The 72,089-nt window shown below is 37.6% G+C and overlaps 1 protein-coding gene across 1 annotated transcript; it reads right to left on the bottom strand.

Moving 5' to 3' along the window:
* Positions 1 to 20,210: 20,210 nt before the first annotated feature.
* On the bottom strand, positions 20,211 to 61,403 carry LOC140160211 (uncharacterized). The gene is made up of 17 exons (XM_072183489.1): positions 61,284 to 61,403; positions 52,564 to 52,689; positions 45,860 to 46,060; positions 43,642 to 43,815; positions 42,147 to 42,281; positions 41,608 to 41,967; positions 40,636 to 41,471; positions 36,500 to 36,668; positions 35,449 to 35,463; positions 33,170 to 34,437; positions 31,044 to 31,999; positions 29,990 to 30,272; positions 28,926 to 29,149; positions 27,996 to 28,099; positions 26,807 to 26,899; positions 25,023 to 25,058; positions 20,211 to 24,334 (listed from the first exon to the last, which is right to left on the bottom strand). The coding sequence occupies exons 1-17, from the start codon at positions 61,401 to 61,403 to the stop codon at positions 21,902 to 21,904; spliced, it is 7,533 nt and encodes a 2,510-aa protein (XP_072039590.1). The 3' UTR covers positions 20,211 to 21,901.
* Between the last annotated feature and the right edge of the window lie 10,686 nt (positions 61,404 to 72,089).

The following is a 72,089-nucleotide window of genomic DNA, read 5'->3' as shown; positions in this document are numbered from 1 at the left end:
AATTTTAAAAGCAAGTATACTCGTATTGTAGAGTAATGCTGGTTTCATACTTTCTGCCGCTTGCCGCTGAGCGCCGAGCGGCATGACGCTTCATCATGCCGCTTGTATTTTCTGCAAGCGGAGCGGCACACCGCTGAGCGGCAGCGGCATGACTCTAAAAGCTACCGTACTCTTGCCGCTCAGCACCGCTCCAAAATCGTATTTTGTTCTTATACGTCAGAGCGGCACCGCTCCGAGTTGACTTGAATTCAACTCCCAGCGGTGGAGTGATCGATATATCGGCTTGCCGCTGGTCACCGCTAGCGTTTTTGGTGTGATCCGGGGGTGAGATTGCGCAGTGAAGTAAAATCATCTTCAGAGCGGCAAAGCGGCAAGCGGCAGGAAAGTATGAAATCAGCATAAAGCTAATTACCATAATTTGCGGGAGCAAGATGCAGAAGTTGCAATCAGAGGATTTGCGGGGTGGGAAAGCAATTATTGACAACTATTTGAAACAAATGACCGATCTTGAAACATACTGAGAAACTGCTGTTTTTAATAAATAATCTAATCAAATGTTGGTGTTAGTAGATGTATTCATTGAGTAATTGTTAGGGGATCACACCTGAAGAAATATGTTTAACTGTACGATTACTCTTCTTGTCCGCTTCTGTGTCAATATTGCCTACCTTTTTGGGACATGTTTGCCCCCAAAGCACTTCCCATAGACTATCTTGTGAAATGTCATATTATAGCTGCGACGGAATTTTGTATTCATAATGCCATAGATGATGAAGTTTATTGAGCTGTTAGATAAACCCAGTGCAATTCCAGCAGTTGAACACCATTCCGGTAAAGGATGGTAAAGCAAAAACAACTGATCATAAGAAACCAGCGCCCACATCATTATGAAAGCTGCCAATATCGTAGCTATTGTTTTAAGAAATTTCACATCAGGACCACCTATTTGTTTGGTTTTGTAGCTACCATTGGCTTCAGAACAATACTTCTGCACTCGTTGTCTTGATTTTTTGATAAATAGATAGATACGAATGTAGCAGAATGGTACAATGATCACAGGACCCAGCAGTGCTAGTCCATTCCCATAATAAATGTAGAAGTAGTTTTCTTTGCTGAAATTCCAAGTGCATACCCGCTGTCGGAGAACATATTCATAGCTTGCCCAAGTAAAGAAGTCAAAGTAAGGTAGAGCAACAGCAGCACCAATCAACCAAATGCAAAGTACAATAAACGGTACTGAACGCTCATTAAAAATGTTTGGGTATGAAAAATAATGACAAATATGGATATATCTTTCAAGTGATATTGAAGTAATTGACCATACTGAACAAGGGCATGTGATGAACATCAGAGCTCCAAGAACATCACATAAGTTCGGGAGACTCCGGAAAATTATACCGTCGTTGAAAAGTCCAACTGCAGCGAAGGGAATAACTACAGCGGTGATAATTAAATCAGCAATGGCTAGGTTGACTACAAACACATTACTGATGACTTGAAGTTCTTTATTTAAAGCCACTGACAACATAACGAGGATGTTACCAAAAGTACCTATTAACGCCACCAGAACAAGATAAACGAAGTAAGGAATTAAATGCCCTGGTAGGAAAAGTTGATCCAAATCGGCAAGTGGTTCCGGTGTGCTTGGAGGTAATACAGTTGTAGTGGCTGTTTGTAAGACATCCATGTCTACATATGGCATTTATGATGTTAAAAAAATGATCAGCAATTTAACTCCTTAGCACACAGCTACAGGTAACAATTCAATGTGCATTTCATGCGTAAAATTAGACAATTCAAACATGTAAGTCAGGACGCATGTAATATTGCCGTTACCTCATAAAAGCTGGTGCATCTGTCAAAAATAAGACACACAATCTTGTATCGCAGGTGTTTTATTTCAATTTGCGAAATTGTTATTGAAACACCCAATTAACATAATATTCAAATGCAGTGCTGGTGCGTTGATAAAACGTGAACCATTTACTGATGTAAGTGCATATACCCGTCATCCTCAACCTCGAAAATAATCGCTCACATAAATTATTTCGTATTATCGGTCATTTTTGTCTGCTGGCCTTTCAATAATTGTAATGCATGTAGCGATTGTCAGTTTCCATCATTTAATTTGCACTTTAATTTTACCCGTAAAGAGTTTATATGTTTTATTCATAAAACTTTTAAGAGTATACATTTCACGCAAACAATGAAATTTCTGGTGTTGTTCGGGGACTGATAGTGAAGAACTCCAGGACTGTGAGCTTGAGCCTCTCTCTGTCTAGAAGAATGGTATCATTGTCTCAGGTTTACCCGAGGCTCTCCAACTCAAATAGCACTCAGGCTTGAATCTTCTTCACCTACCAGATTAATTATGTAAACAAGCGATATTAGAAAATGACGTAATTTTGGTCAATCACGTTGAAATGATTTCCCCTAATATCAATTGTTTATTACATTAGGTTGTTGACTTGGAACCCCCCATCCAAGGGTTTTTGATTTTTGTCCCAAAATCTACTCGGAAATGGTGCTTTCTGAGGTTAAGTCCCATGGAATTCCATAACTTTAATGACCCTTATCCCATCGTACTCGTGTTATTCTTCAATTGTACTCCGCTAGCAATATAGCCACACAATGTTTCTTTTTCCAGTTATAATCCGCTGTCAGCAAAGAAAGCATCAAGGTAGACTTTCCTATATCTGGATGTCCTAACAAAATAAACCAACTTCATCTCGAACATAGTCCCAAAAGGTTATTCTTTAATTATAATCCGCTGTCAGCAAGGACAGTATCAAGGTAGACTTTCCTATATCTGGATGTCCTAACAAAATAAACCAACCTCATCTCGAACATAGTCCCAAAAGGTTATTCTTTAATTTTAATCCGCTGTCAGCAAGGACAGTATCAATTTAGACTTTCCTATATCTGGATGTCCTAACAAAATAAACCAACTTCATCTCGAACATAGTCCCAAAAGGTTATTCTTTAATTATAATCCGCTGTCAGCAAGGACAGTATCAAGGTAGACTTTCCTATATCTGGATGTCCTAACAAAATAAACCAACCTCATCTCGAACATAGTCCCAAAAGGTTATTCTTTAATTATAATCCGCTGTCAGCAAGGACAGTATCAATTTAGACTTTCCTATATCTGGATGTCCTAACAAAATAAACCAACTTCATCTCGAACATAGTCCCAAAAGGTTATTCTTTAATTATAATCCGCTGTCAGCAAGGACAGTATCAAGGTAGACTTTCCTATATCTGGATGTCCTAACAAAATAAACCAACCTCATCTCGAACATAGTCCCAAAAGGTTATTCTTTAATTTTAATCCGCTGTCAGCAAGGACAGTATCAAGGTAGACTTTCCTATATCTGGATGCCCTAACAAAATAAACCAACTTCATCTCGAACATAGTCCCAAAAGGTTATTCTTTAATTTTAATCCGCTGTCAGCAAGGACAGTATCAAGGTAGACTTTCCTATATCTGGATGTCCTAACAAAATAAACCAACCTCATCTCGAACATAGTCCCAAAAGGTTATTCTTTAATTATAATCCGCTGTCAGCAAGGACAGTATCAATTTAGATTTTCCTATATCTGATGTCCTAACAAAATAAACCAACTTCATCTCGAACATAGTCCCAAAAGGTTATTCTTTAATTATAATCCGCTCAGTGTCAGCAAGGACAGTATCAAGGTAGACTTTCCTATATCTGGATGTCCTAACAAAATAAACCAACCTCATCTCGAACATAGTCCCAAAAGGTTATTCTTTAATTTTAATCCGCTGTCAGCAAGGACAGTATCAAGGTAGACTTTCCTATATCTGGATGTCCTAACAAAATAAACCAACCTCATCTCGAACATAGTCCCAAAAGGTTATTCTTTAATTATAATCCGCTCAGTGTCAGCAAGGACAGTATCAAGGTAGACTTTCCTATATCTGATGTCCTAACAAAATAAACCAACTTCATCTCGAACATAGTCCCAAAAGGTTATTCTTTAATTATAATCCGCTCAGTGTCAGCAAGGACGGTATCAAGGTAGACTTTCCTATATCTGATGTCCTAACAAAATAAACCAACCTCATCTCGAACATAGTCCCAAAAGGTTATTCTTTAATTATAATCCGCTGTCAGCAAGGACAGTATCAATTTAGACTTTCCTATATCTGGATGTCCTAACAAAATAAACCAACTTCATCTCGAACATAGTCCCAAAAGGTTATTCTTCAATTATAATCCGCTGTCAGCAAGGACAGTATCAAGGTAGACTTTCCTATATCTGGATGTCCTAACAAAATAAACCAACCTCATCTCGAACATAGTCCCAAAAGGTTATTCTTTAATTATAATCCGCTCAAGGTCAACACGACAGTATCAAGGTAGACTTTCCTATATCTGGATGTCCTAACAAAATAAACCAACTTCATCTCGAACATAGTCCCAAAAGGTTATTCTTTAATTATAATCCGCTGTCAGCAAGGACGGTATCAAGGTAGACTTTCCTATATCTGGATGTCCTAACAAAATAAACCAACCTCATCTCGAACATAGTCCCAAAAGGTTATTCTTTAATTATAATCCGCTGTCAGCAAGGACAGTATCAAGGTAGACTTTCCTATATCTGGATGTCCTAACAAAATAAACCAACCTCATCTCGAACATAGTCCCAAAAGGTTATTCTTCAATTATAATCCGCTCAGTGTCAGCAAAGACAGTATCAAGGTAGACTTTCCTATATCTGATGTCCTAACAAAATAAACCAACCCCATCTCGAACATGGTCACAAAAGGTTATTCTTTAATTATAATCCGCTGTCAGCAAAGAAAGCATCAAGGTAGACTTTCCTATATCTGGATGTCCTAACAAAATAAACCAACCTCATCTCGAACATAGTCCCAAAAGGTTATTCTTTAATTATAATCCGCTGTCAGCAAGGACAGTATCAAGGTAGACTTTCCTATATCTGGATGTCCTAACAAAATAAACCAACCTCATCTCGAACATAGTCCCAAACGGTTATTCTTCAATTATAATCCGCTCAGTGTCAGCAAGGACAGTATCAAGGTAGACTTTCCTATATCTGGATGTCCTAACAAAATAAACCAACCTCATCTCGAACATAGTCCCAAAAGGTTATTCTTCAATTATAATCCGCTCAGTGTCAGCAAAGACAGTATCAAGGTAGACTTTCCTATATCTGATGTCCTAACAAAATAAACCAACCCCATCTCGAACATGGTCACAAAAGGTTATTCTTCAATTATAATCCGCTGCCAGCAAGGACAGTATCAAGGTAGACTTTCCTATATCTGGATGTCCTAACAAAATAAACCAACCTTATCTCGAACATAGTCCCAAAAGGTTATTCTTCAATTATAATCCGCTCAGTGTCAGCAAGGACAGTATCAAGGTAGACTTTCCTATATCTGGATGTCCTAACAAAATAAACCAACTTCATCTGGAACATAGTCACGCGTGTTATTTAACGGTACTCCGCTAACAATGATATTCTTCAAAAATAGTACTCCGCTGTCAGCATGGAAAGCATCATCAAGGTAGTCTCAAACATTGTCACACAAGCTTATTCTTCAATTGCACTTTCCTGCCGGCAAGGAAATAGGTTGAGTTTTTTGTGCAATGATAATTGCGTCAGTGTAGGGGTGTGGGATGGGGGTGTGTGGGGGGGTGAGTGTGTGAGATAAGGTGTTGGCTTTAGTGCGATTAAGTATGAGCCTCAACTTTATTAAATCTATACGAGTGGATATTCAAACGTAGTGGTAGATAAACTGAATACGGAGTTTAACTTTGACACTACACTATTTTTTCGCTCACCTGGAACGTTTTCACTAGTTCGACCGGAACGTTTTCATCAGTTCGACTAGCCTTACTACATGTATACAAACACACCCAAGCCCAACTAACCTTTAATCTAACCCAAAACCCTTGTCCTTACCCCCAAAAGGGAATTAGGGAAAAATTGATTTCACCGGAAAATCGCCTCATTTTTTGCCTCAAATTTTGCCTCATTTCATCGAAATTGTGGTTTTTATTGCTAACAAAGAAAAAGAGAAACCTTTCACACAATTTTGGAAATTTAACGATTTTTCTAAAATTCTAAAAATACCAAAAAATACATTCGAGTGCACAAGCTTTTTGCTTCTGGGAAAGATTTTGTTCTTACATGCAACATCTTTTTTAATGCAGGTTAGAAATTTGATAAATAGGCCATCATACAAAATGCATGCATGGACCTATTTATCAAATTTCTAACCTGCAAAAAAAGCTGTTGCACGTACGAAATTCTTACCCAGAAGAAAAAAAGCTTTGCACTCAATGTATTTTTTGGTATTTTAGATTTTTTTTATTTCCAAAATTATGTGAAAGGTTTCTCCTTCCTATAATTAGCCATAACAAAATTGTCATTTTGATGAGATGAGGCTAAATAAAGTAATTGAAAATTGAAATAGTGCAACAAGTCAATGATTTGCCTGCAAGTACGATCTTTTTATGTATTTTAATATTTGTTTATCTTTTTGAATTTGAATGTAAATCACGATATAATTCAGCCATTTTGGCTGCTATTTGAGTGTTCTAATAAATATACCTGAAATATATTTAAAATTAACACAAAGTATAACTCGCTGGTACTAAAACTATACGGGAACTTATTGTCCGTGTATAACAAACGTCCATCGGCGATACATTTCTCCTTTTTCACAAATTTGCCCCACAACTCTTACGAGATACACAACATATGACATGCCCCATGGCATTTTCACACATGATAGTTGGCAGGGCTGTCAACTCTCACGCATTGGCCGTGAGTCTCACGCATTGGGTCACTTTCTCACGCCAAGGTAGTATAATCTCACGCCTAAATATTAAATCTCACGCAAAAAGCTGAAAATGAGTAAAATCTCACGCATCGTCATGAATAATTTGTTGCTCTCCTACCCCCCCCCGCTTTTCACATTCTCGAGCGCCGTGGCTCAAATAATCATGGTACAAAATGAAAATTGGAGTCGGCAAATCCCGGTACGCTTCTGTCTCACGCCAAGCAATTCCAAAACGTTGACAGCCCTGATAGTTGGTGTATGTCATGTTCATTATTTTTCAACAGGGGCCAACCTGAAAATGTTGCTAGTGACCCATTAAGATTTAACATTGCTAATTTTTGCACACATTTGTCCCATTGGTACTAATTTTGGTTGATATTTGCCATTCATAATGGGTGTGCCATTTGACCTATAATTTTGTACACCTAAATAGCAAACCCCACAAATTATTCCATACATCGTGGGTTCAGAACCAGAAAGCCATAACTCACTATGACCAGCTCTCACAAAATGAGCATAAAGTTGGCTCCTTGCTTTTGGTCTTCAAAACTATTTCCTTCACAATATCTTTTCTATTGAAATTTGTCATGATTAATGGACCGTATCTGCTACAGCACCCCTGCGACTTGATGTTCATTTTGTGGGAGTAGGTGATTGAGAGTTGAGGCTTTCTGGCTCTCAACATGTTGATATTATTGTCAGTTATGACACAAAACCTTTTCTGGGATCCACCTCATGTTACTTACTTGACACTGGTGAGAAAAATAGATGAGGCTGTAGATGAGCTAGGTGTCACTTGGAGCGTAAACTTATCCCATATGGTTTTTCTAGATCAGAATTTCATGAGGAATAAGAATATCTTGGGTAACAAGCCCCTATCCTGAACAGGCTCCCACAAAATGGGGGTTCTTTCCGGGGGGTCCATTTTTTAAGGATAACATATCATAAGTTACGTTTAAACACAATAGTGTAGAGCAAACTCTTATAAATCTCATAATGTACACCCAATTAGTAAATTAAGCCCAACATATTTGATGTGGTAACAATCTGGAGGGTGGAAGAGTAGTAGGGGGGTCTCTAAAGGACCCCTATTGCCGGGGGGTCCATTTTAAAGGAAAACATACCCTAAGTTACGCTTAAACACAAAATAGTATAAAGTACACTCTTTTTAATGCCAAGATTGAACCCACTAATTTAAATAAGCCTTTTATATTTGATGTGGTAACAATATGTGGGGTGGGGTGTAGAAGGGGGGTCTCTAAATGGCCCCCTATTTAAAAACAACACCAGTGAAATTTGCCTAAAGTTTATTCTTTGTTTGGTATGACCAGATTTTTATGAAGATTAAGTATATCTTGACCAAGAAAGTCAAACTCCTTCATACAAACATCCAGCCACCAACTCCCCACCCCACCCCACCCCAAACAGGGGGTGCCATTCAGGCGTTATGAGCATTTTGAGAATATAATGTGTAATAATGTATGATACTGTAATTTCAAATTATGATGCAATACATCTTACAACCTAAAATCAAAATTAATGTTGATATGTTATTCCAAAACTCGATGGCAACAATACTGTGTGTGTGTGTGGGGGGGCGTGGGCTGGAAGAGGAAGTCTCTGAAGACCCCATATTTAATAGACGGGATGGGGTATTTAGTCTTTAGGGGAATCTTATATTTTACGGTTCCAAGCATTTGGGTCCGTAATTTGTAGGAAAATACTTCATACCATTATGTTACCCTTTGGTTCAAATAGGGCACAAATACTTGTTTGTACTATAAAGTTTGCTTTAAAGTTCTACCAATTATGCTTACCAGTGGCGGATTTAAGCTGTCAGCAAGTCAGCAAGTGCTGACAAGGCCCCCCCTGTTATTTTGGCCAAAGCCCCCCCCCTGCTTTTTTTTTTTGTTGCTTTTATTGTTTTCTGCAAGGTTCAAAGGTCCAGTGGGTAGAATAGTACTGAAAAGATTATATGCCCGTGCATGCAAGAGGACATTCTATTTATGCCTGCATTTATGATTCTTGAAAAGTTTCATTAAATTTTGCCCGTTTTGGCCACAGCAAGAGATCAAAGTCAACGGCCCTAGCTGCCCAAATTTAATATTTGGGAATACAATTTATATAGAATCAGGACTACGAATTGGTGCATTACACATTCTCAAAATACAAGTAGGTCATCTAGTATGGGTCCAGGCCCCCCCCACAATGTTAGATATAAGCCTATCATCAAAGCTGGCTCTAAAACTTTAAAGGACCCCGTATGTGGACCGTGATATGATGCACTTAAGCCTGAAGGTCTTTCCCCTTAGATATGAATTTTGCCAATTTTGGCCCGGATACCCAAGATCAAGAGTTCCCCGGGGGTCCAAATGTCAATACAAAGGGCCTGTCGTTTCTCAATAACTATTCATGAGTTCCAAAGGTCAAATATTATAGGTCCCCGGGGCCTAAAATGTTTTTAAAAAGTAATTTAAAGCAATAACAGTTCATGGTTCAGCATATGAGCCTCATAATGTCAAATATTATTGGGTACAAGAGCCCAAATGGGCCCAGACCCAGGGCCTCCAAAATGTGCCTCCCTCCCAATTGCCCTGTGCATCTTCCTTTGTAGACCTAAAACACCATGTTTTGGCCAAAATAGGGTAAAATTGCATAATTTTGCCCGCGCGAAGCGCGCACTGGCTCTATATTATTATTATTATAGCAAAATTCGCCTTCATTTTTTTCCATGGTTCACTCGCAAATGTCATAGTAAAATCGAAAGCAAAATATGCCCGACTCTCTCTAAATTGTTATGCTTCTGCCGCAATCTTATACGTAAATCAAATAAAAAGTACGTTTAAGGGACCCTTGGACTATGTTTGCCAGAAGAGAGGTAGAAGGTTAGATTTGAGGTGCATGTGCTTGGTTAGAATGTTAAATGAAAGTTTATACATGGCCTAGCACCTACGGACATGCGCAGACGTGTGACAATGTTAACCTTGCGTGCATGCTTCATACCTAATTCGTTTATTTACACACACCACACGAGAAGCATATTCGAAAGGCTAGCTTCGGGCGACGTCGCAATAGATGCTAGTAGATGCAAGTATGAATACAATATCATCCAAGAGTATAATCTCTTATAATCTTTAGGTCCGAGAAGTACTAAAGTTTGTTAATGATGTTCTATACACGTCAGTGGGGAATTATGCTATGCCACCGCATCCGCAGTAGGCATATATGGTACAATGTCATTAAACACTCGGACAAGTATTCAGAATCAAAGGTCTTTTGACAGCAACGGTTGAGTACGCAATCTCTAAACGCTGCATAAATAGACAGATTTGCACTACAGACCTTTAGTTCAGGCCACGCACACAGAATATTTTGTTTACTCCCCAACAGGCATTACAAATGCAGGCGTGTATTAAACATGTTTAACGCCAATTGGAAAAATCACACAAGTACTAACCAATACTTTGTAATTCAGAACATGTTCAGAAGCACATACTAGTACTGCATTAACTCTAACTTGTTCCCACAAAGTATTCTTCACACAATTGATATATTTCCCATGCTATTATAGTTGATATCAGAGCCTTCATCAACCATCACGCAGGTATTTCGTATCTTTAAACATGACAGCAAAAATATCTGTGACATTATAAGGCATTAAAAGAAAAGAAATAAGTATAATATTGATCAAATCAAGAAGAATATCAGAGATTTTTTCCTACTCGCACATTACACACGATAGGCCTGTGTTATATGATTATAAGGCCTACGGTAAAAAAGATAATATGCTAGTTACGCTAAACAAGAGACTTTTCGTGCTTGGCTGATCCTCACTTGATGAAGGTCATATTGATTTATCGTCTACAAAGATGCCTCCTCTCCAGGCCAATGGTACGTTCAAATCGATCGGTTGGACGTCCAAAGGTCCCATGAACGTATTATAAGCCACTTGAGTGCATTATGCCTTCCTTACAGTGAGTTTGGGGTCCTTCAAATTTGGCCGGGCCGAGGGCACCCAAAAAGGCAAGCCCTAAGGTGCATAGGCGTAGATCCGGGGTGTGGGGATGGGGATAAATCTCCCCTTTTGCACCATATTTTAACAGTTTAATTTCAAAATGGCAACATTTTTCGCGCGCTTCGCGCGCATTTGTGTCATAAACTTAGTTTGTCGCCAAAAACTCCTGGATTTAAGATTTTTCCCAACCCCATCCCCCCATATGTCAAAATTCACGCGTACCAACATAATGGCTTCGTATTCCTTGAGATCAGATTATGACCATTAATCTGGGATTTTGCTTGCTTCTTGACTATCAAGCAAAAACAGAAAAGGAAATATTCCTTGTTCTTTAGTACGGTACCGTTTAAACACTCACAAATCTGATAAACCCTCGAATTGGGTATATAATAGTGTGAAATTGCGAAATTTACCGACATAATATGGGTCTACATCAACTTTTACTTCAAATAGTATCAAAATGTAATGAATGTTTGCGCATTACGCGCACGTATCTCATAACATTGGGCCGAACTAATGATCACTATCAAATTTTGTTCTTACTCTCCTCCCGACAAAAATTCAGGTTCGTTCCTGATTTCAACTCTTTACCATTGGGCCCCCAGGATATTTTTTGCTGACAGGGCCCTTTTCCTTAAATCCGCCTCTGATGCTTACTTAATCCTCTGTATCGCTTTCATCGCTGTTGCCTACAAAGTCTTCACAATCATGATCTATAAACAGTTCTTGCATATTATCAGGCATAACCTTCTCAAGCCATCTCAGTTCTAGTGATTCTGTCCATCTATTGTCAGCAATGTTTCCAGCCTCATAACTACAAAGGACTGCTGAGCGCCATTCTCTAGCGATAAAGTTTGATCTCAAAATATGAAGTTTCAGTGTATGCTGGCATGGTGGAAGCAATGACACATCAGTGATCTTGTTCTGTTTGGTAAATTTCCGATCAAAGAGTATATACCGGGCCTCGTTGACGCTTTTACACTTTATGCCATACAGCAAGGCAACATATTCTTCAAGGTCTGCCTCCAGGGTTTCAGCAGAAGACACCCCAAGATTGGAGAAGTTATCCAGGAATTTAGGCTTGCATTCAAGTAACTTCCAACAAGTTTGTTTACCTTTACAAAAAAAGGAGGAGTTGTAGTCATTGCCTGTGAAGGCATGAAATCCTATCAGCGATGTCTTCTGTGCTGGTGTTAGGTCTATGTCGCTCATTCTAAAAACCTTGCGATATGTGCTTGTGTTTGTATCTAGTACAACTCTTGCACCATCATCAATGAAGTGTGATAACGCTAGGATTGCAATATCTATGTCACCAGAATGAGATCGGATGATGACTGTGCCACTATCATTATTTCTCAAGACATGCTGCGCGTGCAAGATAACCTTTGTGTCAGCCTCTTCTTGTTCTGCGGTAAGTTCTGGGACCTCTGCAGTACCTTCTTTGGTCACGAGAGTACATTTCTGGTATGAAGAGAAGTAAACCACTTCACTCTTAAAACTTCCCAGGATAGTTTCTCTCTTGGACTCCAGCACACTCTGGATAAGGTCAATCAGTCTCGTTTTGTTCTCACCATTGGAGAGGAAACCCGGGAGAGGAAACCTGTGAAGTCGCTGGGCAACTTTGATTGGGCTGACCGCACTATTATTTTGGGTGCCGTTCCACGTCTATCTCTCTCAGTTGATTTGATACTCTGTGGTAGGTAAGCATCAGCAACAATATCAACTCTCCTGTAGCCTTTAGGGATGCATGAAAACACCTTCAAAGCAAGAGCCTCAAATGTGTTGGGATACGTTTTAAATGTTCTAATTAACACCATCAAGTCAACCACATAAGCAGCCACACTTTCATTTGCTAGAAGCGTCCCTAAGACATCTCGATTAGCTTCTACTAAACAAGTAAGGCCATCCAGCATCCTAACATCGGAGAAACGAGTGCAGAAACTTGTCCATGTCATGACTCCGGAATATATCAATCCATTTGATTAGTTTAAGTTTAAGTTCAGATGAGTTGTACAATCTCAGCTCTGGAACACCTGTCAAAAAAGATCTAGCAGATGGAATCCTTGATGTTGCGTCAGTTGGGAAAGGTGCACATGAAAGCTTTGTAAAAGACAGACTTGAGTCTACTGAAACCCAGTTCCACGATCCTCTTAAACGTCACAAACTTTCCCTGTTTTCTGACAGTGGTAAGAAGATTGAAATTAAGGCGAAGGGCAAAGTGAAGGTAGTAGAAGCTAATCGAGATGTCTTAGGGACGCTTCTAGCTACATCAACAAACCATGGTAAAATCATCGATTTCAAGAAAGCCTTAGAGTATCCTTTAACTCCTGTTCCCTTGAGCTTAGCAAATGCAGATGGTACAAGAAGGAAAAATGACAAAAGTGACCTGATGAAAGTTCTATTACAGAACAGTACACTGGATCCTACCGACACATTAGATCCTACCAGCAGACTACCAGCAAATGAAAGTGTGGCTGCTTCTGTGGCCCGGTTCTGTGGTTGACTTGATGGCGTTAATTAGAACATTTAAAACGTATCCCAACACATTTGAGGCTCTTGCCTTGAAGGTGTTTTCATGCATCCCTAAAGGCTACAGGAGAGTTGATATTGTTGCTGATGCTTACCTACCACAGAGTATCAAATCAACTGAGAGAGATAGACGTGGAACGGCACCCAAAATAATAGTGCGGTCAGCCCAATCAAAGTTGCCCAGCGACTTCACAGGTTTCCTCTCCAATGGTGAGAACAAAACGAGACTGATTGACCTTATCCAGAGTGTGCTGGAGTCCAAGAGAGAAACTATCCTGGGAAGTCTTAAGAGTGAAGTGGTTTACTTCTCTTCATACCAGAAATGTACTCTCGTGACCAAAGAAGGTACTGCAGAGGTCCCAGAACTTACCACAGAACAAGAAGAAGCTGACACAAAGGTTATCTTGCACGCGCAGCATGTCTTGAGAAATAATGATAGTGGCACAGTCATCATCCGATCTCATTCTGGTGACATAGATATTGCAATCCTAGCGTTATCACACTTCATTGATGATGGTGCAAGAGTTGTACTAGATACAAACACAAGCACATATCGCAAGGTTTTTAGAATGAGCGACATAGACCTAACACCAGCACAGAAGACATCGCTGATAGGATTTCATGCCTTCACACAGGCAATGACTACAACTCCTCCTTTTTTTGTAAAGGTAAACAAACTTGTTGGAAGTTACTTGAATGCAAGCCTAAATTCCTGGATACCTTCTCCAATCTTGGGGTGTCTTCTGCTGAAACCCTGGAGGCAGACCTTGAAGAATATGTTGCCTTGCTGTATGGCATAAAGTGTAAAAGCGTCAACGAGGCCCGGTATATACTCTTTGATCGGAAATTTACCAAACAGAACAAGATCACTGATGTGTCATTGCTACCACCATGCCAGCATACACTGAGACTTCATATTTTGAGATCAAACTTTATCGCTAGAGAATGGCGCTCAGCAGTCCTTTGTAGTTATGAGGCTGGAAATATTGCTGACAATGGATGGACAGAATCAGTAGAACTGAGATGGCTTGAGAAGGTTATGCCTGATGATATGCACGAACTGTTTATAGATCATGATTGTGAAGACTTTGTAGGCAACAGCGATGAAAGCGATACAGAGGATTAAGTAAGCATAATTGGTAGAACTTTAAAGCAAACTTTATAGTATAGTACAAACAAGTATTTGTGCCCTATTTGAACCAAAGGGTAACATAATGGTATGAAGTATTTTCCTACAAATTACGGACCCAAATGCTTGGAACCGTATAATATAAGATTCCCCTAAAGACTAAAGACCCCATCCCGTCTATTAAATATGGGGTCTTCAGAGACTTCCTCTTCCAGCCCACGCCCCCCCCCCACACACACAGTATTGTTGCCATCGAGTTTTGGAATAACATATCAACATTTATTTTGATTTTAGGTTGTAAGATGTGTTGCATCATAATTATTTGAAATTACAGTATCATACATTATTACACATTATATTCTCAAAATGCTCATAATGCCTGAATGGCACCCCCCCTGTTTGGGGGTGGGGTGGGGTGGGGAGTTGGTGGCTGGATGTTTGTATGAAGGAGTTTGACTTTCTTGGTCAAGATATACTTAATCTTCATAAAAATCTGGTCATACCAAACAAAGAATAAACTTTAGGCAAATTTCACTGGTGTTGTTTTTAAATAGGGGCCATTTAGAGACCTCCCTTCTACACCCCACCCCCATATTGTTACCACATCAAATATAAAAGGCTTATTTAAATAAGTGGGTTCAATCTTGGCATTAAAAAGAGTGTACTTTATACTATTTTGTGTTTAAGCGTAACTTAGGGTATGTTTTCCTTTAAAATGGCCCCCCCCCCCCCGAAATAGGGGTCCTTTAGAGACCCCTACTACTCTTCCACCCTCCAGATTGTAACCACGTCAAATATGTTGGGCTTAATTTACTACTTGGGTGTACATTATGAGATTTATAAGAGTTTGCTCTACACTATTGTGTTTAAACGTAACTTATGATATTTTATCCTTAAAAAATGGACCCCCCCCCGGAAAAACCCCTCCTTTTTTGGGAGCCTGTTCAGGATAGGGGCTTGTTACCCAAGATATTCTTATTCCTCATGAAATTCTGATCTAGAAAAACCATATGGGATAAGTTTACGCTCCAAGTGACACCTAGCTCATCTACAGCCTGGTCTAAAACCTGAAAAGGCATGTGAATGCAGGCCAAAAAGCCCCAAAACAGGCAGAAAATAAATAAAAACGTGGGAATTTGGACTCCCAAAAAAACCTGAATTCAGGCTAAAACCTGAAAAGTGGCATCTCTGAACAACATAACACATTAAATTATCACACAACACAATCATATTCACCTTTACTCCATAGATTTAATCTGTAGAAATATAAAGTATGACAAACAGTTTTTATTGTTTGCTATTTACAAAAATCAACAATGGAATCAATATTTAAACATGAAACAAGTCGTGATTATAATATCAAAGATGCATATCCATTTGACTGTGACACATCTGCAAAAACATGTGACAAAGTGTTAACTGTGACACGCATCATACATATAGTTGGGCTATAAATTACTGAAGACATAACTTTAGAATACCCTAAGCATCATGTGGTTAGGGTTAAGGTTATGGTTTGGGTTAGTATTAGAATGCCAAGGGTATTCTATAATTATGCCGTTGTCCATCTACTTTGATGCTGTTCTTCAGCTGAACTGGTGTGGCCCTGATTCAGCATTTATCCCAGCAAAAACACAATGTTTAAAATGGGCGCTTACAGGTTATCAGTAAATTTGGGTTATATAAAAGGTTATACAACATATTGCAACAAAATGTTTGCACCCAATGTTATTCAAAGTGTTTTGTAAACATAACATCACTTTGGTGGCATTTTTGTACATAAAATGTACAACCCAACTAAAATGTTATGAAACCGTTTTGATTTTTAAAAACATTTTATAAACTCTTGTGTTTTGCTGGGAGCCTTGTATTTGTACAATGTATTAGACAATGCTGTACTGAAGTGGCAATTTCTATGTGATAAAAACATTTTTCCTAATTTTAATTTCACTAATAGACTTGTCCACTAAAGAAACAACTTTGCACATTTTAAATTTCCAACAACCTTATACCGTATTAGGATAACAAAGCACTACAATTTCACATTGGTTACCAAATTATATCAATATCTTTCATGGAAAAAATCACAAGATAAAAATACGAATCAGTAAATAACCCAAAATCAATAAAGTGACACGATCAAGGGGAATGAGTCGGATGTCGCTAACATTGATTTTCAGATATTGGCAAAGAAAGTGTTAAAAAATGCTTTTGTTTTCTATTGTTTTCAGCGATTGATAAAGTGACGTAACTTCGCAAAGAAAAGTCGTATCACCTTGGGGTTTTCAGTTTCTGAAAGCTCTCAATGTCCTCTTTAGAAACATATGTAAAACTCATTTTCGACCAGGGTCGACATGTGACTCATTCCCCTTGATCATGTCACATATATCTAACATCCCAATCACATCAATGGCTTCATACTCAATTATGCAGTTAAATAACCACTTATCATATTTTCTCTAATTAAAGTCACCGGGGCTTAACATGTTTGAAAGGGGGTGTTTATTAGGTCTTTTTACAATGACGATTCCAGAGGAAATCGTTAGGTATAATAAATCTTCAAAATCACACCGAAATGATGAACTTATGATCAATGACTTACGGTTTACTTCTGGCAATTACCGATTGTGTGTGGCAAGCTTACTTACATGTATGGAATTCGAGCATTTTTAAAACTTTTGGTTGATGAAAAAATGGGGACATCTATTAGAGGGGTATTAATTAGAGAAAGTATACAGTATTTACATTTCAATACTAAGGTAAACCAATCGGAATCATAAAATTAGGATCAAGTGTTAAATTACTGATTAAAAATGATTAAAGAAAAAAGTGCTAAAATATTTGACAAATCAGGACCTTTAACCTCACATTTATTATAATTGACATAACAAGTGGCATTTACCCAAGGGTCACTGTGTCCAAGTCCCATTTAAATCTATCAAAGCATGCATAAGAAATAATGACCCAATGTTATAACCTTTTGGTTAATATACACACCCTTACTTCAGTCACAGCCATTGGCAACACAATTAAGGTCCGTTCATACTACACCACAATTGCTTTGCTGTGCGTTGCCACACTGCATCGTACTTCAGAATACTGCATTGCAGTATCACAAAAACTTTTTTACATGGAAATGCGACGAGTTGCGGCAAAAAGTAATCGATATGTCGGCAATGTACTGTACCGCAAAGCAATTGCGGTGTAGTATGAAAGGACCTTTACTATGTGTCATCTTGTATAGCAGACGACGCAAAAACAATGAATAACTCAAGATTATGAAACCAGTAAGTATGACACAGATTATGCTTTAGAAATTGCACAAATTAAGTGACAGCATTTTGTAGCAAATTAAGGTCATATAACTTCCAGTAATTTATACAAATCATAGAACGTAAACTTTAAATACCGTAATAGCGAGATTTTGTTACATGTTTTGGATGACATGTATGTGTAGAACGGGCAAAAGCTGTCTTTGTAAAGGTCAAGATAAGCTATCTATTACAAGTTAACTTGCCAAGTTAAAATTAAGATGCCGCTACACGCGTACATACAAAACATGTGGCTAAATCTCCCTAATATACTCAACCATACACAACTCAGGTATGTATATATCACAATCTTTTATAAAAACAATTTCATACATTGAACCAGCACAATACTTAACTCTGAACACTTATCCAGTAGCTGTTAAATATTACTTGCATAGTTAATTTAACATGTGTTGATTTTGGTTGTACTACAATTATTTTAAACATCATATTTTTTCTCTTTTCAATTGTACCATCATATTATTGTGATTTTTGCATAATGTCAAATAAGACATGTAAATTTTGAATGGAGCAATCCCTTAATTTATCTAAAAGATAGAGAGACAGGCAGCAGCATATCAATATTTTGACTGTGAAACAAATAAGTGGGCTATAGAGGCAGCATACATGTACAGGTTTAGTTAACAGTGCCTTCTCATCCCTATTCACCAATTCAACATGATTTTAACAAAACGACTAATATGCAAATATCACAATATTTGCTTAGATTTCAGCACCAATGACAATCAACTGACAGATCAAAGCAGGTCATACACAAAATTATTAGTATTTATACAACTTAGGATTTTTTTTATACATAAGATTGATTTTGTCAGTTTTCAATCACCATTTACAATTATTATTTGATCTGTATTCTGTTTACTTTAGACCTTACAAAGATTAGATGTTCTAAGAACAGCACAAGAAAGCAAGCTACATTATCATGTTAAACACAACACTGCATGCACTTTGGGACAATTAAAAAAAATACCTTGAATACAAACTTTACAAAATATATTGCCACAACAAGACCTATTCCACTCAATACTTCCAAACAAAATATGTGTTTAGTTTCAACTTAAGTGCATTCTAAGAGGTGTCACATTTCCATGCATTTGTTTGAATGCAGAGAGTATTAAGCGCTCCACAGACTCCGAGTATTGTACGTACAATATTGTATGCAACATATCTACGTTATTTAATCTATTGCCATTCTATTTCCAGTAATGTTTAAGTTCTAATGAATGTTTGATGACAAAAAAAAAGCGATAATATGTTACATACAATATGTAGCAGAAATATATTATCGATTTTACGTCATCAAACATTCGTTAGAACTTAAACATTACTGGAAATAGAATGGCAAAAGATTAAATAACGTATATATGTTACATACAATATTGTACGTACAATAAAAAGTCTGAATACTGCTTTACTTGTAAAATTAACCCCTAGAATGAGTTATACCATTTTAAATCCACACTCACCCATTGGAAGCCATGACCTTGATCTCCCACACAAAGGGTGTAGATCTTAAATAGAGTCACCCATGCAGGTAATCCCATTTGAAATTAATACTCCCTCTTAGGAAGATTAAGGTCATGTATGAATTTCAACTGGAATAGCCCAATGGATCTTTGTAGATATATGTAAAAATGTCTAATAATAAAGCAAAAGAGTTGATGCCATATGAACAGTGTTGAGTAGATATGATTGGGTATATGTGACCGTACAGACGAATGAGCGTAAATGTCCTCAATTGTATTCTGAGTTACAGTGTAAAATGGGCATGAAGGTCGTATTCATAGGTACCTCAATTTGGTGCTACGTGTACCTCATTTAATGAGATACACGTAGCACCAAATTGAAATACCTATGAATATGACCTTCATGCCCATTTTACACTGTAACTCAGAATACAATTGAGGACATTTACGGCTCATTCGTGGTGTACGGTCACATATGAGAAACGTAATCAACATTAACACCCTTCCTCCTCCAGTTTCATTTATAGGCTTTTGTCGATCATTTGGTTTATTCCCTCAAAGATACATAGATCTGTAGAGCTGCAATACAAAGCAAAGGCTGCCCTCTTCACAATTTTGTCTAAATCCAAGAAAAGAAAATCAAAACATTCTGAAAGCCAATGTACAATTCAATGCTTTTTGTACATTTTTCTGCTACGACCAAGACAATTTACTGCAATTTTGATGCACAAAAAAACTTGGGGAAAGAGCAAAGCCATGAACAAAGCCAATCTTCTTCACAGAAAATCGCAGTGGAACCCCAACATTGTGGCAAAGAATGAAAAACGCAACTTGTCCGTAAAAATGCACACAAAGCTACTGTATACGCCAATATTTTCGCGTACAGATTTTTTCGCAGTTCCAAATATCACCGACAATTTCGCGAGGTGTTAATTCGCAGTCGTTGGCAACTTATATAATAAAATACATAAGAAGTTTCTTCATTTGAACATATTCGCAGGTAATTATTTTCACGGGAACATATTAATCCGTGAAAATAAAACCACCGTGAAAATATCAGCGTATACAGTATTATACACGAGCCTTTTATAATATTTGATTTGACCTAGCATGTCAAAGTGTTTCCAAACCCAGTCATGCATCATTCCAGTATGGAATCAAATGCTAAATGGGATTGGACCAAGTGAGAATAAACCTACGTCTCATGGTACACTTCAATAGCATTACTTATGGGACAAATCACATAAACATTTTCTACACAGAGTGACCATTTTTTCACTTGAATACCCATTGAAATATGTGCATAAGTGGAAGCTATGAAAACATTTAAAACATTCTAAGTGAACAATAAACTTGTAAGTGCTGTTATGGTACAACTTAAGTAAGGCACTTTCAGGAGACTTTAGTTTTAAAATCATCTTTTCCTAGTGCAGGTATATGTGTACTCTAGCACCAACGTAACTGAAACTGAAGAAAAGCACGTATAATTATTCAGAATATTCTAATACACATAGCATGACTAGCAGTACTTCAAAAGTATAAAGTTACAAATGTGATTGTTAATTGTATATTTTCAACTGAAATAACAATACTTGAAATGTTTTAATCAAAAACCATTTAAATGTACTCTATCATCTATTATCATGAATTTGGCATACTAACAAATACTATAAATTGTTCCTATTTAACCTGTGAATTGCCCTGCAAGATTTACTGCGCTGGGCAGCAATAATAGCAAAAACAACTTTGTGCTGGAAATAAAGTCAATAACATTGTCCTCTATGAAACTTGAGGACCAGTTTATAGTTATCTGATATGGGCTATTCCATTTAAAATCTACACTACCCCTGTGCAAGATTTTGGAAATATCTACCACAGAGGGAGTATGAATTTCAAATGGAATGAATACATTAGCAGCTCTATTTGAAACTCACCCTCCCTCAGTAGAAGATTCAGGTTGAATCTTTTTCAGAGTATGTATGAGATTCAAATGGAGCTGCTTAATCTGTTCATTCCTTTTGAATTAAAATTCATGCTCCCCCTGTGGGTGGTAGATATTTCCAAAATCTTCGACAGGGGTAGTAAAGATTTTATATGGAATAGCCAAATTTGTCAGTATGCAGTGATCATGATGATATAACAACTGATTGCAATACCTCTATACCACTTATAGAATATGGTAAATATTTCAGGTACATGTAAAGCCAAGTATGCTTAGAAGTTTTGATCATTGAATTAGTATAGAGAATGCTGACTCTGGCATGTTTGGTTGTCACTCATGGAGAGGGAAATTATTGTGTTCCTCCATATTGTTTATGATATGCATAATACCTAGTTTTGATACCACATACTACTGCAAACCTTTACATGGCATGTCTTTAGTGGTTAATTATCATTCAAATTTGACCTCAACCATAAAAATGCAGGAGGTTCCCATATTCTACCTCGTGATGATTTATATGGAGTTGGGGTTCTCTCAGTCTTACATTATTTTGCATTTTGAAAAATTCACTGTTCTATATAAGTGATGCACAGTGTATCCAGTCAGCACATACAATTAAAAATTAAGAGAGACTTATTCTCTTGTTAAAACTGATCCTCAGCGAAATTCATATTCTGTGCACTACCTGCCGATTGTTCACCTCCAGGTACTTGGTTTGTACCATATGAGTCCCAATTACCCCTTCCTCGTCCACGACCCCTCCCTCTTCCCCTGCCCCGTCCCCTACCCCTCCCTCTACTCATGACCCTTCCATACTCTGAGGGGTTTTGCTCGGATGCAGGATTGGGATTCATGTGAGGCGGAGGACCATCATATCTACTGCGTGAATCAAAACCACCACGACCCCTGTAGTGACCTCTACGAGACTGTTCAAAGTCTGGCTGAGGCATATAATCGTCTCTACGTGGACTTCCTCGTCTTGGACTTGAATAGCCATACTGATTAACTCTCGGTCTACCAACAACTGTAATACTCTGTTGCTCTTCCACTTGTGGAGGCGCTGGGACATTACTCTGCTCAATTTCTGGTTGTTCTTGCTGTTGCTCTGTTTCTGGTTGATCGACTTCACTTGCCTGAGCTTCACCAGCAGCTGCTGTTAGCTCTTCATTATGTTTTTCTCCATCTTCTTTCTGTTGTGATTCACTTGTGTTTTCTTCACGTGGTGCCTCTTTTGATGTTGTTGCTTTAGGATCTACATTGGCTAGACTACCTTGCGGGGCATCTCCAATCTTCTCTGATGGTTCGTCCATAAGTGGTGTACCTGGAGGAGTCCCTGGTTTCTCTTCTTCTTCCTCCTCTTCAGGCTCATCCATAAGTGGTGTACCAGGTGGTTGATCATCATCATCATCATCATCGGTTTCAGCCTTCAGACACTCTGTCCTCATTGCTTCATCTTGCGAAGTATCTGGTAATGCAACATTTTCTTCTGGTTGAGTTGTCACACCCGAATCATCTCCGGTACTTTGGTCTGTTGATAACCTTTCTTCTCTGACATTTCCATCTTCACTTTTCAGTTCCCCAGTTTGAGAAGTCTCAATTTCTTGAGAAGAAACACTTTGTACTGGCGGTTCCTTAACTTCACCTGTTGTGTCTTTACTCTCACTACTTGTTGGGACTGTTGAATCTGTTTTTTCAACATTACTTGATATGTTCATTGGTTCTTTATTGATGTCACTGGACTCATGATTCATTTCTTGATTGGGATCACTGGGTGTTACTATTTTTTCTTTGTTAATCTCAAGTGATGGTGCTGTTACATTATTGTCATCCGACGGTGTCACAGACTCTTTATTTACATCGCTACATGGTTCTGTCTTGACAACATCTGACAATACTTTCTTTTCTTCACTGATAACAGCCGATGGCAATGTTGTTTCTGTGTTTACCTGAGTTGGGCTTCCTCTTGGAGAGCTCTCTCTACTAAGACGAACATCAACAGGTATTGTACGTATTGCTACTTTCTTGGGTTTACCCCACTCTGATGCTGCAGTCCACTTAGGCTTAGATGTCATACCAGGCATAGGCCCAGAGCTGGTAGGCTTAGATGCCATATCAGGTGTAGGCCCAGAGCTGGTAGGCTTAGATGCCATATTAAGTGTAGGCCCAGAGCTGGTAGGCTTAGATGATACATCAGGTGTAGGCACAGAGCTGGTTTGATGATAATCCGACATTTCAGTTTCAGTTTTGACTTTGGTATCCATTTTCTCTATTTCATTGGCTTGTGAATTTGATTGTTCTATATCACTTTTAGTCCTCTCTTCTTTCATTTCACTCTTAACCACTATATTCTCACTTCCAAGTGCCGACTCTGAAGCCAGAGTAAGCCCTGGTATTTCCATAAATTGCATTGTATTTTCCTCTTTCACAGGAGGCAGCTCATCTTTGATAACCATGTCAGTTATCTGAGATTGAGCAATGTTGTTGCCAATGGTATCTTTCTCGGTCTGAGTACCTTCTACAACACCTTCCATAGGAAAAGATGGTTCATCTACAGGTTCAGTCTTGACAGCATTTGACACATGTGGTTCATCTGCAGACTCAGTTTTCATAGAAACTGACACATGTGGTTCCTCTTCAGGCTCAATTTTCACAGGATTTGACACAGGTGGTTCTTCTGCAGGTTCAGTCTTGACAGAATTTGACATAATTGAATCAGGATCAGGCTTCACAGAGACATTTCCTACAGTAATATTGGTTTCTTGAGCTGGCTGGGATGAGATCTTGGCAGTTTCGTTATCATCAGGGACTTCTTTCTTGACGTCTATTACAAGCTTTCTGTGTCCACCTGCATCACTCTCCACACCACTCTCCTCAGAACTACTAACCACTAGGGTTTCTTGGCTCGCAGACAATGCTGGTTTTAGTAGTAATCCTGAACCTGTAGGTTTTTGTTCTTCGGCTGAAACCTTGTCTAATGTGGTCGGTGATTTGAAAGAACTGTCTAGAGATGATCTGGGAGTCCTAACGAAAGGCGTTCCTGGAATGTCATCAAATGGTGTGTCCAAATCACCAAAACTCTGAAAGCAACAATGAGAAACAAAACATCACAATGGCTTGACTAATTTATCAGATTACATCAAGTTAGAATTTAAATTGAAACCTCACTAATCCAGAGTATGAAATGCATTCAAGTCTGTGATCTGTCTCTACAATAGAACTATAAAAGTGTGTAATCCAAGCTTGAATTTACTGTCTGATTCCATGGGATATAAATTTGAAGTGCAATGACTGTTGCAACAAACCCACACACACACTCATGCCTACAGGTATTCCTTGCCAAACAGGGACTATATCCCAGACTGTTTATCCCGCAGATGTTTTGTCCAATTTTGACTGCCTAACCAGCAACGTTTTGAGCTTTACAAACATTTTACACAAATTGCACATTAATTTTGTCAACCAGTAACTGCTTTCAAATGCATTTTTAGGTTATTTGAAGCTCATGTCAAACACTAGGGAATGAGAACCGGTGAGTTCCAACAAATGTCCCCAGTTGGAATGTAAAGTTTCATCAAATTGCCTGCCTTTGAGGGGGGTTACATACACACCCAGCTCAAATGCAAACCCACACATTAATACAAAAACATGAACTGAAGACCGGTTTTCTGAACAATAAAATTTGTCTATGAAGTAAGGAACAAAAATTGCAAATATTATATACATATTTCAGTACATGAATAAATGGGTTTAGACATGCAGGCTTACCTCTAAAGCATCTTCATAACACATTGGATGATATGTCTGAAAAAAAAAATGCAGAAATAGACATGTAAAACTAACAATGATTTTCTTTATTTCATCCTCTTTCAACATGCACATGTAAACAAATATAGGTTATAGTGTAGAACCGATCATCTCTTTTTCTGCATCCGCCGATCTCCTATCGTTTTTGTTTTTGATCGGCCAATCCCATTCAGATTTCCGATTCATACATTTAGTAATCACGGCCGTGAAACTGTGCATCAAACTATAATATCAAAACATGGAGTGCACCACTTCATATTATACATATATATTATTCATATCATACTCACAAATCTTGAAATATTATTTCAAGATTTGTGAGAGTCACACACCTAGAAATCTACCTCTGATAAAAGCAAAATACTTCAACAAATCAGTTCTGCACTTTCTGGGAATCATGAGTTGCTGAATCTTACAGGTGTAGTGTGTGGAGAAAACTAAAATAAGCACCTCACAAAGTCCACATTTTTAACAGAATTGATTACAAGCAATACAAGGTGATTTTCGAACCACAAGTCTTGCCTGTGTTCGCGACCACCTGCTTTTGTACTGACCTTGGGTAACGGAAGGTTTAGCAATAAAATAGATATGAGCAGGTGACACATTTTGTTAGCTGCAATATGACACCTCCAAAGAATTAGGAATGATTAAGATTTTAATGATATCTGGTGGTCTCATTTCAAAAAGTTATGTCTGTTACTGTGTAAAACGATGCAGTTTGATGGGTATCAATCACACACAATGTTCTTGAAATTGAAAAGACCATAGTCAGTGCAGGTGCCCACAGATCGCATGTTGACAGTCACTCAATTCTGCCAAAGTAAAAACATCTCAGGCTAAACAATCCTACACCGTGTGATCTGATTGAATTGGCAACATCAAACTGCACCAATTTCACAAAATCTTTTAAAATCTGCAAGTTTCAAATTCTTCAAACAAGTGTGGTATACAATGTCATCAAACTGCAGCAAATAAAAATTCTTTGCATATTTGCATCAATTTTAATATTGCAATCATGTCAAACTTATGGCCACTCTACTATAATCAAATTAAGTAATTCTTGGCCAAACTGGAACACTGTGAACGCTAGTGGCTCCGCGATAAACACACGCGAATATAGCACGGTACAGAAGAAAGTATACACGCGCCCTACACTGCGTACACGCTTAGTACACTACATGGACACAACACGCATGTTCCAGTTTGGCCAAGAATTACTTAATTTGATTATAAGTGTGGACTTTCATTTTGTGTGGAGTGTAATTAAGTTGTATATTTTGAGTGTTGCATGTTTTAATTTTCATTTTAAAAGGCCATGTCATGATAATCTAACACCTTGTGCCCTTTTATAGTGTCCATTACAATGTACTACCCCTCACACTATGATAACTTAAGTTCACAAGCTTTAAGTTCCTCACTAAGACTTTGAGGAATAAATAAGAAGTTGTTGACAAATTAAAACTGGTAGTATATTTTGTGTCACTCACCTGGTCCAATTTACAATGTCACACATCGTTGTGTAGAATATCCATGCTTTGTGAGAGTTGACTCTGGACGAAAGTGCAACTTTACAAACTGCCACTTTTCTTACATAATGAGCCAATGTGACCGAACGCAATATGTGATATTGTAAATTGGACCAGGTGTGTAAAACAAAATAGCTACCAATATCTTCCATAATTTTTTTAATATTTAAAAAAGTCTTATGGGAACTTAGAACCTTTTATATATCCATAAAACCATACCTTTCCTTTATGCCTGAGTGCATCTCGTAATAGCCACATCTCTTCATCTTCATCAAAGTACTGTTCAAATGCTTCATGGCATATGCTGCAGATCTGTGGAAAACAATCAATATTTCAAGCTCAATTATAATTATAATGATGATTAAATATTTTAGACAAACGTCAAGTAAATTTTAAGGGATCTGGTATGAACGTTGCGACAGTATTTTTTGTGGGACATGAGAGCACATCAGACATATCGAATTGAATTCTGAATACGAGGAATGTCCTTCTGGTATCAATTAATTTAACATTTTAAATTAAGTCACTGGGCGGGAAAAACCGCAATATGTACTTTTGGCCCTTGAACATGGATAAAGCCTTGTAGATGTAGACTTTATATTGAAGAAGTTGCTTCATCCATGTTCAAGGGCCAAAAGTTCATGCAGGAAACACCGCATATTAACTGTTGGCCCTTGAAAATGGATAAAGCCTTGTAGGTGTAGACTTTATATTGAATGGTTTGCTTCATCCATGTTCAAGGGCAAAAAGTACATATGAGGGTTTTCCCGCCCAGTGACGATATATATTTAAATATTTAACAGTCCTCGAAGTAAACTTTCTAAATCTAATATAAAAGTGTATGTAGCTGGGATGAAAAGCCAACGATCAATTGGCCAAATGTTGACCTTTTGTATTGAAGATATGGATTTTTTCCCAAAAGCACCAAAAAAAAAATCAGGTCTTTAACATCACTAGCAACAACAAATCTTCAGAGCAATTACATCTGCTGAAGATGCAGGTTGAGCTGTTGTAAGCAATCCGGTGAGTGTACCTATTTGAGTAGCGTAAAAGTCTTACAGGATTCAGTGTTTCTACACTATGATAGCCTTATACATAATGTCACCTGCCTTTTTCTATATGCCTTTTCTATTGATATTTTTGATATGCCGTATTGTTTGTATTAAACGAGGGGCACACAGAAGCGCATGGAACATGATATTTTATCATAATTAGGTAATGAACTGGATGGAAGTTTCATATTTAGGTTGTCCATGCAATTTTTGATCGTCACTGAGATGACTAATACAAGTTTTAAGCTTACTCACAAGTATAGGGGGATCATTTAATACAAACAATATAGTATACACTTTCAAAACAAATATGTTCCCTGCTAAATGTATTTTTAAGGGATGTCCTTATCACTTACATCATCATTTTCGACATCATTGTTGATAGGTACACTGCTAACTCCATCTTTCTCAATGCTCTCAATCTTCTCCTGCACCAAGGCTTCAAACACATCACTTTTGGCTGCAATGAAAAATGTACAAGCTATTAAATCAGAATCATGCAAAAAAAGCAATGCGCTAACATGCAAATTTTAAAACATATGCGCACAGGAATCTGAGCCAAACCTTTTTTTTGGCTGTATCACTAACTCAATACTAAATCTTGCTCCTCTTACCAGATACAAACCTCATCCGATTTATAAGGTATTTAGTCGCAATGCTCATTTCAATCTGTCTGTGTGCCTTTATTAATTCTGTAATATCTAGTAGGTAAGAAGCTAAAGGAGCTAAGGAGGATTTCGTGATCCTAGCATCCTCTTTTTATGACATTTTTCAGTAGATATCCACGAAAAAAGCTTACTTCCAAAATTTCAGTTGATTCCGATTATGCGTTTGCGAGTTATGCATGATTATGTGTATTACACTGCTCCATAGACAATGTGTTGTAATTTCGCTCAAATTCAAATTTGGCGATATTTTTTGCTAAACGAATTAATCTGCAAGAGATATTTGGTACATAAACATTATGTAGCCAGAGGTATCCAGTGGTGTAAAAATCTTTTTTTGGCAAAAGTGGGGGGATGAGGCTGTGGATCACGAAATGTCCCTTTTAGGGTATTCTACATGAATCAAATCAGCCTAGCTTTTGACTTCACAGACTGACAACCCATAAGCATTCCTCTGATTGTAAGTTCATAAACCCAGGGGTTTATTTCACAAAGCAAGCCAAAACCATCATACATCAAAGTCAAATTTGAGATGGTTTACGACTGATATATGCATCCTATGTAATTAGGACTTGCAACAGGAACTATTCCTATGGTAACTAATAATATTTTTCTTTTTACCTTCTTGTTCATTCATTTCTTCAAATTTCATCCAATCCTCCAATGGGTAGTACCATTTGCGACATGTAACAACTTTGTGAGTAGTGTCTGTCTTCTTTTGATTCTGCCGGAAGTGCCAGTCAAGATGTTTACGATATCTGTCCATCTCATCTGTGACAAAACGCATGCCGCATGACGAGCACTTTGTACCGCAATATATTCTCCTGATTACACCTGGTTGACGGCTGTATAAAAAAGAGAATCAAACAATTAATGAGTAATTTAACCGTTTCACCAAGGGGTTTCTCTTGAAGCCTTTATGGTCTATGATAACTGATTAGACCTCTATTTCAGTTTTCATCTCTAAAATGGGCTATTCCAGCTGAAATCCATACACCCCCTATGGAAGACATGATCTTCATCTCCCACACAGGGAGTGAGAATTTCAAATGGGGTTACCTGAATGGGCGAATCCATTTGAAATCTATAACCCCTGTGTGTGAGAAGGTCATGTCTTCCAAAGGATTGTATGGATATTAACTGCAATAGCTGATATTAAGCGACTGACGCACGCTTTTGTGAATTTATGCTAGCGCTAACTACTTTGACGACTTACAAACTCATATCAAGTTTTCGGGTCTTTTAGCACAATAAAATCATGAGGGACTCCATATTTTTCAAATGTTGAAAATTATAATTGGACCCCATTATTTGTGTCTAAGACCCCCAAAAATTGTTTGGGACCCCATAATTTTTCAAATGTTGCAGATTTTGGGGTCCAACTGGACCCCATAATATTTGGACCTTGCGGGAACCCTGCACGCAGTGTCACAAGGTATATATTCGCAAGCGAAGTGTTATGTGTAATCCGATTATCACCATGTCAACTGGATCACGCTTTCGTTCTACACCACGATCGAAATGATCGCAACACAAAGTAAATGGCATGCACTACCAATACCAAAAGGTGCGTGATCCAGTTACGTAAGTTACGTAACCACTTCGCTGGTGAATTACAGTCAACTTAGTAATAGTCATGTAACCCTAGACAGGTAAGGCAGAGACAACATGATAATTACACTTACACTTTGAGCACATCAGATTTGAGTCCAATCTCTGGAATGAACATTTCTTCTGGTGTACATGGTTCCATAACAATCTTTAAATTATCCAGGTCCAATGGTTGTGAACCATCTTGTGAATCCTCTGCTGCCATTGACGGCTCAGCAGGGGCTGATGCTGGTGCATCGGACGATGGCGGGGTGTTCTGTGGGGAGTCGGATCTAACTTCTCTGATGATGCCAGTTTGAAGTAGTTTGGAGAAGAGAGAATTGATGTCTACTTGAGTGCTCAGTTCAGCAGGTGAATCTGTATTGATTGTGTAAAAATGAACTCATCATTAATCCCTGATATTGCGATCATGCAAAGCCATTTGAAGTAAAGCCCTGTGGGGCAAGATATTTTACACCCCAAAATTGGCATTTCCCACATAATACCAACCCGACCTGACCTTAACAATTAGGAACAATCCCGCCCATTTCCAACATATTTTTTACACACACCGAACCAGACGATCTATTTTTTTAAACACATCAGACTGGCTGATCCAAACTTTCTTATCTGTTATAGCCTTCCAGATCCGATCAATGTTACTGAAAACTAAGAAAGGCGACCGAACATGCATTATAATGTTCACATGAAACCTCAAAATGAAACATTTTGTGGAGATGCGAAAAAAAATGCCTCAAGTGGCGTTTTCATTTTTGGATGTGGAAGACAAATTCTTTGCTCAATTTGTACATTTTGGTGCTATTGAATAATACTGAAATGGAAATCAATACAAATTTCAATTCAAGTTTTCATATTGGACATTAGATTTCATAGCTAAGTTTGTGTGAAGTGGGTAACAAAATTAGAAAATCATTGTAGAAATATTTGCGGTCTGTTATAGGTAGAATTACCTGCAACAATTTTCTATACTATTTATCCTTTGTAGGTACCGATAAAAGCACATGTCAATGTTATAAAGAGCTATTTGTATCAAGGGGTCACTGAGTGATGGCACTATATGACCAAACCAACGGGGAGCCAAACAAACACTGCCTTTGAAAGTTACAATGTAATGAATGTTGCAATTACCTCTTCCTTTGGGTCTCTGCAATTGTGCTGCAAGATGTGGAGGCATTCCTGGTATATCTGGTGGAATTTGTGGCTGGGGCATTACTAGTCCTGCAGGACCAGGACCCATTGGTCCTCCTGGCATGCCTTGGATCATTGGGCCTGGACCCATATGCATAGGTCCACCAGGCGCTGGTCCTCTCATCTCCATACCACCGGGAGCTTGTCCTCTGAAGTCTGGGCCACCTGGAATGGGTCCTTGTATGTTCGGGTCACCAGGACCTGGTCCTCTAATTATTAGGCCAGCAGGAACTGGTCCTCTTATCATGTCAGGGCCACCAGGTATTGGTCCTCTCATCATGTCCGGACCACCCGGACCTGGACCCATCATATCAGGACCACCTGGATGAGGTCCACGAATCATGTGTCCTGGAGGACCTCCTGGGAATGGCCCATGTTGTTCCAACATTGGAGGTCTGATTTCCATTTGCAATAAGCTTGGCGGACCTTCCTGTATGAATCCTGGTCTTATGCCTGGATGACCGGGCATACCTGGCCTCAACATTGGTAATTCTTGCATTCCAGGTCCAAGTAAGCGAGGTCCTTGTTGCCCTGGCTGTCCAGGTGGACCAGGTTCATGTTGCTTGGTGATATCATTGAAATGCTGCGCAAGTTGTTCCAGAAGAGCAGGATTGAAACTACCATCTGGATTACTTGGGCTACTTGAAGGGTCCCCAAGTAATTGGGCTAATATTTGAGGTGGTAGCTCGTTCACTAATGACTCCAGCTGTTGATGGGACACAAGAGGAACAGCTGATTTTGATTTCCTCCTGGACAGTATTTCTGGTAGTATATCTTTCAATGCATCAGGCGTCAGTGGAATCATATCTGGTGGACCATCTAGCGGTCTCCTAGGTGGTCCTCCTGGACGTCCATCAGGTGGGCCATGTTGAAAACCTGGGTGGTCTGGTGGTATCCTATAATAAGAGAAATATTAAGGTTAGTTATAGGCTTTCTTTATAAGATTATAGACAAGCTGACACACATGTACATTTGATACACCCTCTATCTGTCTCAGACAAAAAGTGCAGGGGGAAAGTAGTTATATTTCATTTACATGGAGGAAGTTGATTTTTTGCATAATTTACAACAATGTTATCAAACAAGTGCTACAAGCTACATAATATCACAAATGTCAACAACCAAGGTATTGCAAGTTGGTTTTTCAAAATATTTTGTGGTTTGCCATGAACGCTCCTGTTTATTTTGCCCTGGCATGAAAGAACAGATTGCTTTCTGAATATAAACATGTGATGCCATAGGTCAACTCTGTAGGATACTATATACTCGCATGAGGCCTCGGATCAGTGAATGTAGGCATTCTCAGGGTTTCCAAAAAACTTCCAATTCTAAAATGTCCAAGATGATAGACAGGACAACATACTTAATCAAATACCCATAACTTTGCCAAACTTGCTTCTCACATTGCAAGGATTTAATCTGTGTTTTACAGTCATTTTTACCAAGCTTGATTGTCACTATCTCTGAAGATTTCCACATATCCATGACTTTTTGATAACCAAATCCATGACCTATAACCTTTCCATGGTCCACAATCAAAATGCCATGACTTTTTGCCATCTTTTTAAACAATTGTCTGAATTTTTCAGACTCTGTGGTAACATTGGTTTTGTTTTTTTGTGTGGGATCATTCCAAATATTTGTTAGAAAGGCAATTACAACAACACTATTTGCAATCTTAAATAGTCTACAGTATTCTTGGCATTGAATGGAAACTGTACAAACCCTCCCAAGCTTTAATCGCACCTGGTAAAATTTTTGTTTCATCAAGTGATCTGCAACCTTTAAGAATCCAATATATTTCCACATGAATAATTACTCCTTGTCAAATACATTCCTTTGAAATATTCCACCATGAATTCATCTTTGCATGATACTTTTGCCCGTAACGTTTTTCCAGTGGCGTACACCACAGAAAAAAAAACCCTGCTATGTATGTTGCAACTGCTTATCATGATATGGGCTTTAGTCATCTTGCAACTATTCATAATTTAAATGAAATAATCAGTAAACGATGTTATAGTTGTTTCTTATTTTATACAATAATAAAAACAAACAAAACATACCTTTGAGGTCTACCATGTGGTCCCCTTTCATCAAAATCTGGTGGTGGTCCTCTATCCCGAGGATCTCTTGGATGTCTTCTGTCATCTCCAGGTCCTCTTCTTCTACCGCCTTGATTGTATGGTCCAAATCTTCTATCATCAAAATCTTCTGGATGATCTGAGTCCATGAATTGTGGAGGGCCATCTCTGCGATTGCGTGATGGATGAGGTCTGTCATCTCTATCAAAGGGCTCTGGTCCTGGTCCTCTCCTATCAGGCCATCCTCTTCGTCTGTCTTCATATCTTTGCATAAGAGGTGCGGCACCTCGTGGGGGTTGGGCATCAATTTCTCTATCCAATCTTGGAGGCGCGTCAATATTTCTTGATTCAAACTCATGTCTCGGTGGTCGCCGCCTCAGTTTTAATGGTTCCTCACGTTGCAAAGCTGGTGGTCTATCACCTCTTCCTCGTCCCCTTCTATTGGCATCAGATTTCATTCTCTCTTGTTCTCTAGTAGGAGGTGGTCTACGATTTGGTGGCTCTTCTGGATGCAGCCCTGATCTTCCAGGTTCAGATACAGGTGGTCGTCTAGGGATCCTTTCCATGAGAATTGTCCTATGTGGCTCATCTGGGTGTCCTGGAGGTCTTCTTTGAGGCTCTTGCATGGGTCTGGGTAGCCTTTCATCTTGATCTCTGCCACCCATCATTTCACGACGATTAAGTGATGGTCTGTCATCTTTGTCCTGCCCTGCAATGAGAGGTGGTCTATCAGGTAGGATTCTTTCATCTGTATCTCTGCCTTTCAAGAGTCTTTCATCTTTATCACCACTTAATGGGAGTTTCCTTTCATCTTTATCTGACCCAGATTGCCTCATGTAAGTATCACTCAATGTCCTGGCATCACCAACTAACTTTGTAGGTCTCAGGTCCACATCAACTGTTGGCATTTGTCTCTCATCTTGATCAACAGGTGGCAATTGGGGCACTTGTTTTGGAGGTTCATCTGCTCCTGGGAGTCGAGAAGGATCCATCAGCCTCATATCAACATCACGTGCTGGAAACAAAGTAGTCATGTCATCAGAATCAGATTTTCGTCTGCCTCCTTCCATTTCCTTTACCATTTCCATAAAGCGTGGATCAGCAGGTCGATCTTCAGCAGTAGGACGCGCCTCTTTGTCCCATGCTTCTTCTACTCTCATCTTTTGGAATTGGTAGAGTTCACTGAGCTGCTTCAGAAGCTGCTGGTGCTGCTCAGGACTTAACTCCCCAGAATGAAGCTGCTTCTGAGCCTGAAAAAATAAAACATATATTATTTAAGAATAGTTTGATAACTCATTTGTGAGAAGCCACATAAATGTCTAGTTTCTTTAATGCGACCAATGAACTTCTGATACAAGTGACATTTTTTTGCAAGTGCTTGTGAATTGGCCAAATAACATCCAAAATCAGTGAACCACTGATAACTTACACTGTGAATATCTTCTAATGTCTACTGTGTCACAAATTAGAAACAAGATACTAAATACATGACAACGAATCTTCTGCTAGTGCTTGCATATTATTACTGTTATTTTTGTGTCAATTCTAATTTAGACACTGGATGATAAGTATTCTGTTTGGATAATGGTGATAGCTAGATTGGTGCATCCACAATTACCCTCTATTCCTGCATATGGTACAAATGATCTTCAATGACAGACCACAGTGTTGGAATATTTTGTGAACATAGGCAAATCATTTCCATATGCTAATCTGATATGTACTTTATAAAAAATAAGGCCATTATACGTAAGTGTTTCACTGATTGATGGAAAGAAATACAGTTGATTACTGAATGTGCATAAGCTTTTAAAATGAGTTGTCAGAAGTCCAATAACATTCTTAATAAAATTTCATTCACCTTGCATTTTACCAAGAGCTTCAAGCGTAGTTATTATCCTAACAGGTTTTTTTGATTTACAGAAGGCATGCAGCATAAAATCTATGGCAATTAAGCCACATCAAGTTTTCCATACTTAGAGTGATTACATGTGGACAAGACAAAAAGAAACATCTCAGAAACAAAAAATGCACAAGTGGAGCATGACAACCATCATCACTAACGAACATTCAACCTTGACATATCATAGTCTTGAAATAACAAACATAGAATTATGTAATATAAGAAATTCCATCTAATGACAGTCTGTTGGATGCCTGCATCCATGCTATACAAGCCATGACCAACACCTCATGAGTTACACCAAAGTTGAAAAGAAATTCCAAGTAAATGTGACATGTCAAATGGTATTAACACTTACACTATCTCCAGGAGGCTGTACCAAACAAAGGAATACACAACAAATAAAAAGACAAAACAGGAGACTGGTTTAATACACCAACTACCAATTGGAAAATTGGGCTATGTTAGTAACCTGGGATCAGATCAGATCATAGGATTCTGAATTTGTTGCAATGGTGCACCCTACTGAGCATTTACTGGTATTAAAGCCATACTGTAACATTTTCATTAAAAATAGATTAATATTTCTTTTCCATAATATGTTAGCTTTTACTGTCAGATATGTCCCCTTTTAATTTTGAGCTGAACAACTGAGGGAAAGCAAAGAAAATTGGGATTTACTACCAGCGTCCATGTTGCCAATGCATGTCACTCTGTCGGTCGTGCTACGGTACGGTCCTTTGATGTGTGTACATGACTGTCCCGCACACCATGTACGTACTGTGTTATGATCATCACATACACGGTTGACTAATACATGTATGTCCATTGTAATAGTAAAGTCTTATTCTGATGGTTTATTCAAAATCTTTGATTTTGACAAAACTACAGCACCTAAAGTCTTGACTTTTGCAGGGTATGTTAGTTTAATAAAGTACACTACAATTGTGTAAAAAACAGAATTTTGAAAAATATTGAGGGAATCCTCCTCAGCTAATGTAACAATATGGCGCTAAGTCACTCTAATATATTAGCAGATTAAATTAGCCTCTGTGCACAAACATTGTTTTCAGTCTCTTTTTAAGTACTTTTTGTTATGGGATGAATAACTTCGAAATCAAAATATTGGTTAAAAATCAGACATTCATTGCAAGTCCAGAAGAAGATCTTTTGTCATTTGTTTTTATTTGGTCTTTTTAAGTATCTTTAACTTTGGTCTGTTTTACCAATGGCTATGGATCATCAAAACATTGTCTGGTGATATAAAAAGCATGGACAATTGCTGATTAATTGACTACTCATCCATCTCGATTGAAATTATTATGTAATGGAAAGGCATACATGTAACTACAAACAACCAAGGAGAACACACATACTGGCATTTCAAATATTATACACATGCACCATACCTGAGCTAATATAACACTGTGTTTTTCCAGAGAAAGTTCTTTGGGTATCTTGACATTTGGGTCAATGCTGGATCTCCGTCTTTTACTGGATGGTGAACTGGCCCGTTCCCCAGATGGCCCTGGTTTAGTACCATCATCACTTTTCTTTCCTTCTCTGTCCTTTTTAGCCCTGTGAAAAAATAAATAAATAAAAATTAGTTACTTTTCAATTTTGACAGTGACTGGCATTGGTTTGTTGTGAATTTTGTGTGTCAAATTTGGTTAACTTACCAGTGGCGTAGATTTCTTTTTGACATGGGGGGGGGGGAATGGGGTTGGAAAAAAATTCTTGGAAGTATAGTCAATCCAGCACCTTTTGGCAACCGAATAAGTTTATGGTACAAATGCGCACAAAGCTGAACTGTTGAAATATGCCGGGGGGGCACTTCAATTTGAAATGGATATAGGTGTAGGGCTGGCACTTTCGCACTAAGGGGCATTCGGTGAGAGCAAAATGTAAAAAATAGGGGTCATTGGGTGAGAGCATGATTTTGGCATTCGGTGAGAGTAAAATGTAAACTAGAATTACGCGGTTCGTAATTAAGGTGGCCCCCCACAAAACTATACACCACATGAGGCCACCATATACTATCACAATACCACGTTTGAAGTTGATCAGTGATTGTGTTTAAGCTGGAGAGTGGATTAATGGAAATGAAGGCAAAATGTGCAAATGAGCTCATTAATATTCGTAAAATATGCAAATAAAATGACACAAAACTATTCAGCACATCAGGCCACCATATCCTATCACCGTACCAAGTTTGATATAATATTGGATGGCTGAGCATGATACCGTAACATATCGGATGAGTCATAAAAATATTGGACGAGCCAACGGTGAGTTCGATATTTGTATGACGAATCCGATATGTTATGGTATCATGCGAAATAAGCCATCCAATATTATCATTATTAGGTTTTCTTAACTCCTAATAACCCGGAAAACATAATAATGAAGTTGATCGGTGATTGCGTTAAAGATGCAGAGTGGATTAATGACAATGTAGGCCAAATATATGCAAATGAGCTCATTAATATTCATAAATATGCAAATAACATGACACAAAAGTATACAGCACATGAGGCCACCATAGACTATCACCGTAGCAAGTTTGATATAATATTGGATGGCTGAGCATGATACCATAACATATCGGATGAGTCATAAAAATATCGGACGAGCCAACGGCGAGTTCGATATTTGTATGACGAATCCGATATGTTATGGTATCATGCGAAATAAGCCATCCAATATTATCATTATTAGGTTTTCTTAACTCCTAATAACCCTGAAAACATAATAATGAAGTTAATCGGTGGTTGCATTTCAGCTGCAGAGTGGATTAACGACAATGTAGGCAAAATATGCTAATGAGCTCATTAATATTCATAAATATGCAAATAATGCGACACAAAAGTATACAGCACATGAGGCAACCATATACTATCACCGTACCAAGTTTGAAATTGATCTGTGATTGCGTTTGTACTGCAGAGTGGATTAATGACCATGTAGGCAAAATATGCTAATGAGCTCATTAATATTCATAAATATGCAAATAATGCAACACAAAACTATGCAGCACATGAGGCCACCATACCCTATCTCCATACCAAGTTTGAAGTTGATCGGTGATAGCGTTTAAGCTGGAGAGTGGATTAATGAATTTGCTTCCGCCCGGACAAAAAAACAACCAAACAAACAAAGAAACAAAGAAAGAAACAAACAGGGGAACAAACAACCATCTCGATGATAACATAAGCCCCACATATATGTGGGGGCCAAAAATATGGGGTCATTGGGTGAGAACATGACATTTTTTAAATGAAATCTTTGGGTGAGAGCCAAACAGCGCCATAGAAACCTCAAAATCGAATTTCAAGTTCAAATGGCTTCAAATTTCTTTGTTTTTTCAAAATAAGTAACAAAATCAGTGATAAATGAAAGTTGCTGTTAAAATTGAACTTGTAAGGGTCTTTGGGAGACAGATCAAATGAAAAAATAGGGGGTCTTTGGGTGACAGAACATGTGTTTGTAAAAAAATATGGGGTCTTTGGGTGACAGCAACGCTGAAAAAGGGGGGTCTTAACAGCCCTACATATGCGTCATCTCCAAAGTTGGAGTGCCCCCCCCAGAAATATGGTGCAAAAGTGGAATAAATTTGTGCGAAGCGTGCACAAATTTGGGCTAAAATGGCCAAATATGAGGTTAATTTGGAAACCCACATACAGCCATCAACATTGTGGGATGATTGTGCAAATTACTAAGAATCTTGGGTGTGCCATCCAAATTTAACACCAGGATTGAATGCAGACATGTTTATCAACTCTTATGTTTTGTCTGAACTTGTGTGGAAAGACTATGAAGTCACTATTTCTGTCTGTTTCGGCCGAGAGGGGGGGGGGGGGGCAAGCAATTTTTGGCGTTGTCATTGACAAAAATTTGTCATTGTCATAAATATGTAAACATAGCCCGATAGTGGTTCAGCCGAAACCTGTGTATTCAAGTCAAAAATAAGGAATTTACATGAATCTGTAATTTAGATACTGACAGTATCTAAATTAGCTACATGTATTCGAATGGGGCTTCAACTTCGTCAATACTGCCGTTTTCTTTGTGTTTTGCCAAAATTTTCATTTCAAAAATACTAAATGACAATTTGAATGACTTATCCTTCACTTTTAAGCAATTGGGATCACTGAATGGGTCTTTAAAAAAAAATCCTGACCGACCTACCCTAATTTGTTTTTTATGTTACGTCAATCAAACTATTTTTTAGGCCTTAATGAGGGCCAATCATTGCATGATGGCATGATTTGTTAGACACACACGACCAGCCCTCATGACGGATGAATATGTGAGAATTCACAGCATACAAAGCACAGGGGCTTTGGTTGTTGTGAATAGCATGCTTGCAGATCGTAGCTGCTCCTACCTCGGGGGGGGCTATAAAAATGTAAATTTTGCCGCCTTTGTAGCAACAGTCTGAAAAGGTTAACCCCTTTTTTTTTCCAGCCAGGATGACTCACGAAAATCTAAAATCCCTTCTTTTTTGCGACTGCTTGCTTTTACCCGGGGGGCTAGTAGGGGACCAACCAGGCCCAAAATGGATCAACAAAGGTTGAACCAGCCTGCATAAATTTCAAGTTGTGAATGCTCAATCCAGATGAGGCCTTTGCAACATACGTGCTCAATTGCAATTTATGCATGACAGACCCCATGATTCTCATAATAGAACACTGAAGTTAACCAAGTTTTAAGACAATTTCTATTGACTGGAAGTCATATCCCACAATGCTTCAGGATCTATATAACCCTCTCCTGGTTTTAAAAAACAAATTTGATGAGGAAATCATAAATGCTCTTGGAGTTGCCATCCCAGAACAATCAATTTCTTGTGCCATTTCTCTTAAGGGTCGGTCAGCTACCTTTGCACAGTATTTTTTGCAGGCCTGAGAGCACATCAGACACACCAAATTATTCTGAATATCACAAAATGTGCTTCTGATATCAAATAATTTGTGATTTAAAAAAAAAAATTGTATTATAATACAAATTTTATGGCAAATGATTAAAAATAGATATTTTTGATATTTAACAGTCTTCAAAATAAATTTATAAAAAAATGATATGTACAGGGTACTTGTTTATAGCTGGGAGGAAAAGCCATCCATCATATGAAAATTCTGACCTTTTGTATTGAAGATATACATTTTTCCCCCAAACACCTCAAATTTTAGGTCTTCTGGGGAAAAAATGTATATCTTCAATACGAAAGTTCATTCATATGATGGACGGCTTTTCCTCCCGGCTACAACTACATACACTGACACTCTCAGTACATATCATTAAATTTATCAAGACTACTTTGAGGACTGTTAAATGTAAAAAATATAATTTTTTAATAATTTGTCATTAAATTTGTATAATATCGTGAATTTCAAAAATAATCCATTTTATTTGGATATTCCTCGTTTTCAGAATATAATTTGGTGTGTCCAATGTGCTCTCAGGTCCCACAAAAATACTGTGCAAATGCTGCTATCCGAGCCCTTTTAAAAAACACCTTGAAAAACAACAGAAAACAATTTACCATGGTGCACCACTGCCTCCATGTTCCAGCTTCTGTCTTTTACTCCCTGTAGACTGCTTATTTGTCTCACTCCGAGTTGCTCTTTTCTCCTTAGAAGATGAATCACTTTCTTTGGATGATTCATCTGAAGTCTTCTCACTTTCTTTACTACTCTTACGTGATCTCTTGACACTTTCAGGCTTCTTCTCTGCATCTTTTTTATCCTTGCCTTTAATCTTCGGTTTAGGAGAAGTTTTCACCTTTGCTTTTTCTTTGTTTAGTTTACTCTTTTCCTTCCCTTTTTGCTTATCACTTTCCCTATCCCAGTCTTTTGGTCTATCTCTGTTTCGATCCCTTCTATCCGATCCCCTTGGTGATCTTGAATGAGGTGATCTTGATCTTGATCGAGGTGATCTAGACCTACTATGGGGTGAGCGAGAACGTGAACGTGATCTGGATCTTGTGGATCGTCTTTTTGGAATTCGTGGTAGACTGTCTTTTTTTGTATCTTTACCTTTACCAAGCCATGTGCTCTTTTTTGGTTCTGTCTTTTTCACACTTTTAATTTCTACCACATCTTCATCACTTTCAGAGCTCTTTTGTTTACTAGTCTTTGCTTTACTGTCTACTTTGACATCTTTCTTAGTTTTACTAGTGTTCGTTTCCTTAACAACTGGTTTTGAAGTACTATTTTTCTTGACCTCCTTATTTGGTTCTGGTTTCTTCTTTTGAGTAGTTTCTTTGGTTTCTTTCTCTGATTTTGTAGTTTGCTGCTTTTTCCCAGGATCAGTAGCTGGTGATGGTTTTCCATCCTTCACTGGTTCTGGAGGTTTTAGGCGGTGCACTTGATGACGGAGCTGGAGGTAAAGGTGGTTGTTCAATAAAAGACGGCTGCTGCATAGGCCACTGGTTTATGCCAACTTGCGCAGGGATTGGAGCTGGGTATTGTGCCAACACATGCTGGGGAATCGGCTGTGGGGGGATTGGCATTACTGGAGGCGGTGGCAATGGTTGAAATGATGGGACTGGTGGGGGGAGTGGTGGTTGGGGCAACGGCACAGGCTGAGATGATGGAAGTTGCAATGGCAATGGGGGTTGCATAGGTGGTGCAAACTGGGGAGGGGGGAGGGCTTGCTGGGGTGGAGGAGGGAGGGCTTGTGGTGGAGGAGGGAGGGCTTGCTGAGGTGGAGGCACTGTTGGCAGGGATGGTGGCGTTACTGATGCTTGTTCTGCTGCAGCACGGACTCTTGGATCTCGGCTGGCTAAGCGTGGGTCTCGGCTGGCTGCACGACGCTGGTCTCTACTTGACACAGTTGTAGCAGTTGCTGCAACTGATGCAGTTGCAACAGGAACCTAAGGATGGAATAGAAATTAATGCAATTAAGTTTGTGCTTCACAAAGGCTTGGTATTTTAGGGTGGTCTTAACCCTGGAATTATGGACATTTTTGGGCCTCATAACTAAATTATTGGTCTAAAGTATTTGAAGTATACATATTTAGAATGGCAAAGACCTGATGAATATGCTATGTACCTGTGTGGGTATACCCGGTGGCATACTCGTAGATGTATCCATGGCTGTTGCCTGTTTTGCGGTTTGCTGCTGCAGCATGAATTGCTGTGACTGCTGTTTTACCAACTGAGCATTCTTTATTTCTAGTTCTTTAGCCTGAAATAAAGAAAATGAACATTACAAAATATTTATTAGGACTTCGATACTTTTTATTTTGTTCAAAATTCATTGGACTTTTTTAGAACGTGATGCATCATTATGATTATTTTGTAGATGAAGACATTCTGTGCAAGTTGATATCATTAGTACGATCAAAATGACTGCATTGCACATGATATTATCATATAAACGACAAGACAAGGTCACAGAAATGATTAACATACTGCTGACCTTTTCAAAATCACCAGAAATCAATGGTGAAGACTTGGTGAAATAGTCAAGCTGAGATGAAATGAGCACTCTTAAAACATGTGGCAATGCTGACAAATGAACAACTAAATGTAATCACTGCCAATGCAGATATGTTAAAATCAAATTGGTTTGAACTTTGTATATAAAATTGCAACACAATTACCATCTACTGAATTACTAAAATTGCTAGACTTTGAATATGTTATTGTTTATGTTCTACATGTCAGGGCAGTTGTGAAGAGACTGACTAGTCAAACTATTTAAGCTGATGTGAATAATTTTGAACAAAGAGCACCCTCAAAAGTCTAGATCTCAACTAGTACGACAAAAGCATTGCCAATCATGAATCGGTAGCCAGCAGCATTTGATTTGTTTTTTTTTATTGTTGTTGATTATGTCATGGCCAACCACCTAAAATCGATTGAATTCTGTGCAAAAGCAAAAATAAGGCAGATGGATTCTTGGTAATGCTTCACGTAACTTTATACATCACTCCGATAATCTTGGTAAGTTTGGTTAAATTAGTAACATTTTATTCATTCAAAATAGGTCACAGCTGGCTTTACCCTATTAAACAATTTTACAGCGTGCAGCAATTCCATGTATTTACAGGGCGCCTTCAGCGGTTAAGTCCAACACTGCCCTATTTCAATATGATATTACACATTTTGGCTCCAGAGAAATTAATTTCATCTCAGTGAAAATACTTAAGGTGCACCAAGCTTCAAGTAGTCATGAACTGGATGGCCACAGGTAAGCATATGATAGCTAATACAGTGGAACCATGTTAACATAAAATTGATTTTAGTTTGTGTTAACAGGATTTTGAGTTATCATGTCTTAAAGGAGGATTTCTGGAAATATCAGAACGAAATTCAAATTTGACGATATTTTTGCTAAACGAATTATCTGCAAGAATAAACATTATGTAGCCAGAGGTTTCAAGTGGTATAAAAATCACAACTTTTTTAAAAAGAGAAGTGGGGGGGATGAGGCTGTGGATCACGAAATGCCCTTTTAATGTATAAATGCTTGGGACTTAATAAGCATTTTGTGTTATCAGGAATTTATTTTGTGTTAAAGAGTTTCCACTGAATAGACCTACTTGTTCTTCTAATTTAGCTTTGGTCTGTTGTAACTCAAACTCCAATCTCTGTTGGTGTAATTGAAGTAGCTGCTGTTGCTTGGCAATGAGCTGTTGTCTCATTTCTGCTTCTTGCCGTTCGCTCTCGGACAACTGTTTGCTGGCTGATGATGTTGCGGGGGTGGTAGCCTCCGTCTGTAAAAAAAATGTATATCACTAATCTTAGCTGTTTGGTGAAAGTAGGTCACAATAACATCCATGTAATATCAAGATGTAAAAAATATCTAGTTCCCTTATGCCAGTTTTAAAGTATTTTGTGCCAAGCCTGCAGCTCCCATGGACCTCAGGAGTCAATTGTATTGTGTTATGGAAATCTTAACCAAGTTGCGTTTTACATTCCTCTTGTATTCAGGGCCAAATATTATCACATGGAGTGGATTAATGGAAATTGAGGCAAAATATGCAAATGAGCTCATTAATATGCAAATAACATGACATAAAACTGAACAGCACATCAGGCCACCATATCATATCACCATAAAGAGATTGAAGTTGATCGGTTATTGTGTTTAAGCTGCAGAGTGGATTAATGGGTCTGCTTCTGCCAGGACAGGCAGGCAGTCAAACAAACAGGCAACCAGCCATTTGGATGATAACATAAGCTGGCCAAAAAATCCCCTACTTTCTTTAGAAGGTAATAGAATCACCCGGGGGGGGGGGGGGCCCTTCAATAAGAAATGGATATAGGTGTAGGGCTGGCACTTTCAGTTCACACTAAGGGGCATTCGTGAGAGCAAAATGTAAAAAATATGGGGTCATTGGGTGAGAGCATGATTTTTGGCATTCGGTGAGAGCAAAATGTAAAAAATATGGGGTCATTGGGTGAGAACATGACCTTTTTTTAGAATGAATCTTTCGGTGAGAGATGAAACAGCGCCACAAAAACCTAGTTCTAAACGGCTTCAAATTTCATTGTTTCTTCAAAATAAGTAACAAAATCAGTGATAAATGAAAGTTGCTGTTCAAAAGGGTCTTTGGGTGAGAGATCAAATGGAAAAATAAGGGGTCTTCGGGTGACAGAGCATGTGTTCGTAAAAAAATATGGGGTCTTTGGGTGACAACGATGCTGAAAAAGGGGGTCACTCCAAAGTTGGAGTGCCCCCGGGAGAATCACACTGCAGAGATGTATAACACTAATTACAAGTCAAGACTAATACCACCACTGCAAATGTTATACATACGGCACGACTTGCGGCACCTCACTTGTTGGAATTAAACACAAGCTCAATTCATGGGCATCATTATATAGAATGTAGTAGCTGCCATTTGGGGTCGCACATTCCTCATACTTGGTGGGTGGGTGGGTGCAGCTTGACCCCATACAGAACAAGTTTGTAAATTGGTTAGTGGATCCAAGGTCATCTAGGGGTCATATGAGGTCAAATTAGCAAAAATTGTCGTATGGGCACGGAACTTGGTGGGTACAGTAAACATTTAGAGCCAAATTTTTTGAAGGTCATTTTGGGGTCATCCAGTGGTCATCTGAGGTCAAATAACTGTCAGATGGGCATGAAACTTGGTGAGTACAGTCAACATTTAGAGCCAAATTTTTGGAAGGTCATTTCGGGGTCATATGAGGTCAAATTAGTAAATACTGTCGTATGGGCATGAAACTTGGTGGGTACATTAAAACATTTAGAGCCAAATTTTTGGAAGGTCATTTTGGGTTCACCAGGAGTCATCTGAGGTCAATTTAGTAAAAACTGTTGAATGGGCATGAAACTTGGTGGGTACCATCACCATTTCGAACCAAATTTTGAGATGGTCATTTAGGGGTCACCAGGGGTCATATGAGGCCAAATAAGTAAAAATTGTCGGATGGGCATGAAACTTGGAGGGAACAATCACCATCAGCCAGGTAATCATGCCCAGCCGAGAACCGTCAAATACGGGTAACCGCCTAGTTTGCTATATTTCAATAAATATACTTAGCAACTACACAACAGGTGATATCTTGGGTTACTGTTAACGTGGAAATTTCAGCGTGGAAATTTTCACATTTTGCAAAATTCAAGCTTTTTCACCTGTTTTTTATGTAATCTGCAGAGCATTTGCTTCCACCCAGCCAGACAACCAACCATCTACGTCATAACATATGCCTGAAAAGCATGCTTGCAAAATGGAAGCACAAAAAATCAAACTGAAATAAAACATTTTCATATTTTGTGGACATACATACCTTCTTGATAAATTTAGGGTTTATATGAATTGCAGCTGGTTGGGGCGAAACTTTTGGTTTGGGTTCCACCACTGCCATGACGGGCCAGGCCGGGTCCATTGTCTTGACTCTCATATCTAATGCATATAATTTCTTGACAGGAAAGTAATCTTTCCATGTTGAACGCAACTTAAAAAGGGACTGTCTTGTTTTCTCATCAACCTAATTAGAAAAATAAACAAAACACCTTCTTAGTAATGGTTTGTGATCAATGGTCAAGTTTTCGCTCAAATTCCAAAGATGGTACATACATGTAGTATTTTTATTCCCATAATGGAGCCTTGAAGCCCAGTATTATGAAAATAGTTAAAGGTGTTAAGAATCTAACCTGAATCTTAAACAGGCATTTCATGATCCACAGCATCATCCCCCCACTTTTCTCAAAGAAAGTTGAGATTTTTATATCACTGGAAACCTCTGGCTACATAATATTTATGTACAAAAAATTTCTTGCAGAGTAATTCGTTTAGCAAAGATATCATGAAATTTGAATTTTGTTCTGGTATACCAAATTACAACACATTTTCTATGGAGAAGTGTAAATAATACACATAATCATGCATAACTCGCAAACGCAAAATCGGAAGCAACTGAAATGTTGGGAATAAGCTTTTTTCATGGATATCTACTGAAAAATGTCATAAAAAGAGGATGCTAGGATCACGAAATACTCCTTTAAATAGATAATTAGATGCAGCAAGTCACTCATGTTGAACTTGAAACAAGAGTAACTCAGACGCTTATCAAATAGCAATTTGGATGGTGTCAAAGTGATATTCGGTTCTGGAAAAAAGGTCGTCAACTCTCAAGCCATGACATTTGATTTCAATACGCTGGCGAAGTTACGTAATTAATCGGATCAATTACCATAGCAAATAGGTGAGAACAATTTTGAACATATCGCGCTGCACTACAAATAGGTTACACTCATCACCTGTGTATGTCTGCAATCATAGATTGAATACAATACTGGTCTTTTCAAAGATACTTATCTCACACGTGCAAGTGATCAGCATGATATGGTCCAATGCAGATGTACCGCGTGAACGTATCAGTGCAGCGCGGTATATTCAAAAATTGTTTTCACCTATTGCTATGGTAGTTAATTTGATTATTACGTAACTTCGCCAGCGTATAATGTGCATTTACATATCAGGGGGAAGATAGGGAGCCATCTCAGACCGATGGTACGTGGTACTACACCCTATGATAAACTTTGTGACTAATTTTGCATTTTTCTCAAAAAATAACTACACACTGGTAACAAAAGTTATGTATATTTAAAGGGGCAAGCAATCCAATTACTTCACTGAAATTTCACAGTGATTCAAGACAAGTGGTTCATTATGTTAAGAAATGAGGTACTTTCTAGCGGTACTTCTTTTCTTATCATAAATAATGTACGGCTTGTCTCGAGTCACTGAAATTCAAGTGTAGTATCTGGATTCCTTGCCACTCTAATATACATAAATTTTATTACCAGTGTGTAGTTATCTTTTGAGAAAAATGCAAAATAGTCATAAATTTATCAAGGGGTGTAGTACCACCTTAAAATAACAAATTGAATATAACTTGTAATTTCTCTGTCAGCTTGAGTACCTGCTACATGCAATGGAACACACCTCACACTTATTCTTGTATCTTTATTTTCACAACCATTTCCCCCCTTTTTATTATTTTCCTGTACAATACAGGTATGGAATTTCATTATATCATAGCAGAGCTTAATTAGTCCCCACACTTAATTAGTCCCCATCGTCTTTTTATTATTTTCCTGTACAGTACAGGTATGGAATTTCATTATATCATAGCAGAGCTTAATTAGTCCCCACACTTAATTAGTCCCCATCGTCTCCTTGACATGCAAATATGGCACTGTTTTACACAAATAATTGACAACAATGTGGTCACAATCCAGTTTAAATTTCATCAATCTCTGGTTCAGGCCCATTGTGTTACTCCAGATGGACTTATTTGAACTTTCTTCACCCATGTGACTCGCAAAATCTCGGAAAACACCCTCTATGCAGTTAACCAACCGGAACGATAGTATTACATGTAGTAACAATTCAATCACCTGTTTGAATCATGTGATTCATGTATTGTTCTCAGGAATTAATCATGAAGGACAGTGTTTTAAAGATGTATTTATGCATATTCTTAGTCAGTGGGAGTTGTCTAGTTTGTAGACTCATAAGGGGTGGTGCAACAATTATGTGTACCCCTGGGGGGTGAATTATAGGGGGGCAAAGATTTTTGGCAGGCCAGAAGGGGGGAAAGCATTTTTGGCCAGTCAAAAGGGGGGGGGTCAAGCGATTTTTTTTTTTTTCGAAAGGTTGGGGGCAAGCAATTTTTGGCACAGATATTTTGGGTACCATTTCTATATTACGCCCTAAAAAGGCGTAGGAAAACGTTAGGAACACATTCAAATATGCAAAATTGCCTGCTCGCATTATATGATAAGACAATTTCAAGGTTTTAAATTGGGGTTCCCCAAAATCTTGCATGTGTAAGGGGGGGCAAAGATTTTTGGCACGCCAAAAGGGGGGCAAAGGTTTTTGGCACGTCGAAGGGGGGCAGAGATTTTTGGCATGGCCAAAGGGGGGGCAAGCGTTTTTGGCAGACCATTTTGAGAATTCACCCCCAGGGGTACACATAATTATTGCACCACCCCTAATCTGATTGAACAATCGCATGATTTCGGGTGCCATCTATCAGGCCATAGACGACCCCACGTCATCATGCGTGTTAATAACGCATAACACGCTTCTAGAGGTGCGAGTATGTATCGCGTTGTATGCGTAGACTAGTGCGGAATACGCTCACACGCTAGCAGTACGCACAACAGAATACGTTAAGTTGTAAACAAGTTTCGTTCATTTTATAATAAGGAGAGTTTTTATGACGGTAACTTAGTTTTTACTTTAAAAAATAGTTTACAGTTATTAAAATAATTTTTAACTAACTAAGAATGAGAATAAACGATATGAATTTTTGTTTTTACTATCCTCTACCTATGATAGACGACAGGCAGGTCCAATATTTTTATCGTAGTGGATACCGGCTGCCACTACTAAAAAATATTGGACCTGCCCGTCATCTATCACACGGTAGAGGATAGTAAAAACAAAAATTCCTATCGTTTATTCTCTAACTGCATAGGGTCTGTAGGCTCACACAAAAGACAGACCCAGGACTAGAGATGACCCATTATGAACTTAGTTTTACAAAAAATTGTACCCACAGATTACAGACTTAATTGCTATGTATTTAATGATATTGTTAATGTGCCATATTGGTCTGTTGCTTATTGGGGTGGGGGGGAATGTACATCCAGGGTTTTTCCGACAAGAGTCCAAGATTGAATTGAAGTTTGCTGGGAGCATTATCCAGAAGTACACTATTTGCCTCCATGAGGGACATGAAAACAGGGCAGGGTTGGTTCTACCTCTTTGTCTTGTACAATATGTGACCTACTACTAGTAACTACCACGAAATGAGTGTCAAGTTGCAAGTTGGTAATTTCGAGACATCCTGGCTGCTGATTTGATGTTCTTTGTGCAAGCTGCAAGCCAGTTGAATGGCCCATTGTGCCTCCATTTACAAAGGATACAGACATACTATTGGCTGAACAGTTGCGTATGATACAAAGAACACCAACGCAGGAGCCAAGATGTCTCGAAACTACCAACTTGCGACAAGCAAAGTAATGGTATCAAGGCTCAAAATACTTTTGAGGGCCATGTCGAACAAAATATTATGTAAATTAGCCCTCAGGTGAACTTTTTTGCAAAATATTATTATGCTCCATTGTATTTTGAGCCTTGGATGGTACCTATTATAATAATACAGTACAAGTATTCACCAGGCAAAGACTCAATAGTTTGATCACTTTTAAGGTGGTTATGGAGGCATTATAAAAGTGCTCTAAACATGTTTTAAACAGATTAATTGAGTAGAGCAAAAGTACACTGATCAATATACCTTTTTTGTTTGGAGTCAATCGGACATACGGTTATCAAAATATATCAATTTATATTTTCTTTGTATCTTATTGTTTTTATCAATAATCAATCAAGTTAATGAGCTAAAATGACTGGAGAAGCTCATTTGCATATAATTTTTGCCAATAGTTTGCTAAAAATCCATGCATAAATGTTCAGGGTACTTTTATTTTGCATAATTTTGCCCTGAAACTTGGTCAAAGTGTTTCTAATATGTTCTAATGTATTATACAGTGAAGCCGCCCCCTAATTTGCATATTTGCATAATTAATTAGCATTTATGCAAATTAGCTCATTAATTATGCAAATTAGAGGGCGGCTTCACTATATAATACATTAGTACATATTAGAAACACTTTGACCAAGTTTCAGGGCAAAAGTATGCAAAATAAAAGTACCCTGAACATTTATGCATTGGTTTTTAGCAAAATATAAAGCCTTTCCAGTCCTTTTAGCTCATTAACTATATTGATTATTGACAAAAACAATAGGATACAAAGAAAATATAAATTGATGTATTTTGGAAACCGTATGTCCGATTTGTCTAAACAAAAGGCATATTGATCAGTGTACTTTTACCCTACTCAATTAATCTGTTTAAAATATGCTCAAAGCATTTTCTAATTTCTAGAAAATGCATCCAATACCACCTTAAGTGTAACTAGACATACTAATTAATGACCAATTCAGTGGTCCTACTTCACCAGCAACAGCAGGAAGATGAGCTTTCAATATAACAATTTCGTTTTCTTCTTCTTATCATTAAGATAAATTAATGCAACACAATAATTGTCTTTTAATGTTGTCTTCTTTTTTAATCTTGTGTCCAATGTCCACATCAACCTGCATGATATAAATCATTTGTGAATACTTAATAATTATATGATGTTGTCTTAAATTACATGGCTATTACAAAAACCTTCACATAACAGTGTCTGGCCCACAATAGAAATACCTAATTTTTATGCACTTCTTATCTTTGTCTAACACTTGAATATTCAAGTTGAAAAATGTTTGCGCATAACACTATAAATATAATCAAGATAATATACAACATGTGTCTAACCAACTTTTGGACAGAGCAACTTACACAATGTAAAGACTGACAGAAATGCCAAATTTTCATAATGGAAATTTACATGTATTACATCAGCATTTAATTTCTTTCAGGTCACCCCAGTTCAGTTCAGGTTAACTATTTCTAGTAATTTTTGAAGAGTAAACTTGGTAACAAATAATTATCATATCCCAAGTAAAAGTTTATACATTTTTAACAGGCAAACAAATTTGTAGTTGTAAATTTGTAGATGTATGCTATCTTTAGCATTAAGCAAGTTGGGCAGGTTGACAATGCACACTAACATGCATGGCTTCTTGACCATTGGATTTGTGATCTGCATTCTGCACATTGCAAGGTAAAACATCTGGCTGTTTAGTTACTAAATACAACCAAGTATACCAGTGCTTGTTGACAGTACTGGGCTGCGGAGTGCTGACAGATTATACACTGGATATAAGTAATGTATAGTGTGATATTTAAGCGGTAATAATTTTTGACAATTAATTCCGAGCAGTTTTACGATTTCAAACAGCTACATATTAAAGCCTATAGGACAAAAATATTTTCTGTGAGCTTTTGAAAACACAATTATGAAATTAACCACGAAAAGAAGCTTACAAAAATGTCCCGCTATACAGTATTCTACTCCATCCTCCGGCTGCTGAAAGTGATGACAATGAACTCTATACTGCAAACAATCAGTACCCTATTCACCCCTTGCATTGTTCCGTCATATTGGGTACAGCCTCAAATTGGTAATAGACATGAAAGAAAAAATTACGTCACTTTACGCAATGGTATATGACTCGTTCGATTCCCATTCATGCTTGCTGCCAGATTGAGGCTCCACCTTCAAACTTGATGACCATGCAAGAAGTGAATTACCTGAAAACTTTACTCTAATATCTTACATGAACAATTCAGGAATACTGGTGCCTAGAAGGCAATTTCAATATTGGACAATTCTGTTAAAATATGGTCACGAACTTGGGATCCATCTCAAATTTGATGTATTAACCCATATTGTCTCAAGATAATGATACCTTTGTGAAATGAACTCCTGGTTTATCTCATCTTCCATGTTCTGTTGATGCATAAGTAAGGATATGTTACTAGTTGGTCACCTTGACTTCTGATGTTATCAAAGATTTGTATTTTGATAACATCGAGAACTAATACATAAGTACTAAGTAATATAAAATTTGAATTCTACTACAGACATTTCGTCATCCATTTCATGTAATGACAAATCATGTATATTTATATAGCGTTATGATACGTCCATTATGTAAAATGGCAGACGATTTGTTGTTGATAATAAGCAGGTTTCTGATAGTTCAATTTTGTACAATTACGTCTTAAACTTGCCTGGTGAATACTTCACATTTAAAAAAATTTGCAAATCAGACATGTTCTTTATGAGTTACTGAAGCTTATTGCCAGATCGCTCATTTATGTCCAGCCATGGGTTTTAATTTATACATGTACATGTACGGTATACATGTACAAAAAACATGCCCTTCCTAGATGTTAATGAACAACTGATTTGCCATGTAACTCAAAGAAAATGTCAGAGTCCTTAAAACCTATTACGAGCTAACCTGTTCAAAAACACCGCAGAATGTGTTTACAATATTGGCAGTAAACAATTCCAAGTAGCGGCCTTTCATATTCTTGATGATGGAGTCCAGCAGGTAGAATACACAGAGCTTCTCTGTTGGCTTGTTCTGTAGTGCAGTATGAGGGAATCATAACATATAAACTTATCATCATGCACAATCTGATTATATTATTTCATACAAAACAATGGTAACATTTTCATAAATAAAAATAATAATAAAAGTAAAAAGAAAAAGAAAATGAAAACTATAGATGACTCGTCTTCTTGTTGGTTGACCCAATGTTACAGCAGAACTGGTCACCTGTTATATTTCTCACAGGCCCATAGAAATACACCTGAGAATTTCAAAACTGTGAGCACACTGGAGTCCTCTCAAAACTGCTAGGCTTCCATCTTCCATATCAGTAGCGTTTGGTATATCATGACCTGTATTCGACAACTTATAAAAAAATTCAAAACATTCACAAATTATTGCATAATATACTGTAAAAGTGGTAATATTCGCACATGTAAATTATTCACACTTGACCAATTTTGAACTACATTGTTTTTTAAGTTTCTGTACATAGACGAAACACATAAGAGAAAATAGTTGCAAGTTTTTATTTTTATTTTTGCGGTAGCTGCGTTGAGCATGAAAATCAATGTTCATCAGAAATTTCCACTTTTACAGTCTATTTCATATTTATTTCACAGCTATTGTCTCCCATTTTATCATAAAGAGGTAGGGAACCTGCCAATGGTATGGAATACAGGAATGGAATAAAATGACCATAAATTGAACAAAACCATAAATTTGGAGGAAAAACAAATGCCCAAATTCAAATTTTAAACCTGAATAAAGAAATTGTGCCCAAAACCAAATTACTTATAAAATTGAAGTCACTACAATTTTGAAGCAAGTTGCATCCTTTGGACTGTACCAATTGGGGGTGGGACTATACACAAATCTTCAGCAATTTCAGGATTTGTATACTCAGGTCGGTATATGGTGGTTACTGCAGTTTGGATTACAATGAAATCCAGCTACTTGCAAAAAACCCTGATAATTATTAATAAAAAAGATTGTACAATATTTTGCTCATTTAAAAGCCAAAGACCCAACCTCGTCTACTTATACAGTGAAACCTCATTAACACAGCCTGCCAAACGCATACCTATAACTTATGACCCAACACAAATTTGTGACAAACTTAAATTGAAGGTTCTGATAACTTTCTATTCGCAAAGCTCCACTGTAATAAACACATCGCAAGTCCACACTTGTTTGAGTGATAATGTTTAACAGAATTTTTACAGTTATATTTGATAGAATTTTGTGTAATTTGTACTTCTGATATCTTACGTTTGTAAAAACAATTCCAAATCATTCAGATGTGTAAAAAGATGCAAAGGAGATTTGCAACTTTCAAAATCGGATCAATATTTCAATCATTTAATTTTTTATCATTTGTAATTATTTTTACATTCGTGAGGTATCATATTGCAGCTTACAAAATGCTGTCTTTCAAAATTATGACCACTCAAATAAGTGAGGACTTTTCTTTTGAGGTGTACATATTGCTAAACAAGACATGTATACACAGGCAAACATGCACACTAATAGTAATAATAGCACGCTCACACCCGGGAGAAATTACAGCCAAGATTGACTGGCATATTAAAATATGTTACCAAATTTAAGCAGCAGCATGGATACTGATATTGGACTTGTGTCATTTTTGACATACGCTTAAAAAGTTACCTTTTTCAGAATCTTGATTGAGCAGTGACGTAGCTGGCGACACCATCACGGAGTCTTCATTCAGCGTAGTGATGTTTACATTCCTCCGGTCACATGACCTCCCGATGGGTGGTCAAGTGCCAGCAGATCATTGTAAACGGCGGCCAAGTCGTATCCGTCCCTGTTGATCGTGGAATTTTGTGTCTTTATCTCGGCATCAGGTTCAAAGAACACACTAGAACCACCACCACCCAAACAGCAGTCGGTGACCATAAAACTCATCATAGACATGATATCAGTATTGACGATGTGGAAGTTATCGTCAGGGAAGACCATATTTGGAACAGGAAGATCAAGGAAGCCATAGAGATAAAGACACAAAAACCCACGCTCAACAGGGACGCCAGGTATGACCTGCCTGCCATCTACAATCTGCTGACACTTGACCACCCATTGCGAGGTCATGTGACTGGAGGATTGTAAACATCACTATGCTGAATGATGGTGTCGCAAGCTACATCGCTACTCAATTAAGACTCTGAAAAAGGTTAATTTTTTAGGCTAAAATTCAAGCAGTTGTTTGTATTTGTCTCCTGAAATATTCAGAGAATTCAATATTCTCCCAACTGCTCTTCCAGATATGTGACATGATCAAGGGGAATGAGTTACATGACGACCCTGGTCGAAAATGAGTTTTAAATATGTTTCTAAAGAGGACATTCAGAGCTTTCAGAAACTGAAAACCCCTTCTTGATATGACTTTTCTTTGCGAAGTTACGTCAATTTATCAATCGCTGAAAACAATATAAAACAAAAGAATTTTGACACCGTCTTTCTCAAAATCAATATTAGCGACATCCGACTCTCACTCATTTCCCTTGATCGTGTCACATATGTGCAAGACAAGTCATTAAGATATGAGCAAATCTTGTTGTTTTGGCAAGTACAAAGCAGTTCTTTGGTCAAATGTATGTCAGTACCTTACTGCAACTGCATTGCAAAAAAAAAAAAAGATCAATCTGATGAATTCATTTTCTTTTTTCTTGCACACAAAAAAACCAAACAAATACACAAACATACAACAAACACAAACAAAACAGGTTAACACATCTTTTCTTTTCATCCATTATTTTCTTTTTTCAACTGCCTTTTTTTCACACTTCTTTTCTTCATTATTTTTTCTTTTTTCATTTCTTCTTTTGTTACTTTTCCATTATTTTTTTTAGAACTTTTTTTTCATTTTTCTTTTCACTTTTTTTTTTCAATCTTCTTTTCTCTCTTTTTTCCAATCGTCTTTTCTTTTTTCCAATCTTCTTTTTACTTTTTTTAAACTTCTTTTTTTGTTGCTGTCTTCTTTGTCTCCCTTTTGTGAGTTGTGAAACAATGGTCTCTCAGCCCAGAGCTAGTAATACTAGCTGCATCCTTGTCTGCAGTTGCATCTTCCATTCAACATTGTCACAGCTAACATGGTGTACCACCTACACGAAACACTGCACCGCCCGCACACAGCAAAATACTGGATATAACAAATCGGCTTAAGCTTGGTGATATAATTGAGCGATGTTTAGAGGCCGGTCGAGTGCAGATCTGTTGGAACACGCTTTTCAATACGGAATAAATGCTAACCTCATCGTGACATCATCCAAGCAGCAAAGTTCATTTCCCATTGAAAAAGCGTTATCCGACGGATCTGCAGTCGACTAGTCTGTTATTAATGCTTCCTTCAGTTATATCTCATTTCGGTATTCGACTTGTAACTTGAACACTATCATTGACTTATATGCACATAGTTGTAACCATCTCATTTCATTTGGTGTTAATGAAATATACACCTTGTACCCGACTCTTTTAAACTGAAACAAATCCATTAACGGACACTTTTCACAAGCTTATCACTGTATCAAAATCATTGAAGGCAAAGTGATCAAGTCACAGACCTGTATATTAAATCAGTTAATCATATTAATGTTTTAATTTTCCAGTCTCTTGATCATTTTGTCTTTGATTTTATTGCAGTGTTTAGCATCATTAGCATGAGATTATACCTTGTCATGGTATTTTCATTTCACCAATTGGGCAATGAAGTTTGGTTGGAACAGCATGTCTGACTGGTACCTCCCACCTTTGTCAGTTAAACTGTGCAGCATTTGCAATTACATGCTGACATTTTCTTTGTATCAATATCATATACAGATGTGAATTATTTCATGCCATTATAATGACTGCTTAATGTGTAAACAGCTTAATTCCCATCTGTTTTCAATGTATAAAAATGTCAACATGCAAAATGCAACCCATTTCATTCCTTTTTTTCGATTCTGTACCATATTCAACCTTACTTTATTGCTACCCTTCAGTAGATGTTCAACATAGTTGAAGCCATTATTCAGTAGCTCTACCAAGATCTGCCTATGCAAGCTTTGAACTTTGGAACAGCTGAGGCCTTTCTGTAATTCCCAAAATCATTTGCATTCTAAACCAAACCTACTGTCAACAATGCCAGCATGTATTGTTCAAGAAACTGAATATTCTCCAAACAGTGTTACAGTGTAAAAACAAAACAATCGCACCACCACTACGTGCACTGTGGAATATACATTGTAACACCGATAATACACACTGGCATTACTGATGTAATTTGGTTTCATAATCATTTGATGTAAAGGATTTTGAGAGGCCACGCCACAGCCACACAATCATTCATCAGAAAATACAAGAATGTTATGATGTATTTAACAGTGGAACAATCTTGCATTCTGTTGATGAAATGTGCTTTAGCCTAAATATCAAGTAACTTGCATACACAACCAAGCAGAGCATACAAAATATTTTAGACCATTAGAAACTTCTACAGGTAATTTTGACATTTCTAATAAATGCAAGTTCCTCTGTGGGAAACTACAGATGCCTTTATTTATTACCTCTTCAATTTCTAATGATCTGTAAACAATGAACAACATCATACTGTACACACAACTTTACAAGAAAATGATTGATGCAAAGTTCTTGTTTTTTGTTTTTATTCCATCATTGAAACAGATTTCATTTGTACATTTTCTAACCTGCAAAGCAAATATTGGTTAAAAGAGTTATTACCTGAATGATAATTGTACAGATGTAGTATGGTATTATAAAAACCTTGTAATTTGATAAAAAATTGGAATAAGAAAACATTGTTAATAAGAACAAAATTGACTAAGTTGCATTTTGAGGCCTCCATGAAATGTGTGTGATTTGCTCTTTCAAGTTTTAAGAACAAGATAGCATTTGACTCTTTTTATTCATTTGAATATTTTTGTTTGAAGTTGCCTGATTTGCATCGATGGAGCAATTTCACTGTTAAGATCTGTTATTACTAAGGGTTGGATTTTTGCCTGATTTACAAAATGTATGCCAATACTAGTAATGCACCAGTGCTTTTTAAAGAATGCAAAAAAAAATCACAAACAAAAAACATGATACACAGAAGTTTAAAAAAAAAGGCCAAAAAAACATCAATCTTAAGTTTAATTTAAGGAAGTACTTGTGGTGTGGATTAGAAATGAAATCACAAACTCCAAGTCAAAATTCCTTAGCTCAACGATTAGCTGAACAATATCTTCGATATAACACTTTTGATTGTATGACTCAGCAGCAAAAAGACCGTAGTGTCAAGGGTAATAAGTTTTTCTTGTGGAGCTCTATGTGGAATGCTATTCAGATGGTTCTTAATGTACTGTAACCAGATCTCAGTTCCCGGAGCTGAAAATTCATCATCTAGCACATGTACTTAGCTATACTTATATGTACATTGAAAACCATCTAAATAGCTGCACTTCATACAGAGCTGCACATCGTCAACCTGCTTACGCTAATTGCCCAAGTCATTTTTGTAATTTTGAGAACAAAGAACAAAATGTGGGTCTGGGTCAATCATGCATCAGTTACGTAATCACCTTAATAACTATTTCGGATTATTCCATTTCATATTTGTATCATCATTTGTTCTTGTACAAAGATTTGTGAATACTTATAAATGTTTAAATGCATGTTTGAACCATATTTTGTACTTTGTTCTCAAAATTACAAAAAAAAATGATGTGGGCAAAAAGCGGAACAGGCTGACGACATGGAAATGATTCCCCTGATATATACAAGGATTAAGGTGTGGAGTGTTCCAAGTGGGTGCACTTTATTCCCTCTGCCCCTGAAACTGTACTCTGCCTCTGCTCATGGTGGCATACACATTTAAAACTCAAAATCATGTCAAAGTTTTGTGTGTACGCAAGATCGTAATTCAAGGAAACAGATCTTTTTGCAGCTGAGTCATCAACATTATTAATCGAGAACACATTAGCATTTTAAATCCAAGTATTATAATGCAGTTTGGTATTATACTTGTATAATTGTGGGTAGGTTGTCAATGATTATTCCCTTGTCATGATAACACATTCTCAATGTCATTAACACTATTAATTAAGTGACTGGATTGTGGCTAAAATTATAAATGATTAAAAAAAAATATTATGAGATATGGTATGAGATTTGGTAGTAAAATTTTGTGTTCAATATATTTATTTGTGCTTGATATTGAAGCACTTGCTTGAAATAAAATTAAGGATCGAATGCATTTTACTGTCCAAAAATGACAAATTACATTAGCATCAAATTTTCAATTCTGCACCCTTTTGAGTCAGGAATAGAAACCTATCTTTTTAGTGATCAAAAACACAGAAATACACTCTGTGGCAGCACTATGTATTATAGGCAAGAGAAACAATTGCCCAACAACACCAAATTATTCAGAATGGTTGACACTGATGTGAATGTGATGTTCTTTCAGTGCAGTGAATAGAACATTCAACGACAATCAACTTAAACAGATCATGAAAAATTACAAGGTCCATGACCCGATCGATATCCTCATCGAGCCTGCCCTGGATTATGCACTTTCAGTTTCCCACGCATTTGAATGGGTATTGGATTGCCCACTTTCCTAATGTTTGGTGAGCATATTTTCTCCAATATTTTGACAAGTTGACGTTGAATGTTCTGTTCTATATTGTTTGGCAATAATGTCTTTTGGCTTTGCCAATAGTGTTTAAAGTTGTAATTTTGTGTTTTTGATCGCAAAGACCGGATATTTTTTATTCCTGACAGAATTTGGCAGAACTTAGACAATAATTTTGCCTCTTTGGTCACTGAAAACATTCGAACCTTGATTTTGTTTCAACTAAAATTAACAAGCTCAAGCACAATAAGGTGGATACCAATTTTGTATAATTTCTGCATAAAGAAAATTTTTCAAATTTCTGACCTGCGCAAATCGTTGAAAAGTGTATTTCCTATAGACATCCAAAATGGCGTACCGTATACCAGACCTAGTAATTTTTCTCATTCATGCATAACCCCAGCATTGCCAAGTGAAATTTAACGCCAAGGTCAAGGTGTTTTGTTAAAATGGTGTGAACAAAACATACATGTAGATAGTGATTTGTGCCATTGTGGTTTAATACTACACATCATTTATTCATGACATGCACACCGGAAGGAGGAAGTGTATAAAATAAAAATGGGGCATACACTTCATACTCATAATGATAATAGTATACACGTTTCTGCTGCATCTCATTTCAAAACCACTGCAGCAATGGTATGCAGGGGTTTTGCTAAATAATATGGAAACTTATCATTCAGTAGACATGAATAACGACATTTCATTGGAAAAATAGCCAATAATAATTTTGTATTGTTCAACGTTCTTAAATTACTGTACAATATATATAGCTGTATTATTCAGCTCTTAATCAGTAACAGCAATTAAGGCCCTTCGCACTTGATTATTAGTTTCCTGTTTAAGATTTTGAAAAAGGGATGAGGTGACTATTAATTATCTTTTATTTTCTTTATTTGGTTTGAACTATTACAAGCAACTATCGACTCGTTTTGACAAGGGCGGGCATTTAATTCACAACAATATTTGATTTTATAAATAAGTGAAGGTGGAGTTGTACTCTTTGTTCATTCATCATTATTGTTGATATTATTAAAGTCAGAAAATGTCAAGTAGAAGTAGTTGAAAGTTATTTTAAAGGAGAAAATTGGAAATAAAAATAAAATAACTAATTATTTTGAGATTTTCAATTTTGGACGCGGGCGGTAAACAGGAAACTAATAATCAAGTGCGAAGGGCCTAACGGCCTGCATACTTGCATTGTATTGACTATTGTACACTGGCACTGTGCTGATCGCGTATGCGGTACTGCAGCGGTAGAGACGGCAATTACGCACTACCTCGCGTGCTAAGCTTAGTGTGCAGTGCGTTGCGCGATGGCAATGGCGCGCTGTATTACATGGCCTGGGCCCCGGCGGTAGTTGCATGATGAAAAAAAACTGTAAAGCATGCATGGAATAGTTTGGAGTAGGCCTATAAATAACTTGATCTTTTTATGATTGTGGTGTTATTTATAATTTGTGTTGTGTTAAATTCATGTCTACTAAATGATAAATTTGTTACCCGTCTGTTCATGCAATATCGAAAAATATCACTGGTTTTGAGGTCGTATCACACATGGTTTTGAGGTCGTATCACACGTGTGATACGACCTCAAAACCAGTGATATTTTTCGTGATATTACAACCTCAAAACCAGTGATATTTTTCGTATTGCATGAACAAACAGGGGATAACTAATATTATTGTTTTAATGCTAGGCATCATCTGAGATATAAACTTGGAACAAATATTTCTGTACACCAACAATTACATGTGCAGAGAGTGTAGCAGATAGGACCCTGTTTTTATGCCTCCAGCCTCCACCGGAGGTATTATTTACATTACAATCCAGTCCATCCAACAGTGATCACAACATTGAGAATACTAAATTAGGTATAATATATGAAAACAATATGAGAGGGTCATGTACTGTAGTTTATTTTGGTACTTTGATACTTTAGAACTATTATAACCTTCAGCAATTTGGCTTCGATCAGCTTTACAATCTCCGGTGAATGGGCGATACTTTCTTCAGCCAGCATAGTCAACATATTGATCAACGGTTTGCTGTTGAATGTTAGGTCTTTCAGAGACGACTCGTACTCTTTCACTGCGTCCGTCATCTTGAACGATTGGTCAAAATGTTCTTTGACAAAACAGTTACTGTTTATAACTTAAGGCATGGTTAATTTTGCATTAAACACCACTAGAAATGCCACTGTTATTACGCCCGATTTCGTCAGCGAACAAATCACAACGCCATTTTCCGGTTACTGAAAAACTCTTTTGCAAAACCTTCCAGAATTCACTGTTCCCGACGCACTGATAGTGCACAGTGTGAGTACTCATGTTGTGTAAGAGTTTAGAGTCACATGATGAAAAATCCTCATGAAGTAAGAGTAAATCTTATTGGTTATATATTCTTGCAACGTTTTTATGCTTAATTTTAATAAATAAAAATTAATAACATGAAATCCGTTGAAATAATATAAAATTAATTTTTATTTTTAAGCTTGTGTGTTGATGTTAGACAACTGTCCATTATTCTAAAAAAATAACCACAATAAAGTTTATAAACTTGGTGCAATTACCCAATCAAAAGAGGTTTGACATAATTGCACGTTTCGTATGCTCAGTACAATTGCGTAATATACCACAATCCATTGCGAACGAAGTGAGCTAAATCGAGACATGACATCATTTTGAAAAGTTCCAGCATAGTGCCGCATGTTAGAATTTTTTAGTGAAGTTTATTTTTAAAAGGGCATTTCGTGATCCACAGCCTCATCCCCCCACTTTTCGCATGTGTAAGGGAGGGGGAAGAATTTTGACACGTCAAAAGGGGGGGCGGCCCCAACTCAACACAAAAGTTGACACTTTGAACCATGAGAGTTACCAAATCTTTCAAAAGTCTTTCAAAGGCCCCCTTTTGCAATGATTTTCATCAAATTTATCCCCCTTTTTTATGCAAAATCGAGTCAAAAACAACCCCTTATAGTTTTTAATGACCAGAAAGTTCAAACACCTCTTTTCAATGATTAGAATTTCAAACACACCTTTAGGCCTATCAATGACACTGATTGACATCAAAATTTCTGGATTTTCTCAAGTACCCCTTTTATCCAAATTTCCCGGACAGTGCAAATTAAATACCCCTATTTTGCTGATTTCACTGTCAAATTTAGCTAAATTTCACGGACAGTGCAAATTAAATACCCCCTATTTTGCCAATTTCGTGGTCCTTACAATTTCGTAAAAAAATAACCCCTTTGGTAACTCTCATGGTTGTCAACTTTTATGTTGAGTTGGGGGCCGGGGGGAAGGTTTTTGGCACGTCAAAAGGGGGGGGGGCAAAGATTGTTTGGTACGGCCAAAGGGGGGGAGAAGCGATATTTGGCAGACCATTTTGAAAATTCACCACCCCGGGGTAGGCCTACACATAATTATTGCACAGCCCCTAATGTTTATGTACCAAAAATTTCTTGCAGATTAATTCGTTTAGCAAAAATATCGCCAAATTTGAATTTCGTTCTGGAAAACCAGAACGAAATTACAACAGTGGCATAATGCACATAGGCCTATGATATTAAATCCGATAACTCGCAAACGCAAAATCGGAATCAACTGAAATTTTGGGAATAAGCTTTTTTCGTGGATATCTACTGAAAAATGTCATAAAAAGAGGATGCTAGGATCACGAAATCCTCCTTTAATTGATTGGAAAAAATAAATAAATGAAATCATAACACAAGGCACCTCATGGGAGCTTTGGGAGTGTTCATACTTTGGTCAGGTGTGGGGTGGGGGTGTGTGTGGGTGTGTGTGGGGGTGCGTTTACGTAGGCAGGCAAACGAGGACACACACAAGGATACACACATGTCAAATGAGGACACCCGGTGACCGTGGAGGTCCTCGGTGTTTTAAATATATCCAAGACATCGCAAATAACGTAAAAATGCATTTAAAACGGGTCCACCTATGGGTGGTATAGGACGGTCCACGGTTGGATAGTACGTTGTCTGGTGTGTGTGAGTGAGGTCCACGGTATGGCGATTAAGAACGGATGTGTGAGTCCTCGGTTAGTATGTTTTAAATCAAGTGAAAAATTAGGTCCTCGTTTTCCTGCCTACGCGAGTGGGGGGTGTGTGTGTGGAAGGGGTGGTGGGGGGTGGGGTGGTGGTGGGAAATATATAGTGGGGGATCAAAAAAATTTGGGTCCCTAAATTAAAGGGGGATAAAAACAAGAAATGTCTTTAAAAAAGACAATGCCTCCAAGATACCAGTGGGCACCTTTTGTTATTAGTTAAGGAGACACTTATAATGCTAGCTTTAAGGTAACGCTTTTGGATATAGATTTTTGTCTGATTGAAATATGTGAGTCCATTCTCTCCTGATTACAAGACTGAAAATTTTATTTTAATCGGATTTTTGGTTTATACCAAAATATATGGCCTGTCAAAATGGCGCGAAACCAAGAAGTTGGCAACAAAGTTCTTTTATTTTTGTTATGCAATGTTGTCAGGTAGGCCTTATTTTCTAATTATATATGCAAGAATTGTACAAAGTAAAATGTTCAGATCGGCTACAAAATAAGATATAAAACCCATGGATGTTTTTTTCCATGCAAATTTCCATTTGCATAATTAATTAGGGCCCTAATCAACTTTTCTAATAAGTGGCCCTAATTAATTATGCAAATTGAAATTTGCCAAAACGCAACTGTAATTTTGTAGTAGGCCTAGGCCTACAGTGTGTGTTCTACCCATGTACCATGCCTCAGTACTATAGCTCTTTTAATTGTATCTGAAATCTTTACTTTGCATAATTCATGCATGTAATTAGAAAATCATCTGGCAACTGGACTTGTCAAAAATATAGAAATTTTTTGTTTTGGTTTCGCGCCATTTTGACAGGCCATATCTCAAGAACCGAATGTAATCTACCGTGGCATAAGCTTTAACATATTATTTAAATAGAAAGAAAATCTAAATTTGTGCATTAGCCAATAGGGCCACGGTCACCTAAAGCCATCTTGCAATCTTTTAAATATAGGCCTATGCCCAAGTTGTATATCAAGAGTCATTTCTCGTAGATTTTTTGACTGAAAATTACGATTGTAACGTTTCAGAGTAACAAATTTTCGTATCAGATATTTTTATTCTTGTTTATTATATTTTGTATTCAGGACTAAAATAATATTAATATTATTATATTTAGGGGGGTCTTTTTATAGGCCATTACTCTTTTGTATGTGTAATTGAATAAAAAATCAAAAACATTATTGTTTTGTTTTGTTTCCTTCATTTGTGCTTTGTCTTGCATCGAAAGGGCCAATATCAACCTTGTTTGTAAGAAGTATTGTGTGGGGAAAGATGATTCTTGCATTTTATTTTTTATTTTTATCTTAACAAACAAAAAGCAAATTTCTCAGTCAAAGTCTTGAAACGGTCATGGCCTGGGTATGTGTAACGGGATTTCCCCTCTATAAATAGCTTGTTTTTCCATTATTTTGCAAGCCAAATAATCACATGTTTTGCGGCTACATCAAGGTATTTTATGTACCATACTTCAGTTATTTTTAGAAGTTTCCATTGTATTCAGCGCGTATAAGCACCGTCAATCAGGAAGCGGCATCGCCTTTGTGAGGATTTAGCAATCGAGCGCGCTGATTGGTTAAAAGTCAGCTGATCAAAACTTTGGCGTGGGTCTGGAGGTGCGCGATTTGGAGAAACTTCTCAGACCAAGACGAGAGACTGATTTAGACGAGACTAGACCAGGGGACTGATGCAGGACGACCATGTGAGACTGACGACGACCTGGGCAGACCGTGTTACGTGATGGATAGGCGAGTAGAAAGCGACGAGAGAAGACAATTTCGACAAATGGACAGATAATATTTACCTTTGTGTGTTTTCTGGAGGAGTAAGACGAGAGTTTGGAAGAGATGGAGATTACCGTGACAATATTTTTGTGTGGAATTGGAAAAGACCAAGTAAATTGACAGCAGCGAATGGACGATACAAATTTACAAGTTGACGAGTTTTAATAAATTAATTGTGACGACATTTTTACTTCGCAATGTGCTGAGAAATGGGGAAAGATTCACATTATTTGAGTGGATATTATCGCCTAGATTGAGGTTATGTCTTCAATGGAGTTTTGGCAGATCATGACGCACGCAATGGACATGATATTTTCAAGTGATTTAGCGAAGACGCCGTTTTCTTCCATCGCATGTATTTCTGCAATGGACATTTCGCAATTTAAAAAGCTGGCCAGCAAAATGTCGGATTTTAATTCAGGTGCACTTCGCGAGAACGACAGACAAGCAAGATCGACAGGCGACGACATGGGACATTGTGTGTATATTTTTAATGTGAGTTTATGATTTTGAGATGCATATCTAAATGTAAACAAACAATTTGTGCTTCTTGTGGGGGATGAGTAAAACAAATGTTTGCCAAATTGGGATGTGTTTTGAGCAATGTTTTGGCTTGTATTTGTTTTGTACATTGTTTTGAGAGTAAAAATATCTGAAATTGGGTCAAAGTTCAATTTCAGGTCATTGTTTGCCAGGGATTGGGACAAAACCTTGTGGAAATTAAATTGGGTTAAAATATTATGTTTTTGCAGAACAAGCAGCACAGATGATTGCAAATTGACATGACATTTTGTGTACAGAAAGCCAAACTTTGTGTAAATAAATATTTGAAGCTATTTTATCATGTTGATTGACATTTTGTAGTAAAAGTATGGTGCGCCAAAAGCGTCATAATTGTGATTGTGAGCATGGTTCAGATATTGTGCACTTTGCGTAAAAGTAGGCCAGGTTGAAATAATGTGTGACTTTTAATAAGTAGTTGCATTATGTACCAAATTTGTGCATGCTGATTGCGTAATCATATTTCAGGTTTGGCTAAATGCTCTGTGTATATTAAAGTATGTAATGCACCATTTGATTCAAGATTTGCATAATCTATCAGTGTTATATATTGGATATGTGATGGTGTCATATTTTAGGCCTTCCCTTACCTTAAATGGTTGTGGTGGAGACTCTTGAGTCTCTCTTGCGTTAATTAGTTGGAAAGTATAGTAAAATTGTCAACTTCAGGTCTTCTTGCTTTCATTAGCCGGTAGTTACCTTTAAGCCCAGTAAAGCACCCCTTAATATCCAATTGTATTTCTGTGTGCATTTTGTGAATTAAAGTCCTTGGTTTATGTAAAATGCTCACTTTGTGAAATGTATAGTAAGCTATTTTCATAAAGATGTGTATTTATAACTTGAGTATGGCAAGCCATTGTTGACAAAATTAGCATTGAAACTGATGATTGGTGTGTGGCAAAAATAGATCATTAAAAATGTGATAAATGATACAGCCATTGTTGAAACCTTGTGTGTGTTGTAGACTGTCAAGTTGAGTATTGGATAAAATTACACGGGATTTGTGTACCAACTCAAAATGTGTGTTGATGAGTAAACAGGTTGTACTTCATTAAAGACATGTAGAGAACAGAAGAAACCCGAAGTAGAGATACTAGTAACACTGACGAGTGGCTACGGCGTATTACTGCTATACCGGAAGTTTCACTGGCTTCTATTTAAGCCCATGCAGACTCCACGTGCACTTTGAAGTCTGTGGTGGCCATAATGTGTCATTGTATAAAAAGCTTGTTTTTATATAAAAAGATTGTCTTTCAAGTGGAAATCTGCGCAGTGGTGCAGAATGTGTTGATGTGGCTCCCAGCATCAGCTCCCGAAGGTTGTGCGCAAAATAGATTTCCATGAGGACATTCGCTAAACATGTGTTCAGTGTGTAGGCGTAATATGGTTTCAGAAATAATGCTTGCATGCAGTGTGCATTCATAATGTCATTTTTGTGAAATAATTGTAAATGTAATATTAATGTTGGCAATTGCGCTTTTGTGGTTTATGCATTTAGGAGTTGCAGATTAGGCGAGTTGTGAGAGAGCTTTTGTGAGGGTTTAGGGACGCGAAGGTTCGAGGCGCTCAAATTGCGAGTTAACATTTGTGTACAATGTTTAAGTCGTGTATTGCTTGGGATTGTGTGAGATTAAAATAGTTGGAGAATTGGCGAGTTCATGGTAAAAAGGTGCTCAGGTGATACCAGTAGAAAGAAATAGTGTACAGTTGTAGTAGAGACATTAAGGTTCAGGAGTAAGGTAAAAAGTCAATGGTTGTGAGGTTTGGCTTTTTAAATAGTTTGTGCATGAAGTTAATAGTGCAGTGACCTTTGTTTATGTATTTACTTGTGTCAGGTGCTTTGATGAATCCTAAAAAAAGGTACCATGTATTACTTGTCATTGTGTAGGATGCTTTGATGAACCATATAAAAAGTATTCTTTGTAATGTAAATTGTGAAACCTTGTGTAAAATGATGTAATGTGTTAAAACAACATAAAGTATGGCAGGCCATTTGCGTCATAATAAAGTATGGTAGGCCATTTGCGTCATAACAGCAGATAAAAACACACTGTTACTAATTGTTTAATTAAACAGCTGTGCATTTTAGAATCAAATCATTCCTTTCAGTCAGGTATGGTAAGCCATTTGTGACATAAACTGTTATTCATGTAGTAGATTAAGATGTATTTTGTAGAGTAAAACTTTAATAAAACTTGTTAACAAATAATAATGTTCATTGTTTATTGTGTTTTTAAGCCTGACCAGGATTCCTTTGACGGATACCTCGGTGTGTTCTGCCACACCAACTTACCCTGATGGTGGCATATATTTTCGTTCGCATAAATCTGCGTTTTTAGAAACCAGTCTTCGCTACTTTATATTTTACCCTAAAAGGAGGGGTGGCGCTGCTCCAAAAATTGTGGCAAATCCGCTCGGCCATTCAATAAAAATAGGGTCAGCCAGCCCACCACCCGTTCCTTTTACAGTATGCATGCAAAAATATTGCAACAGTACTCAGTAGAACATAAAAAACTGATACATGACCAACCACGCATGGGAATTGGGGAAGCAAATACTTTAAAACGAATTATTCCGAATTATATCAACGCAATAAAATTGCAATACTTTAGTACATGTATTTGAACAGCAATGAAGCCGGTGCTGCGCGATGATCCCGTTGCCATGAAAAACCAGTGGTTCATCACGTTTTGACCGTGACAGAGTCGTAGTATACTATGATATCATGGGGATAGTACTTATATACACTCGGTGTGCATTGAGGTTAATTTGCATGTTGGTATTTTCGTATTTGCATAATGTTAGGAGAAAATAACCCGTTCATTTGATGAAGGTATCCAAGGCTGTATTTAACAGATTGGTACTGGCGTCTGCTCCGGATTGATACTTCCATGGGATCTGTGTTTAGGGCTTAGGGGCTCTCATTTTCTTCGGAAAGGGGATGGGTCCCAATTATACGGGGGGGGGGGGCGGGGGAGGTTTGAAAGTAAAACAAATTGATGACCAAAATATAGAGAGTCACAAATGACCACAGATAGTGTGTTTAATTTATTCAAAAGACTGATTTCAATAAAATTTTAGCGTAGGGGTAAGTAGGTGTATCGGTGAGGGGGGGGGTCGCAATTTCATTGACGCTCACTTTTTGTAAATTTGGATCCCCCACATCCAAAGAAAATTCTAGCCATAGGTGGTATAATATTTAGGCCTACTTTCGTTTGTTTGTTTAAATGGTCGTTCCATGCGAGACACGCTTGGGTCTTGATATGACCAAGCTCAAACAAAATGTTGAAGCCAGGCTAAAGAGCATTGGCCTACAGAAAAATAGGAGGCACGTGTGTTTTGGGCATCTTGCAATACATAAAAGGCACAGAAAAACAATAGGAAAACGGTGGCAAATAGTATGCACAATTTCCTGCTCGCTGTTGTCACGTTTTTAGACAATATTTCAGTGTTTTTTAAACTATGCCACAGAATTAAGCCTATGCGGTTTCCAAATTCCAAAATGATCTGGCCTGTCATTGTGTGTCAGGTAATGGATGGGGGCATTTTAAAGGTACATGCGGCCCTACATGGGTTTCAGGGGGCTGGTCTGGAGTTTAAAGGGTACATGTTGGAGTTTCGTAGATGTCATGGGGTTTAAGGGCATGTGTTGTGGTTTACAGCTACAGGTAGGGCCTACAGGTTGGGGATTTAGGGCAGGGCCTTCATATTGGGGTTTAAGGTTAGGCCTACAGGTTGGGTTTGGGTTTTAAAGGCAAGCCTGACTTTAGGTTAGAGTTTTAAAGGTACGTATGTTGGGGTTAGGCCTACGTATAGGTCTACAGTTTGGGGACAAGGGCCTACATGTTGGGGTTTAGGGAAGGGTAGGCCTACAGGTTGGGTTTGGGTTTAAAGTGCAGGTCTCACTTGTGGGAGTTTTTAAGGTACACGTACATGTTGGGGTTTAAGGGTAAATGTTGGGATTTAAAGGTATGCCTACGTTTGGGGGTTAAGGGTACGTGTCGGTGTTTAAGGGTACATGCGGTTGGGCTTTAAGGGTACATGTTTGTATGTTGGGTTTCAGGGACTGGTTGGGGTTCAAGGCAGTTCAGGTTGGATTTAAGGATAGGCCTTGGCCTACGTGTTGGGGTTTAAAGGTGCAGTTTGGGGGAATAATGGTACCTACGTGTTGGGGTTTAAGGGTAGGCCTACAGGTTGGGTTTGGGTTTAAAGGGTAGGTCTGACTTGTTGGACATATAGGTACATATAGTTTGGGGACCAGGGCCTACATGTTGGGGGTTAAGGAAGGGTACAGGTAGGTTGGGTTTGGGTTTAAAGGTTAGGGCTAACTTGTTGGGAATTTTAAAGGTATATGTTTGGGTTTAAGGGTAAGTGTTGGGGTTTAAGGTTAGTCCTGCGTTTTGGAGGTTAAGGGTACGTGTTAGGGTTTAAGGGTACAAGTAGTTAGGCTTTAAGGGTACGTGTTTGTTGGGTTTAAGGCCGTTTGGGGTTTAAGGTAATTCAGGTTGGGTTTTTAGGGTACGGATTCTAGGTTTAATGGCATGTTGGGGATGGGCTGGGTTTTCATTTGTATCCATCAATTTTGTTTGTGGTAGTCATAGTACTTCCATTGGCCTCCAAACACCCATTATTGATCTGATATATTGCTTCCTTCTTGAATGCCTGTCTTTAACAAGTTTGGATGGACACTTTCTCTTTGAATTTCAATTAACAATACATTCCACATTTATTTATGAAATGTTTGTAATTTAAACCAAAATTCATGACTTTTCAAGGCAGTACAGGACACGCATTATGAAAGTACAAGCCTTACGAAACTACAATGCTGAAAGTGGTTTTGGAATAACATAATTTGTGACACGATCTGCTCCATGGGGGCCAAAGGAGGCATTTTTGAAAATTGAGTTACTCTAATTATTACATTGTAGTATCATTAGGCTATCATATGTGATGCGATCAAGCTAAATCAGTCGGAACTCGGTAATATTGATTTTGAGATATAGCCAAACAAAGGAAACGTTTCCTTTTGTTTCCTCTTGTTTTGGAAACTCTTTAGTTGCTCATATCTTTGGAACTGGTTGTTCAACTTCAATGGAGTTTTCTGCAAAATATAGCTTTGTAAATGATATTCACTATCCCATAAGAAACTGAATTTTTTATATTTCCGAGTTCCGACTGATATTGCTTGATCGCATCACATATACTGAAAACATCCAAGGGTCTAGCATACTTGGTTCTAAAGTTATGAGGTTTTGTGATGTGTATTTTCTTATGTATTTTATTGTTTTTTACTCCATATTTTTGCTTTTATCTCAATTTCAAATTTGCCGACTTTGGCCCCCATCATGTCACATTTTGATTTAGCAAACACATAACACATTTTATGATTTAGAATTAATTATTTGTGAAGATTTCATGATAGTAACCCAATAGTGATGTCAAAAATAGACATATCACATCCAGTCTCCTCCCTGAACTTTTCCATGATTTTTGTGCCTTTTTCAAAAAAAAAATATGTCATGAATTTTGCCGACATATTGCAACACTGGTGAATATATTTATAACCCTGATGATAGTCATGATACCTGGTAAGAGACAGTAAAACATGCAATAATTACACTGGCTAATGTTTAATTTCTCTCTTGAACTGTTTATTATTATACGCTGACGAAGTTACGTAATAATCGGATAAACTACCATAGCAATAGGTGAAAACAATTTTTGAATATACCGCGCTGCACTGATACGTTCATGTGGTACCTCTGCATTGAACCATATCATGCTGATTACTTGCACCTGTAAGATTAGTATCTTAGAAAAGACCAGTATTGTATTCAATCTATGATTACAGACATACACAGGTGATGAGTGTAACCTGCTTGTAGTGCAGCGCGATATGTTAAAAATTGTTTTCACCTATTGCTATGGTCATTAATCCGATTAATTACGTAACTCGCCAGCGTATAGCATCATAATAGAACACTTAAAATTGAAATACTAAAAGTTACGTAATTTCTCGTTTACATACAATAATAGCAATCATGTACTTGTGCAATTATTAGAACCACTCAACCATCTGTTTTTATGCATGTCACAATATACATACACATGCAATTTACTAACAATATTTTTCTTTGTTCCCATCAATCAAATTTGGTTTGGTACACAAACTCAGTCAAGTAATAGATAACTTTATTTTTCTATAAATGATATTTAATGTAACTGGTATGTTTTCAATTGACTATGATTTATATTTTCATTTAATTTATTATATTTAAAGGCACTGTGCCTTCTCAGAAATGCATAATGGGCTAGTATTCCAGTTGAAATCCACAGGGGAGTATGTTTTTCAAATGTAACTGGTCAG

This window comes from Amphiura filiformis, chromosome 9 (genome assembly GCF_039555335.1).
Source record: "Amphiura filiformis chromosome 9, Afil_fr2py, whole genome shotgun sequence".
Taxonomy (NCBI): Eukaryota; Metazoa; Echinodermata; class Ophiuroidea; order Amphilepidida; family Amphiuridae; genus Amphiura; species Amphiura filiformis.
The sequence above is the reverse complement of the archived record's forward strand: the minus strand, read 5'-3'. Positions and strand labels throughout refer to the sequence as shown.

Excerpts from the sequence above, each read along its gene's own strand:
- LOC140160211 (XM_072183489.1), bottom strand. The coding sequence starts at position 61,403 with ATGACGGACGCAGTGAAAGAGTACGAGTCGTCTCTGAAAGACCTAACA. Across the intron at positions 41,968-42,146 it reads CACCGGGTATACCCACACAG|GTTCCTGTTGCAACTGCATC; the intron begins GTACATAGCATA and ends TTCCATCCTTAG. Across the intron at positions 29,150-29,989 it reads AAATCTGATGTGCTCAAAGT|CCGTCAACCAGGTGTAATCA; the intron begins GTAAGTGTAATT and ends TTTTTTATACAG.